The 60,948-nt window shown below is 33.9% G+C and overlaps 4 protein-coding genes and 1 long non-coding RNA gene across 11 annotated transcripts; 3 read left to right on the top strand and 2 right to left on the bottom strand.

The window, feature by feature from the left end:
* Window positions 4,121-8,080, top strand: LOC109724054 (pentatricopeptide repeat-containing protein At1g01970). Of its 6 annotated transcripts, XM_020252685.1 has the most exons (5): window positions 4,121-4,426; window positions 4,974-5,059; window positions 5,167-5,268; window positions 5,365-5,891; window positions 6,402-8,080. In XM_020252685.1, exons 4-5 carry the CDS (start codon window positions 5,445-5,447, stop codon window positions 7,188-7,190), a joined length of 1,236 nt encoding a protein of 411 aa, XP_020108274.1. In that variant the 5' UTR covers window positions 4,121-4,426; window positions 4,974-5,059; window positions 5,167-5,268; window positions 5,365-5,444; the 3' UTR covers window positions 7,191-8,080. The 6 variants fall into 6 exon arrangements, with proteins under 6 accessions (XP_020108274.1, XP_020108275.1, XP_020108273.1 ...); XM_020252686.1 differs by lacking the exon at window positions 4,974-5,059 and having other exon boundaries at window positions 5,474-5,891; XM_020252684.1 differs by lacking the exon at window positions 4,974-5,059.
* Window positions 11,298-22,700, top strand: LOC109723683 (calcium-transporting ATPase 3, plasma membrane-type-like). 2 transcript variants are annotated; one of them, XM_020252129.1, is made up of 7 exons: window positions 11,298-11,790; window positions 17,553-17,607; window positions 17,680-19,619; window positions 19,752-19,910; window positions 20,750-20,921; window positions 21,326-21,624; window positions 22,099-22,700. In XM_020252129.1, exons 1-7 carry the CDS (start codon window positions 11,587-11,589, stop codon window positions 22,405-22,407), a joined length of 3,138 nt encoding a protein of 1,045 aa, XP_020107718.1. In that variant the 5' UTR covers window positions 11,298-11,586; the 3' UTR covers window positions 22,408-22,700. The 2 variants fall into 2 exon arrangements, with proteins under 2 accessions (XP_020107718.1, XP_020107719.1); XM_020252130.1 differs by having other exon boundaries at window positions 21,326-21,541; window positions 22,099-22,243.
* Window positions 25,487-29,212, bottom strand: LOC109723705. The gene is made up of 3 exons (XM_020252167.1): window positions 28,968-29,212; window positions 26,363-26,671; window positions 25,487-25,804 (listed from the first exon to the last, which is right to left on the bottom strand). The coding sequence occupies exons 1-3, from the start codon at window positions 29,135-29,137 to the stop codon at window positions 25,738-25,740; spliced, it is 546 nt and encodes a 181-aa protein (XP_020107756.1). The 5' UTR covers window positions 29,138-29,212; the 3' UTR covers window positions 25,487-25,737.
* On the bottom strand, window positions 35,962-38,401 carry LOC109724511 (acyl carrier protein 2, mitochondrial-like). The gene is made up of 2 exons (XM_020253358.1): window positions 38,119-38,401; window positions 35,962-36,405 (listed from the first exon to the last, which is right to left on the bottom strand). Exons 1-2 carry the CDS (start codon window positions 38,344-38,346, stop codon window positions 36,229-36,231), a joined length of 405 nt encoding a protein of 134 aa, XP_020108947.1. The 5' UTR covers window positions 38,347-38,401; the 3' UTR covers window positions 35,962-36,228.
* LOC109724331 lies at window positions 40,916-44,390 on the top strand. Its single transcript, XR_002219892.1, has 2 exons — window positions 40,916-42,749; window positions 43,656-44,390. It is a non-coding gene; the product is annotated as an uncharacterized LOC109724331 (long non-coding RNA).

Here is a 60,948-nt window from a genome sequence, read left to right as displayed (position 1 = left end):
TGAAGAACAAGTTAGTGACAATACAATATAATTGACCTTGAAGTGCTCTCCGTCCTTACTTCCTAGAGGATTATAAATGAGAAATCGATGCTTGTAACTACTTTCTAGTGGACTATTGTCAGCTTAGATGTGTTAGTAAATTCTCTGTTCGGATGGAATGAAAGATAATTACTTTACTTGCAGAAATATTTATNCTGTCCGAGTGGAATGAAAGATAATAACTTTACTTGCAGAAATATTTAAAGAACATTCTCTTCCCCTCCCCCTCCCCCTCCCCCTCAAAAGAAAAAAAAAAGAAAATAATATTTGAAGAACATAAAGAAATAAGTGCAAAGGGACTTCAACAAAGTTGTATTTGCAAGGATTTGTCATGGCATGGGTTGTGCCTAGGGGTGTAATGTGGGCCGTGCCGGGCCGGCACGACCCACATTTTTTGGGCCGAAACGGGCTCGGGGCCGGCCGGGCCCGGCCCGGATTTAATTTCGGGCCGGGCCGGGCCGGGCCCAAATTGTCTATCCTTGGGCCTGGGAGGCACGGGCCTCCCGGGCCGTGCTTCGAGCCGGCATAATAAAATATTTATTTTTAAAAGTTTTTTTTTAAAAAAATTAAAATATAAACATCAAATATTTTCATTTAAAATTAATATTTGATTAAAATAATAAAAAAATATAAAAATAATTATAGTAAAATAATATTTAATTTTTTTAAAAAAATAAATAAATTTGTATTATTTTTAAAATAAAAAGATAGATTTTGGTCCAATGGACCAAAATATTAAAATATTTTGGTTCATTGGACCAAACTACACCTCCGAAGGAGAGCTCATGGGGAGGAGGGCCTCCCCAGGAGCTCAGACCACATGGCCCAACTGCCTTGGGCCATGGGGTCCGGGCCCGGCTGGCACGGCCCAAGCAGGTCGTGCCGTGTCGGGCCGCCCGCTTTTCCTCGGCCCGGCACGGCCCAGGCCCATTTCGGGCCGTGCCGTGCCTGGCCGTTGGGCTCTAAAAGGGAGGCCCAGCACGGCCTAGAGCCTCGTGCCGGCCCGGCCCGGCACGGCGGCCCATGTGCTGCCCTGCCCGTTTTACATCTCTAGTTGTGCCAAAAACTTGCTGGTATAGTGTGAGCTGATGAGTGCCGATCACAAAAAATATAAATGTGCCAACATATAATGGCAAGAAATATTTATTTTCTTTAGCAATGGTATTTTCTACTTGCTTATTATATATCTTTATCAAAATTTCATGAAAATATTTAAAAATATTATAATAGTTATGGAGTAAATAACCTACAACTTTTTATGTAAAAGTACAACATTAAGACCTATATCAAGAGCTATTGTCAAAAAGCAAAAAAGTTATATTGAATATGGTATATTCAATTCGAAGTAAAGAATTATAAAAATAAAATAGGAATAAAATAGTCAAATTAAAATATATTCAAATGAATAAAAATCAATAGAAATCAAGTTTATAAACATGCTAGAATTCGCAGTAATATGATATTTCAAAAGCTTTTCTCACTATAAAATAACTAGGAATCAAAATGAAAATAAGAAGTTATAAATTAGATAAATTTGGGTTTATAAGTATTACATTCATACCTTAAATTATCTAAAAAAGATAAAATAAATAGAAATATGGATCGGCAGAAAAATATTAAATAAAATATAACAACAATATAGCTTAACACGTATGGATCATCATTTGTATTGAATTGGTGGCTGCATTGAACTAATCCTGTGCCTTCAAGCCACAAAAACATCCAAATTCCACAATGCATCATTGCTAACAGGATTATTACATCGGCATCCATATCGAGCCCTACATACGACAATAACCAAGTATAGGCAACAATTTAAACCAAAAAAAAAAAAACCAGAAAAGATCACCTCTGCAAGATCGAAGAGTGCAAACAGTATTCACTATATAGATCGCAGTAAAGAAAGGATAGGTTTTCCTCGAACCCAAATTTTCTTGAAAAGAGTTTGCATATTAGCATAGAGACTACTATTTAAAGGGAAGAAAATGCGACTTACCTATATTAGGTAGTAGTGGATAAGCAAAAGTAATGAAATGACTTGACAACTCGACGCAAATGCAAGATCTAAAAAAATAACTTGTAGTCGATTAATGGAGGGTCCATAAAGGAAATCGAGCTTTCAGCATCCATCGCTGAGAGGGAGAGGCGGTTTCAGTTCAAACTACAGCAATTAGTGGAGATTTTAGAGAAGAGAAGGAGATAAGACCTCTCGAGGTATGTAAAAAATCAAATAAATATGGAGATGACTTGACAACTCAAAGCAATAGTAATCTCGAAGGAGATAACTTGCTACTTTATAGCCGAAAAAGATCACATCAATTTATAAAGGATCTGCACAGCAAACAGTGCTTCAACCCACTATTGATGAGAGGAGGGCGTTGCTCGAGTTCAAGCCACTCTACTAAATGGTGGTATTAAAAGGGAGAAGAAGATGTTTCCCCGTATAGGTCAAATATAGAATATATATAAAAGAGAAAATAAGTAGTGATTAGGGAAAGAGATGAAGACCATGTAGGAGAGGGAGGCTTAGGTGAGAGGCTGAAGTTGTGATGCCCCAGCTTCCCAAGGGGTCATCCATCCTAGGACTATTCCCGTCCTAGCACGCTTAACTCTCTTAACCTCTTGTGCCTAGCCATCACCCAAAATACTTAAGTTGAGCTAAGAGTATTAGCCATATTATATCATATATTTAGGACTATTTGAGGTCTTACATTCTTCCCTTCTTTAAGCCCTGATGTACTTGTCAGGCTCAGACTCACAAGTACCAGACAATATGAGACTCGTCTCGCTAGCCTAAACCGACCTTGTGGGGGAACCGCGCTCTATCCACAACAATTACAACAATCAACAGCATGAGAACCTCGCTCTCCTCGTTGTATAATCCTAGCTCAACGGAGATTTATCTCACACTTTCAGCTGGTAATTGCCCGTGATACCAAATGTGACGCCTCAACTTCCCAGGGGGTCATCCATCCTAGGACTACTTCCGTTCTAACACGCTTAACTCTCTTAACCTCTTGGGCCTACCGACCACCCAAAATGCTTAAACCGGGTTAAGAGTATTAGCCCTATTATATTATATATATAGAACAACCTGTGATCTCACAGAAGTAAAGAAAGTTTTGAGGAGGACGAAAACACGCTTTCTTGGGGAAGAGATAAAGACGAAGAATAAAGGATAGGTGGGATGGAGTAAAGTAGCACAGTGAACGAGATGTCGGAGAAAAAAGACCTTCGATTAGCCTGCCCCTCAAATACCCAAGAAATAAATCCTATTGTAGGGGTAGAGGAGAACTATTTTTAACGGATTATTCCAGAATAAATTAGAATAATTCGTTTTGATCGGGATAAAATATTTCTATCAAATTTTATTATTTTGACAGAATAAGGAGGATAAAATTTTTTTTTTCTCGGTCATATATTTTTTAGGTAATTTATATTACATCTTCTCTCACTGTCAGCCGAATTTTTTTTTATTTCGACCCTTTACAAATTTATAATTGGCCAAATAACATTGTAAAAAATTTATTTGTTCAAATAACCCTATTTTATCCAACTCATTGTCGGGGTATAAAATAATTAAAAGATGATCAATCATTTACTGTCTTTAATAAAATTTATAAGATGGTAAATGATTCACTGTATTTTTCTTTTCCATTAGAAGCAACAAATGATTCAACGTTTTTTTCTTAAATTACAAAATGATGAATAATTTACCATTTCTTTTTATTCCCATTTATAATCTTAACAACCATTCCAACAAATCACATATAATTCTAAAATACCCTAACAATCTATCCATATAATTTTAACCATAAATAAAAATTTAATAATCCCAAAAAAAAATCTCACAATTTATATAAAAAAGATAATAATATGAAAATAATGAATCATTCACTGCTTTTTTAAAGGTGGTGAACAACTCACCGTGTTTTTCAGGTTAATTGGCTAAATAAAATTTTAAAAAAATTATTTAGCAAATTAGAAATTTTAATAGGGATATTTTGAAAAAAAAAAAAAAAAAAAGTCCCTCTCAGCCCGTTCCCCTCTCTCTCTCTCTCTCTCCCGGCCCCTCCTCATCCATTCCCCCGTTCTCTCTCTCTCTCTCATCCGGTCTCTCTCTCACCGTTCTCGGCCCATTCTCCACCCCGGCGCCCCACTCTCTCGCGAGGAGGACGACGAGGCCGGAGAGGAGTTGGTGCCGTGGTGGCGATATCTAGGGTTTCCCCTCTCTCGGGCGCTTCCCCTCTCTCCTCGCATCGTTCCGCTCTGAAACCCACCAAAACCCTAAACCCCACTCGTCCTCGACTCCTCCGTGGTAGTGAAATCAAAACCTTGAAAGTCCAAGCCATCTATTTTCCGCCGACTCCGTTCGCATGTGATTAGGGTAATTTTTGCACTGTTTGAATATTTTGCACTGAGGCTGTGAATTTGATGAGTTAGTGTGCTAGTATGTTTTTGTTGAAGAACAAATTAGTGATTATGCAATATAACTTGACCTTGGAGTGAACGAGAAATCGATGCTTGTAACTGCTTTCTAGTGGACTATTGGCAGCTTAGACGTGTTAGTAAATTCTCTGTGCGGATGGAATGAAAGATAGAAAAAAAGGATATTTGAAGAACATAGAGAAATAAAGTACAAAGGGGCTTAAACAAAGATGAATATGCAAGAATTTAAGTGCCGTGGCATGGAATCGTGCCGAAAACTTGCCGGCGCGGTACGTGCCTGGCCGACAAAAAATATATGTGTGCTGGCACATAATGGCGTGAAATCTTTATTTTCTTTAGCAACAAATTTTTCCACGTGCTTATTATGTATCTATATCAACTTTTTTAGATTTTATTAAGAAAATTACTTATTAATTTGAAAAAAAGAGGGTTTTGAATTGTGCCATCGACACGGGGACTGTATCGTGTCGGTATTTTGTTGGCAGGATACTACACGGTGGATATAGCTTGTGCCGATGGACACTTAAATCCTTGCGTATATGATTTTGAGTGGAAAGTGATTTGGTATTTGGTAGGGGCATAGAAAATCTAGCAAATTTTCAATTTGTCTAGTTTGGCTGTTCAACTAAACAGCGTGAAGATTTTCAACAACAAATAACTCAATAGTTTTCCTTGCAGGAATGCTATCAGGCCAGCGAATTGTCACTATTCTTTTAGCATAAGTTTGAGTAATTTGTAAGTACAATCAAGCACGTAGATATCTTGTCTTCCGGATAACAGGTCAGATCACAATCAGAACTTTCTCTTGGTATTTGAATCGTTTTTCTTATTGTCTCCAATTTTCCTCCTACATTCTTATCTTTAGTTTTTCTACAGCAATTATCATAATGATTATCACGGCACAATTTGAATAGGATATCTTTTCTTCTTTTTTGTACTCATCGCATTCTCCACTCATGAGTTCCAACGCCTTCCCTTTAAATAGCATGACAACTGCTGCCGCCAAAAGCTTTCACCAATTACCTTATGTATCCTTGCTCCGCCGTTATATACCGCAACCTCACAAGAAATCCTTCCGTTCTGTTACGCCAATCCACTTGATGACATTAACCCGTGAAGAAGAAGAGGTCAGTGAGCATGTCACAAAAGAAGAACCAAAAATTAAATGGGCTGATGTGGGATACGCCATTACGGAGGCCCAGAAACAGGCTATTTCTGAGCTTTCTCCGAAGATGTCTAACCGCTGCAAGGCCCTCATGAAGAGAATAATTTGCTTCTCTCCTCAACATGAAAGTCTTCCTCTTCTCTTGGCTTCTTGGGTAAAAGCCATGAAGCCTAGAAGGGCTGATTGGTTGTCCATTTTGAAAGAAATGAAGAGGGTTGAAAATCCGCTCCTTACAAAGGTTTGCTTGTTGTTCTCTTCCCTGGTGTGTGTGCCCTGTTACTTTATCTAGTACATACTCTCATGCTTGATGGGCAGATAAGTAAAGGTAAAATGTACTGATAGTCCCTCAGTCATCCCTATAGTGCGAATTAGTTCCTGAACGTTTTGCTTGGACATTTTAGCCTCTGAATTTTATTATATAGTGCGACTTCAAACTTATCCATCAAGTTAATCAAAGTATTACTGTTATAACGACAATTTAGCCCCTTTGCTATAAAATGACTTGTTTCACCGCATGTGAAACAGGGTTAAGCAAGTATTGTATTATAAAAGTCACATGTTTTCAGTTATTTATTTATTTATTTATTTATTTGAAGCTGCAATATGCGAGAAAGTTTAGGGAATTGAGTGTTGTTATCAGGATAATACATCGAATGTCCATACATCTTGCCCGATAATAAACTTCTGGTGGTAGTAAAATTGCCTTGTATCTGTATAATCTAACCATCACTATGCTGCTGCTTCTTAGGTAATGGAATATGCCCTTTTGGAAGACTCCTTTGAAGCTAACGTCCGTGACTATACCAAAATTATCCACATTTATGGAAAGCATAATCTCTTGGACAATGCAGAGAATGCATATCACGCCATGAAGAGCAGAGGTTTCACATGCGATCAAGTCATCTTAACCGTCCTTATTGACTTGTACAGTAAAGCTGGAGATTTTATCCGGGCCAAGGAGGTCTTTGAGGAAATCAAATTGCTCGGCTTTAGTCCGGACAAAAGAGCATATGGCTCAATGGTTATGGCCTACATCAGAGCTAATATGCTGGATTGTGCAGAGAATTTAATTAAAGAAATGGAAGCCCAAGAGGTATATGCCGGAAAGGAAGTTTACAAGGCACTGCTAAGAGCCTATTCCACTATCGGCGATTCGAATGGAGCTCAAAGGGTTTTTGATGCCATACAATTTGCGGGAATAGTCCCGGATACTAAGCTGTGTGCTCTTCTTGTGAATGCATACTGTGTGGCAGGTGAGAGTGATAAAGCTCGTAGTGTGTTAGAAAATATGAGGAGTGCTAGGTTGAAACCATGCGATAGATGCGTTTCTTTGATGTTAAGTGCTTATGAGAATGAGAATAACCTTGAGACAACACTAGCCTTTTTGATAGAGTTGGAGGAGGATGGCATTATGATTGGTGAAGAAGCATCGCAGGTCCTGGCTCGGTGGTTTCGTAGGCTGGGAGTAGTGGATAAAGTTGAGGAGGTTTTGAGAGAATTTTCTGACAAAAAAGTCAAGAGAAATGCACTGTTCTAGTGTGACCAGATTGAAAATGATGCAATATTCTTTCCTTCGCTCTTTTTCATTGAGGGCTATTGCCGTGTGAATACTTGTAAGTGAAATGGGCTAGTTCATAAAAGAAATTCTGTTATTTGCCTTTCGTCTATCGTGAATTGGTCAGACAGTTTTTGTGGAGAGGTGATGATGAAGGTTTAGAATGTTTTTTTTTTTTCCCACTGGTTGCAGACGGCACCGTTTGGATCAGAAAGGGCTAAATTTTTATGGTAATTTAGTTCAGTGTGGGCACTTTGTCAGACTTGTAAAACCCTAACATTGGAAGCTGCCAGATTCATAACAATCTGGAACTGACTCGATCATGTATGAGAAGCCTCAGCTGCATTTTTTTGCTTGCTTGATTTCATCAAATGATTTCCGAAATCTCTTGTGAGGTCTCAAGCTGGTTTGTTTCTTAGGACTTATCGATGTTTAAATGAAGGTAAAAGTGCATACTCACTTGCTCGTCGTGTTTCTGAATCTGAATCCTGGCGGATGACGCAGAAGAGATGAATCTGAACGCTGTTGTTCCTGAACGTCGATTGATGTCTGATGAGTTAATTATCAGATTCAAGCGCTTGGACTCGCGCATTTGCTTCACTGGCAATTTAGTTCACTGAAAAAGCATGGAATTCATGGTACTCATCTTTTTACCTGCAGAAGGAAAGGAACAAAAGAAGACTCCCTTTCACAGGAGCAAGTGAGAATTCTTTTGCTTTTTTAAATCCATATTCCTTTGTACTTGAATGTGTACACTGTAGGTTCGATCTGTGCATAAGTTCATCTCAAATCTCGCAATTGAGTCCCTAACATCGCTTTGATCATTCCTCTCCGGTCAAAATGACTGTTGATTCAGATGAAAATTGTTACATTGAAACCAAACCATATATGCCATGACAAATTTTATTGAAGTTAATAGGCTTTTTGACAAAACAGTAATAAAGGTTATGGGCTTAATTGCGAAAGTTGAAAGGTTTTAGAGCAGCAAGTCAGGTTAAAGACTGAAATCCAATGATGAGATTTACTCTGCAAAGCGAATTCGAGTTCTTGCCATATATTTAGAATCTGTTTGGCTTGGCTGTAGCTTCTACAAAGCTGCTATTTCAACAGAAGCAGCTGAAGGAAAAAAAACTCTTTTCAGTTGCTTGATTGCTATGTCATAGTGTTTGGATATTAAAATGGGGCAATTGCTTATATACTCCCGAATAATTTTCAACTTTTTGATTTATCCTTCTTAGAAGGCTAATATTGAAAATATATTTTTTATGTTACAACCTATTTCAAATATACTTCTAGAGTTAATCTCTATTAATGAGGTGTTAGCAATAGCTGTTATCTGTATGAAATTATTATTTTGCCATTTTAAATATATCTTTCTGCCTTCACCGACTTTTTTTATTTGTTCTTAAGTTAGGAGCCAAAAAAGTATTTTAATTTTTGGTCTTTTCGAATATATCTTTCTACCATCACCAACATTTATTATTTGTTCTTAAGTTAAGGGTAAAAAAGGTGTTTTATTTTATTTTTTTTAACTCTAGTAGATATTTAACTCATGTTTAATCTAAATTAACTTAACGGGTGGTAATTATGGGGTATTTTGGAATAATATAGGAATATATGCGAGGTATATTGAAAAGAAAAAAAAGAGTATAAGTAAATGAAATATTTCTGAAGTTTATTGAAAAGAAAAAAAAGAGTATGAGTAAATGAAATATTTCTGAAGTTTTGAAGGATACGTAGGCAATTATTTCTAAAATAAGTTATCTATTCCGTATGAGAATTGAGTGTTGTGATTGAAAGTTAGGAGTTTAATTATCTTCTTAAATGGTTTTGATTGGATAATATATTTTATTTTTTTTATTTTGGAAAAAAATAAATTAACTTGGAATACCGAATGTGGCATGCCAAATTAGACATTTGAGCAAAACTTCATTTCTATAACAAGTTTTGAGTAACTCAAAGTAATATATTGTACAAGATGAATATATTATGCGTAAGTGTACGGATGCATCTGGTATATAATATCCTTAAAAAACGTGAATGAGGGGCTTCTTATTCAACTTTATTGAGCATTTTCTAGAGCATTTTCTAAATCTGCCGTTCAATACTGTATTTAGATTCATGTTGTAAATTTTTATATTAAAACAAATTTTTAAGATTTACAAGCATAGCAATTCATATGGCTCACTAAATTGTCTTAATAAGAACTCATTCAGAAGCTCTTCAATAAAGTTTCACTCATAATTTGCATTATTATTCCTTCAACTGTAGATAATATTACAAAACACTGTCCAAAATTTAGGATATCACATGTCAAATTTTAAAAAAAGCTTGGATTAATTGCAGATACCCAACAAGCTAGTGAAATTATAGAGATATTCCTTAAAAAAAATTTATGTCGTCTAAAGTTGTATAATTTGCAAATATATCTCTCAGTATGAGTGGACAAGTTAAAAGTTGAAATTTCTCTCAGCATTCACAACTTGTGCTCAATTGACAACAGCAAACAGTTTTGCATATTTTGAAACATAAAGCTGATAATTAAAACTTCACAGTAATTAATCCGTAATTTTTAAGTTTTATATGAATATATATATATATAATTGCTTCTAAAAATTAAGGATCAAAATATAACTTACTAAAAGTTTGGGTGCTGGTAGTGCAATTTACCCAATTTTTCGGTGACAAATTGCACTTCATGTACTTTAACTACACTTTCATTTTGATTCTCAAACTTTTAAATCCAGATCATGAATTTTGAATAGTATTTTATTTGTGTTCTTTACTTTCAACAATATATTGGAGAAAATGTATGATGGCCCCTCAAATGTTAGTTCTTTCGCCAAAGGCACTTGAGATTTTAATATTCGCAAATAGATTCTCTAAACTTTGTAAAATAGTTCAATAGGTGCCTCTCTTTAATCGAAATTACTGATAGAATTTTTTGCCGTTGAACATGCCAGTTTGGTCTAAAGCTGTTCAAAATATCCGATATCTATATGCGATCCAGACCCTGTCTGGACCCTATCTAAACCCGAATTGGGCCCAATGAAAAAAAATGAATTGTATATGGATAAAAAAAAAATACCCATTAAAATTTTGGGTATGAGTCCGAATACTTTATATCCATACCTGACTTGGATCCGACCCAAATCCGACCTTTCAATGGGTAGGGTCCAAAAGGGTTTTCAAATTCGGAACCAAACCCGACCCGGACCCGGTGAATAGTAAATAAAAAAAATTAAAGTCTAGGAACCAATTTCAGGAGGACTAATAGATAAAGGGTTTTGTGTACTGTCATCTTCGTAGTTGTTTACTCCTTTTTTTTTATTTTTTTATTTTATTCCTTAATCTTTTAACTTTAGCCGTTCTGTTCACTGCTTGAATCTTTTTTTTGAACAAATTTTATTAGACTGTGTACAACTAATTTGAACGTGTATTTTTAATAGTGAGAGATTTATGGTTTATCCATAGACTATTTATTAAAGTCTATAAAAAAAATATATGCATACAAGTATCTGTACTCGATCTAGATCCAATCCATATTAGATTCATATTCAATCTTAAGCGGGTAATATACGTATAGTCACTATCCAGATCTGCTCAAATAGATCCAATGGGTATATTAATAAACTTAAGTACGCAGATATGGACCCAACTCGAAATTAAATGGATAGGATATATACTTTCTTTTTTCCTACTCATTTCTTTTTAGGGTATGGATCCAGTATATCAACTATCCAGACTCGATCCATCCACGGACACGTTTAGTTTGGTCTTTCTGCCGTCTTGATTAATGCCGAGTATTTTTTAAATTTCAAGATGATAAAGTATGAAATTTTGCAACTAAAAAAAAAAAAAAAGTTAAAAATGAGTTTTTTATTTTGGAGAGGAAAAGATAGTATGCTATCCGCTTTCGTTTATTTTTTTAAAACATAAACTTAGCTAAAAATATAAATCTATTATAATTCAAATTTAAAAACCTCGTATACCAATTATTATACTTTTTGCCATTTGTGCTGGGTATAGAAGGTTTCTATATTTTAACCTTATATAATATATAATATTATATATTTTTTTGAACCCAAGGAGGCCCACCAAGAGTGGCGTTAAAGAGGCAGTGAAACAAGCAACAGCTAGCAATCCAGATTTTCCCGCTTTGAACATTCCTCTCCTCCCGCGGAGTTTGCGCGGGCAATTCCTCCGTCACCGCCGCCGCAGACGAAGCGTTATTATTATTATTATTCATTCCCCCCTTCCACACCACCATGAACTCGCACAGTTTTCGGATCCGAAGAATCGAAACCCTAATCTCACCAAAAAGGAGAGGGAAAAAAAAGGAAGAGGAAGAGGAAGAGGAAGGGGAGGAAGGAGGAGGATGGGGCATTATCTGCGGAGGAATTCGATGGAGGAGTTCCTGAGAAGGAATTTCGAGGTGCCGGCGAAGAACCCGTCGGCGGAGGCGCAGCGGCGGTGGCGCGACGCCGTCGGCACCCTCGTCAAGAACCGCCGCCGCCGCTTCCGCATGGTCCCCGACCTCGCCAAGCGCTCCGAGGCCCAGGCCAAGCGCCGCCACATCCAGGTCCCTCCTCTCTCTCTCTCTCTCTCTTTCTGTGACGCCCCAATAGTCCCACATTGGATTCGGAGCTTTATCACATTGTTCCGCGTCTCAACGTCTATCTAATTTTCAACTTGGAGAACAGATATAAAATTAGAAGATAAAAGAGATCTCCTAGCTTGCTAATACTTTCAATATTGATGGTTTATTGAACAATTTTATTTATTTTTGCAGAGCTTTTATAGCTAAATTCAGTAATTAACCCACAAATTCGAACCGATTTGAAATAATGGCAAAGTGTAGGATGATAATTGATGTAATTTTTAATGCAGGAAGGTAATTGAGTCAAGGGCTAAAGTGCCGGGGGGAGGGGGGTTCTTGTAGTTTAGCCAAGTTAAGTTATTTTAGTATATAAGGACCAAAGACTCTAGTTGTGATAATTTGGCCTTAGGCGTTTTGTTTTAGTGGTTTGGACAAAACAAGTTAAGTTTTTGAAGAACAATAATTGTTCGATTTAAAAATTTAAGTGTCTATCGACACAGACCGTATCCGTCCTGCCCTATCATGCCATCATGTCAATAAGATATCGACACGAAACAGCTCCTATGCCGATGGTATAGCTCAAAACTCGGATTTTTTAGTGCAATAGTCTTCTCCTGAAATTTTATTCTAAAAATATACATGTTAAATTTTTATTTGTAAATATGGTCCTATAAATTAAAAGCGGTGAACCCTCCACCACTTTCTTTTTTTTTTTTTACTTTTTTCTATATTTCTACGATGGTAAAAGCGGTGAATGGTTCACCGTTTTTATTCTTTTTCTATTCCTAAAAAGGAGTAATGAATGCGGTGAATCATTCACCGCATTTAGAGGTCTATTTTTATAATTATTTTTTAAAAAAAACTATTTTTGCAATTATAAAAATTGATAGGATTATTTATAAAAAAAATTCTCAAAACCCTCTATTCTTTAAATCAGTAAGTAATTTTCTCAATGAAGTGCAAAATTTTGATAAAGATACATAATAAATAGTTAGAATATTTTGTTGCTAAAGAAAATAAATATTTTATGTTATTATATGTTTGCACACATATATTTTTTGTAACCGGCATGGCCCCGCATGCACCGTGCCGGTAAGTTTCTGACACGACTCTGTGTGACGACACTTAAATCATTGAGGATAATGCAAAGAAGGCCATTATGGCCATGCTTGTGGTCCAAGTTGACCAAGTGGGGTCAAACAAAATTAGGAGTCATATTAGGAAAAAAAGGACCCATAGCGGGTTCGATCTAATAAAATCGGACCCACTAACTCTTTTTTTCTTCGCAACGGCAAATGGATAAAAAAATTTGTTTAATACAAAATTTCTAGCTACATATTCTCTCTCTTTACCTCTTCTCAATTGTATTTAATCTAATTAATATATTGATTAATATTTCAAAGGCCAAATTCAATCCTACTTAGGTGCCGGTAATTTTTTTTTCTTTCAATTTTTAATTGGGATGCAAAATATAAGGCATGCCTATGAATCTTTATTTGCTTTTCTTTAATTCTGAATTTATTCTTTTTTATTTAAATGAATAGTACCTGTTTTATATTGTTGTGGTATATAAAAATACAATAAGTACATTAATAGTTTTTATGTACTTGTACTTGATTAATGTTGTTGTTTGTGAATAATTATTATTGATGTTTGCCAAGATGCAAGATTGAGACGAAGAAGTATGTAGTGTATTCGTGAGTCCATTTACTTTTGAAGTTGGCATTAACTCTACCAGTTGCTACCAGCAGCACAGTGGAAAGAGCTTTTTTAATGATAAATTTTATAAAAAATAAATTACGCAACCGTATGTGTGATCAATTGATAAATGATTGTTTGGTGACTTATATAGGAAAAGATGTATTTGACGGTATTTCTAATGAGGCTATCATGCATCGTTTTCAGAATATGATGATATGTCAAGGACAATTGGAAAGAAAGAATGATATTTTTTAAATGCCATATCATACCAATACATAATTTGGCAGTTTTTTTAGTATACGTGGCATCTTTTCCCACCTCCACGTCATTGAATCCTTTTTCCACCTCTCCATTGTAGCCTTAGCTAATAAAAACATGCCACGTATTCAATAGAAATTTTCGACGCACCAATTGCGCCGTAGACCGGGTATAAAATCTGAATAAAAAATAAATTTATATAATACAATAAATTATTAAATATATTTTGGCAGTTTTTTTAGTATAATTTGGCAATTTTTTTAGTATACGTGGCATCTTTTCCCACCTCCACGTCATTGAATCCTTTTTCCACCTCTCCATTGTAGCCTTAGCTAATAAAAACATGCCACGTATTCAATAGAAATTTTCGACGCACCAATTGCGCCGTAGACCGGGTATAAAATCTGAATAAAAAATAAATTTATATAATACAATAAATTATTAAATATATTTTGGCAGTTTTTTTAGTATAATTTGGCAATTTTTTTAGTATACGTGGCATCTTTTCCCACCTCCACGTCATTGAATCCTTTTTCCACCTCTCCATTGTAGCCTTAGCTAATAAAAACATGCCACGTATTCAATAGAAATTTTCGACGCACCAATTGCGCCGTAGACCGGGTATAAAATCTGAATAAAAAATAAATTTATATAATACAATAAATTATTAAATATATTTTGGCAGTTTTTTTAGTATAATTTGGCAATTTTTTTAGTATACGTGGCATCTTTTCCCACCTCCACGTCATTGAATCCTTTTTCCACCTCTCCATTGTAGCCTTAGCTAATAAAAACATGCCACGTATTCAATAGAAATTTTCGACGCACCAATTGCGCCGTAGACCGGGTATAAAATCTGAATAAAAAATAAATTTATATAATACAATAAATTATTAAATATATTTTGGCAGTTTTTTTAGTATAATTTGGCAATTTTTTTAGTATACGTGGCATCTTTTCCCACCTCCACGTCATTGAATCCTTTTTCCACCTCTCCATTGTAGCCTTAGCTAATAAAAACATACCATGTATTCAATAGAAATTTTCGATGCACCAATTGCGCCGTAGACCGGGTATAAAATGTGAATAAAAAATAAATTTATATAATACAATAAATTATTAAATATATTTTATAATATATATTATACTATATTTTATATTTTATTTTATAATACTAACTATTAGGTATTTTATGAATCATCTAATATAGTATATATCAGGTGCAAGCAAAAATTTCTCCGCTTTTTTTAGAACTATGAAAAAAAACTTTTCAAAGAATTCGGTCCATAATTAAGTATTTTCTATACTGAATGTATATAACTACATACACCGCATGCTTCAAATTTCTAATAGTGATTTAAAATTTAATTCAGCAAATATATTTAAATTATTAGACTTCATAGCTTAGATATATTTAATTATATTTTGATATTAGAAATTAGTTCTCTAATATAAATTGGGCTATATGGTGTGTTAATATACATCATGTGCAAATAGTAATATCTTTTTCCAATAAATTTTAGTAAAGTGAAGACGATCTTATTTATTTGGCAATTTAGAATAGTTCTTCCAATTTTAAATCTTAACTTAAAAATTTATTTATAAAATAGCTACTTAAACTATTAAGTTTGATTGAATTTTTAACTGAAGTTATTAGAATGCTTTAACTCTACAAATACTGAAATTTAAAAATATTAGTAAAAAAATAGCTTTTATAATATATAAAAGGATGTTTAAGTTTGTTTTATATTTTTCATTTTAAGTTTTTTCAATTTTAAGATTTTAAAAATTTTATATATATTAATGAATTGAGCTCCTATACTTTTAAAAGTACCAAGTCATTGGTGCTTATAAGTTTTTGGCCCTTGGATTAAGGGATGTTCGGTTAGGATGATGTGGGCCCTCTAGGATTAAGTGGGTGGTTGGTTGAATAATGTAATCAAACGAATAAAAATGATCAAAGGCATAGATCTAATGGTAAAAAATTTACAAGCACAATGTGTTTGGTGCTTGTACAAGCACCATAGCCGGACTCTATATTAATTGACTAAAATATTATGTACCCGCCGCAAAGCGCGGATCCTATACTAGTTAATGACTAATTTACTTTTTTCTTTTATTTTTTGTATGTTTTTTCTCTACTATATATTTGACCATACTTAAAAAAATTTCTAGATCCGCCACTGCTTTCAACTTGATTTAATTTCCTTCCATTTAACACGTCTTTGACTTGTCAAAAGGCCTTGAGCCTAAACGTGAGGGCCAGAGGGGGGTGTTGAATATAAAATATTAAGAACACAGTTGTTCTCTGGTAGCTTAAGCTTTTCGAGAACAACAGTTATTTCACATAATTTATTTTTCTCTGGAGTGATTTATTGTCAAACAAAAATTAAATGGGCAGCTTCCTAGTCTGCCATTGGATTACACTTACTCTGCAAATCTTAAAGGAGGTCTGAGTGTGCCTCTCGTTTACTCTCTAAATGATTTTCTTTCTTAATATTTTTGTTTTTTTTCCTGTTAAATCATTCTTTTTCTTCTTTTCATCTTCTCACCCTTTCACTGTATCATAAGAGATGATCTGATTATTTCATACGTTTTTCGTATATCTCATCAGAGCACTAGTAGATGGCAACACCATGGGTCATGTAGGAAGGCGTGAATCATCTAACAAATGTGTTGCATTGTGTATGTCCAATTAATTAACATGGGCCCTGTTATATTATGTGATACAACTGTTATTCTCTAAAAACTTAAGTTTGTAGAGAACAATATTCTTATATTTTTATATTTAACACTCTCCCTTATGCCTGGGCTCGAGAATTTTTGATAGGCCCATGACGTGAACTTGAATTAAATAGGAGGAAATCAATATTGCTAGGAGTCTGGCATGACTTGAACTCAATACCTCCTGCTCTGATACCATGTTAAATTATGTTAAACAACTATTGTTCTCTAATTGTTGTTCTCTAGAAGCTTAAACTTGTAGAGCATAATGTTTTTATATTTTTATATCTAACAAGCCCATATATAATCAGGCCGTATACTTTCTATCTTGATTTGCTGAAACAACATATGCATGGATTGCATTAGAGAATGCGGTATAGTTCTGAGATTCAGTTTTCCACCCAAAATGCATGTATTATTTTCCTGTAGCAAAGATTTAAGAACCATGGCTCAGGGTCTTGCCGAGCACTTGTTGGCACGGTATGGCATAGTTCGTGCTGTTCTGTACCTATGCGTGTTGATAACAAAATACCTATGTGTTGACACACTTTGACATAAAATATTTATTTTCTGAGGCACAATATATTCTAGTTTTTCTTAATATATTCGTTGCAAATCTTTTGTACTCTATCGATATTATTTTTAGCTATTTCCAAACAAAAAGGGTTTTGAGCTATGCCATCGCCACGGGGTCATATCCTGCCATTACCTTCTCGGTATGGTTCGGCACAATGAGCATACCCCATGCCGCAGGCACTTAGATCCTTTATTTAGTGACACAGAATTATGGACTGCAACTATCTTGATTAATATTTAAAAGTAGATTTAGGCAGAAGCTATCAAATTCTACTATGTGATTCTTTTTCAATTATCATTCAGAAGAAGCCCATAGAATGTATGATTTTTTATTTATTGAGAATATTGGAGAAGGGAATTATTCAAATAGAAGCTGTTGCGCTTTACAAATCTTTCTCTTTAATTTATCTCTATGCCTACTTGATAGTTGTTTGAGCCAAACATTCTAATTATTTCTTTTTTGCTTTCATACTCCTATTGGACAGGAGAAAATTCGAGTTGCGCTTTATGTCCAAAAGGCTGCGCTCCAATTCATCGATGGTATGCCCTCCATTAAGCTCAATTTTACTTGTGGTATAATTTAACATATTCTCCCTTCTTTTCTTCTTTCAGCCGCTAGAAAAGTTGAAGCTCCACTGACAGAAGAGGTAAGGAAAGCTGGTTTCTGTATTAACCCTAAAGAATTGGCATCGATAGCTCGCGGGCACAACGCCAAGAATTTGGGAAATCATGGAGGAGTTGATGGAATCACGAGAAAATTATCCGTTTCGGTAGAAAATGGCATTAAATCAGATGAAATTTCCATCAGACAGAATATTTTTGGTGCTAACCAATATGTCGAGAAGCCTCCGAGAAGCTTTTGGATGTTTGTATGGGATGCTTTTCAAGATCTTACTCTAATCATCCTTGTATTTTGCGCCATTATATCCATAGTTGTTGGACTTTTCACAGAAGGGTGGCCAAAGGGCATTTATGATGGTTTAGGAATCGTGCTCAGTATCTTTTTGGTCGTCGCCGTCACTGCAGTTAGCGACTATAAGCAGTCATTGCAATTTAGAGATTTAGATAAGGAAAAGAAAAAGATCTCTATTCAAGTGACCAGAGATGGATGTAGACAAAAGATTTCTATATATGATGTGGTGGTCGGGGATATTATCCATCTCTCAATAGGAGACCAAGTCCCAGCCGACGGATTATTTGTATCTGGTTACTCCTTGTTAGTAGATGAATCGAGCTTATCTGGAGAGAGTGAACCAGTGAATATTTCTCAGAAAAATCCTTTCCTTTTAGGTGGGACTAAAGTGCAAGATGGCTCTGCCAAAATGTTAGTAACGGCCGTTGGTATGAGGACTGAGTGGGGAAATTTAATGGAAACTTTGAGCCAAGGTGGCGAGGACGAGACACCATTGCAGGTGAAGCTAAACGGTGTTGCTACTATTATAGGAAAGATCGGGTTGGGATTCGCTATAGTAACATTTTTGGTACTTTTTGCTAGATTTTTAGTCCGAAAGGGATTACATTCTAGTTTACTGAAATGGTCTACAGACGATGCTTTGACTATACTAGATTACTTTGCTATATCTGTGACTATAATCGTTGTCGCAGTTCCTGAAGGGCTACCTTTGGCTGTTACTTTAAGTCTCGCCTTTGCAATGAAAAAACTTATGGATGAAAAGGCACTTGTGAGGCACTTATCGGCGTGTGAGACAATGGGCTCCGCTAATTGCATTTGCACCGATAAAACAGGCACTTTGACGACTAATCACATGGTAGTTGATAAGATATGGCTATGTGAGGTGTCTAAATCACTGGAAGGTAAGGCAAATTCTAATGAGTTAAAGGCAATTGCTTCTGAGAATGTTGCAAGAATTCTAATTGATGGTATATTTCAAAATTCGGGTTCGGAGGTGGTGAGAGGAAAAGATGGAAAGAAAACCATCTTGGGTACCCCAACTGAAACAGCATTATTAGAGTTTGGCTTGCATATGGAACAACTTTTTAATGTTCGGCATCAAGATTGCGAAAAAATGAAGATGGAGCCTTTTAATTCAGTTAAGAAGAAGATGTCTGTGCTCATTTCATTACCTGGAGGTGGAATTCGAGCACTGTGCAAAGGTGCGTCCGAAATTATATTACAGATGTGCGACAAAATAATTGATAAGAATGGAAACACCGTCTCATTATCCGAAGGACAAAATAAGCATATTTTAGATGTGATTAACAACTTTGCTTGTGAAGCATTAAGAACTCTTTGCTTGGCTTATAAGGATATGGACGAAGGTTACGACAGAGAAGAAATTCCGGATTTCGGGTACACCCTGATAGCTGTTTTTGGCATTAAAGACCCAGTGCGGCGTGGTGTAAAGGAAGCAGTTAAGACTTGTCTAGCGGCAGGTATCAAGGTGAGGATGGTGACAGGAGACAATATTAACACTGCAAAAGCAATAGCTAAAGAGTGTGGAATATTGACAGATGATGGCTTAGCCGTAGAAGGACCAGAATTTCGTAACAAAAGCCCTGAGGAACTGAGGAATTTGATACCTAAGATTCAGGTTCTGCATCTGATAAATTTTTTTTCAGAAACTTCGAAGTTGACTGGGTGCATGCATTTAGATCCATGTGTTACAAATATTAGAATTTCTTGGCCAAAAGTGAATTGCTAGAGATTATAATTTTCTGTGCAGGTAATGGCTCGATCTTTGCCTTCAGACAAACATCTGCTGGTGACAAGCCTGAGAAATATGTTCAATGAAGTTGTTGCAGTGACTGGCGATGGCACTAACGACGCACCAGCATTGCATGAGGCAGATATTGGCCTTGCGATGGGCATTGCAGGCACAGAGGTATATTCTTTTTTTCCTATTACATTCTTTTATTTTCTTTTGTTGTTGTTATGTTGTATCCCTTGTGCCTTTGGTAGATTGTTGATTGCCTTGAGAAGATCAATGGCATTATTTTACTCTGTTTCCAAGCTGCAATGATATTCTCAAAACGATCCATTCCTTTTTCATGCCTTCATAGTTAAAAATCACACATATTGTCAATTCTTACATGCAATGTTTGAGGCTTCTTTTTTTGTTTTTGTTTTTGTTTTTTTTTTATCGACAAGTGTGCTAGGCTCTAATACCAATTTATAGGTCCATGGTTAAACAATGGTTCCAAAGAAGAGGAGAGTAGAGGAAGAAGAAAAATTAGAAAGGAAGAAAAGGGATAGTCTTAAAAGAGCTGAGAAAATGAGGTACAAGGCCCTGTGGCTTGAAAAACAAGACTTTCTTTAGTAACTTTAGTCGAAACCTAGCTCAAATGTTTCAAATAGAAAACATCAGACTCGATCGTGTTCTCGGACTGCATACTTTTTAGCTGGTCATGTTTGACTCCCTCTAGGATCCTACAAAACTTTCCTAGAAAACTTTCCAGTAGAACAATGGTTACATCTTACCTCGACTGAATTCACTTATCTAAGATTGAATTTTAATTCCATTAGGACTCTTTAAAGCAGGGAACCCCCATAATATTTCTCATCTACATCAAGATAGGTAAAAGCAGAATATATTATGACTAGTGCAAATGTGGTGAGTTTTGTGATGCAGAAGCTTCTAGTGGCATCCTCAGATGGAGAATGAAAAATGCAGCTAAATGCATCTTTTGTAGGCCGTTTTCTAATATTCCACTTCCTATGCAGGTTGCAAAAGAAAATGCTGACATTATCATCATGGATGACAATTTTGCCACCATCATTAATGTAGCAAAATGGGGTCGTGCTGTTTACATTAATATCCAGAAATTTGTACAGTTTCAGTTGACAGTTAACGTGGTAGCTCTAATGGTCAACTTTGTTTCAGCATGCATTACAGGTAATTTAGATATGCTATCTCTGATTTATATAGAGATTGTATTATGTACCTCTGCAAAATTAAAATAAATCCCTGCAAAAATTTGAATTCATATATGCTTATCGAGAACATAGTTTCTTACATATATAACCCTTCTACTTACAGAGACTGCCCCTCTTTCAAAAACTTTTGTAACAGAAAACAAACTTCCTCCAGGAGTTCGATGAGTTTCGAACTTCAGATAAGGGTAATTTTGTAGTAAGCTGAACTCTTGAGGTGGTATATATGAAAATTTAGACTTAATACTATATTTGAATAGATGATTTTGCAGGGATATATGCTATATGGATAAGCCTCTTTTATACACAACAATTAAGTTGCTCTATCTTTGAGATCATGCATCTTTTTCGTAATGTACATCATAGGGAAGGCTCCACTCACAGCTGTTCAGTTGCTTTGGGTCAATTTGATAATGGATACGCTCGGCGCTCTTGCATTAGCCACGGAGCCTCCTAATGAAGCCGTGATGAAAAGACCTCCGGTTGGGCGAGGGGACGACTTCATCACCAAGATCATGTGGCGAAACATCATCGGTCAAAGCTTGTATCAAATAATTGTACTTGGAGTTCTCATGTTTGACGGTAAACGCCTTTTGAAGCTCAAGGGTCTGGATGCTGAGTCCATTCTCAATACATTTATATTCAACTCATTTGTGTTTTGCCAGGTACGGTTATCTTAGTATACTCTTTGGACAACTATTCGAGAATGTGCAGCTGGTTTTAACATAATCTAAGCATAGTTTGCTCTTTGTTTCTTAATTGGTTGTTTTAGTTTATGGTTAATGTATGATCAGCACTGAGCTATCTCTATTTAGCTCTATAATTTGTCATAGTAGTTTCACTTTTTTAATACTTCCCAGGATTTAGAAAAGTCGATTCATTTGAAAATCCACTATTATATACTGATAATCTGATCTAAGTGTCTGTTTGTTCCAGCTACTGGAACATCCTTTATACTTGAGTGAATATGATTATAGGAATTTAACATACTTAATGGCTAAATTTGATAACTCATCCCACTGTTTGTACTACCGTAGGATAAAAAACAAGTTTTCTAAAATTTTTTCTGCAGCTGTTTAAACAGAATTGTGCAACTTGGTTACTGGAAATTGACATTCATTTTCTGTTTACACAATCAGGTATTCAACGAAATAAATAGCAGGGACATGGAGAAAATCAATGTATTAAGTGGAATATTTCGCAACTGGATATTCATAGTCGTCGTCCTCTCCACAGTCGTATTCCAAGTAATAATGGTGGAGTTCCTCGGCGCTTTTGCAAGCACAGTACCACTGAGTTGGCAACTGTGGGTGCTTAGCATACTAATTGGGTCGATAAGCTTGATCCTCGCTCCAATCTTAAAGTGCATCCCCGTTGAATCAGACAAGCACATTGGTGATCATCACAGTGGCTACACGCCGATCCCTAGTGGCCCTGATTCAGTGTAAACAAAAAAAGGAAGGGATAAAAAAAAAAAAAGAAAAACAGTGCGAGCTGCAATTCGAGTCTATTGCATCTTAAGTCTTTCAACCATGTAATATAAGTGATACTTGTTTGGAAGATACTAAGATCCAGATGGGAAGTTCTATCACTATTTTTAGGGAACTTGGATTAGTTTTGAATTATGTACTGTATCTTTGGCTCTGAACAGGATGTTGATGAATACTAGCACTTAGTATAAATTCAATCTATCATAGAACAACAAAGTTTATAATGGAAGTGGTTAATATTAAATTGTAAAGGAGTTCTCCTATTTGCTTTTATGTAAAGCATCAGAGATTTTTTCACGGAGCTCGTAATATAAACGTGCACGATCATATTTCATATTGTTGTGATTGATGATGATATGATAATGAAGTGGATTGTGCTGAATCTGTTAATAGAAGATAAATGCAGTTTGTGAGTTCCTGTTTGATGTCTAAATTTTCCTGTGTGCATATTTATGAGTTACAAATGCAAATGTTGATGCCTGTTGCAATTTCTAAGCTATGTGGAAAGTTTACTGCATTTAGGGGGTTGTTTAATTATCTGCATTTCAAACTGTACTACAGAGAGGCAGCGAGAGGTAAGCCCAAGAACTCTCTTTGGTTTGCTATAGTTGTACTTAGGTGCTGCAGTTAGAAACTGTCGATGGAAGTAATTTGACCTCCATCTGAATTGGTTCTAAATAGAATGCAGCAGTTGTAGAAAGTAATTTTATATCAGAGGTTATAAAAACTGCCTGCTAACCTTTCAAACAATACCAGTAGGAATTAACAAGATTCGCAAATGTAGCTTTCGAGCAGAGGCAATCAAACAAAAAGTTTATAGTCGCTGTACTTTTAACGAACATACCACCAAATAAGATAGATACAAATGGAACTGTTGCATGTCCATCTATAGACCTTGTCTGAGTAGTTCATGTTAGGAATCCGGTACTTGCCCCGGTACCGGATCTTGAGAATCCGCAGCTCGCTCCGATGCTGACTGTTGTTGATCCGGTACCGATTGTTGGGATTCCACAACAGAAGCGTCGAATCAGATTTTTACCATAAACCCGTCTCCTCAACAGAAGCTGATACAATCATAAAAGAGAAAAAACAACCAAACAAAAAATATGCGGGTAAAATAAGATTTATTAAATAAGAGAAGATCACACCCGACTCTTCTTCTGTAACAGAGTAGTTATAACTCTAAGCCCTCTTTTTGAATCTATCTTACTCTTTTCTTGTATTCTATAGTCTCAAAAGACTTCTCTCTCATCCTGTGCACCCGCGCACAAGGTATACCAATAACCCACAACTATGAAAGCAGCTCACATCCTCTTGCACCCATGCACTAGGTGCATCCAAAATTATGACCACCTTGGCCATGCCATATGGGTGTGGCTAATCCGTACTACCACCACCACAATAATAGCACATATGCTATATTTATAGCTCATCAAAAGCTATCCAAATCCTAATCCAATATGATTTATACTCCAATTAATATTTAAATCTTAATTTATCTTCAATAGATTTAAATATTAATCATAATCCAATTAGGATTCAACTACAAATCTAACCAAATCCTAACAATTCAAATATTAACTCAAAACTATTAATGATGTGTGATATGCTGTAGTTGTTTGATCCCTCCTTAAACCCACTTTTGTGTTGGAAATTGGTGGTTGTCTCAAATTCGATCCAAAGATGTAGTGTATTGGAGCATTTACTGTTTGGATATGGTAGCCATGTTTGTTTTAGCTAAAGCTTTGCAAAATCCCGTTTGAAAAGTAACCTAAATTGCAATCGAATCCAACAAACTTTTAATGAAACTAAGATGTTTTAAATTGGAGGTTTAGATTTTAGAGTAGCCAAACTATTACATTGTAGAGCAAAAAAAAAAAAAAGAAAAAAGGAAGCAGCTGTTGCTCCAAAAGCTTCAGTCAATTCACGCGATTAAGGACATGTTAAGCTTACCTTTTAGGCTGCAGTTAGGGATGCAAACGGGGCAGATCTGGGGGGCGGGAGCCCCGCCTTGCTTCCCGCCCTGACTAGCAAAATCCCGCCCAGCCTCCAGCCCCGAATTCATGACGGGTTAAAAAATACATCCATAATCCGCCCCGCCTTATAACCCGCCTCCCGGCGGCGCTCCGAATCCGCCCCGCCAACTAATTTTTTTTTTTTATAAAATTATAATATTATTAATATTTTGTAAAATATAAACTAATAATTTTTAATAATATTATATATATAATTTAACAATATCAATTATAAAAATAAAAAATATCAATCACAATTCAAAATAAAATTCAAAAGTTTCAAATACATTAGAAATAAGAGTACAAATGTGCTGAGGTTAAAAATCCATTTGGTGATGCATGTTACAGCAGCCAAATTATATACGGAAGCACATGAGAGTTACCAGCACTTCTCATAATTTCCCACAATTCAAATATTCCAGCACTTTTCAGTATTTGGTATTTAGTAGTAGCTACCTCCCCATCTAAAACTTAGCTTTCAAACTAGCCAACCTACATTCGTTCATTGGGTTAAAGCTGCTCACTCTAGGGTGTAAAACATCATCCAAATTAGTTTAATTTCTCTTCAATACACATTTCATAATTATAGACTATTCTCTGTTTGTGTTCTCAAACGGTTAAGGACCAAATTAATATGCCACTGAAACTTCTTAAGTCGAAATAGAGAAAATACCTCCTTTTGCAGATCACTGCTCACAAGTAGTCCATAATTGGTTCTGGCTAAAAAATAAACAACACAGTTACAGAATGCTCTCAAAAGTACCTGAGCTGAGCTACATAATTTTGCATTTAATAAAGTGGTAAATAAGCCCATGTTGTGCAAGCATTAAGGGCCTATTTGTATGCATGAACATCTTGTTCATCAGAGCACCTTTGTATTATTATGTGAATTAACCAGAATGGGTCTCAAGATGCCTTCTTAAAAAATCAGTAATTACTGTTCAATTCCAAGCATTGTAAATTATTTCAGTTCAGTAAAAAGGTCTCATGAAGCATCTTATCTAGTGTAAGAGAAAAGGAAAAAAGAAAAAAGAAAATCTTGTTTTGGGATCAACATATAATTTCATTACCCAGAATTACACTGTACAAGCCGAAACAGCGGAACATAAAACAACAGAGAAGAAACGGAGAGAAAGGAAAGGGAACAGCTGAGTTTTGTTCGTAAAGTAGAGTAAAGAAGCTAAGGGGTTGAGGACAATCTAGTATTACAAATGGCTACCCATTTCTAAATGACATTGATATGTTTTTGTGAGATTAGAAGATAACTTCATCTTCAACCAGAAGATTCTCGCCGCCTACTCACGAACAACTTGCTGACATCTTCAGTTACTACATTGCTCCTGTTAACAATAAAAGCAAAAGGTTAAAAAAAGAGAAGCTCGGGACATTCTAACTCTAATCTGCTCTTCGAATTGCATTGATATGCCTTCTCAGAAAGGAATTTTATAAAGAGTAAATTATGCAACTGTATGTTTGATCAATTGATAAACGATTATTCGTAACTTAAATAGAAAAAGATGTGTCAGATGGTGTTACCAATAAGGCTATAATGTAACATTTCTAGAGTATGAAAACACATCCGAGGACAAATGTGTTACATTTTCCTATTTACGTAATATTAATGACTAGTTTTTATTTCCTTTTATTTTTTATGTTTTCTCTTCATAGCCAATAGCATGGCCTCTTTATGTTGCTAATTCTTAATTATGCAATCTGCATCGCCATTATATGAATATAGATTATTCTCAACACAAATCAATTTACAGATAGGCAATCAATTTAACAACCATATGATAAGTCCAAAAGTCATAAGCGATAGTTATCTGGTGATTAATAAGATGCAAGTACTTGTCAACATAAAAGAAAGAAGAGTAAGACCGGACAGGATCTAAACTAACCTCCCTCTGAGCTGTGGTGGAATTAATGCATTACCCATCGTGTCAGGAACATTTCTTAGATGCCGCAATTGTCCTCTAGGCTGTTTGCTGGGCGGATGTTGGAAAGCAGATCCATTTGATTCTCTCTTCTTTGATGCACTATCAGACATAGCAGAAGCAACCCTTGACGAATGGTAACTACCTATTGTCTGGTGAGTAGGTGCAGATGGTGAAGCAAGAAGAAGTGAGACATCTGGGAGTTCATCAAATGATGGTGGGGGCAAAGGCGAGACAACATTCGAATTTTGGAGCGAGGGAGGTATAGCACTCCTGGAGAACAAGGAATTTAGTACATTAGTTTTTCTTCATAAGCGCTCATCTAGTTTGCTTACGCATATTGAAGCACATAGCTAGAATACACCAAAGAAGTGGAATTGGTCTTGCATGACATATTCAAGAAGAATATAGGATCAAGCTCAAGAGTTAGTTAATTGAATGGAGACACACTATTAGCTTTTACACTACCATTGCCTCTATAGCTCTTCATTACAGCAAAAGCATAAGGTTCAAAATGAAATTTCTGCTTTTGGGCGTAAAAGCTTGTTCCAGCTTCATGCCAAAAAAAAACTCTAGATTATTTGTTAGTCAAATGCCTAGTTTTTGGAAGCTTCTACCTTGCACAATCATTAATATAATATATAAAACTGGAGAATTTCGAGTGATTTTGTGAAGCCACATCACCATCACGCTTGTCGAAAATCCGTTTAAAAAAATTGAAACTTTTAATTAGTCCAACTTTAAATCTGTTAGATAGAAAATTCTTATTATTTTATTTAAAGTAAATATAAATCTATGAGATAGAAATGTCTTAGTATTTTACTTTAAATAGACTAGATAAGACAAGATTATAATTTGATTCTACTATGACTCTGAACAGGAAGTAAATTAAAGTAAATAAGATTATGGAGATACACCAAATCAAAATAAAAGTGCACTTTAAATTCCAAAAAAGGATATACTAGATTTTGGCTATGATTATGTAATTTCCAAAACAATTGATATTATTTTACATAGAAAAAAGGATCGCTTTCTTCGGGGAGCAAGGCATGTTTCTCCTTTTCTCTTACAATTCTCCTCTAACTAATTTGAATTCTCTTTTTATTATTATTATTTTTTCTATTTGATTTTTTTTGTCAGCAATAGTCTTCCTTCAGCTACATATTATATAAAGCATTTATATTCTCTATTTTTTCTGCTTTGCAATAAAAATTGATTGGTAAACAGTAATCAATTTCTTAATTTGTCGACTACATGTTATATAACATAACTAAACTATTATAAACACAGCAGTGTATCGCACAGATAGAAATCTAGTAGAGATGCTATTTTTGAAGCCAGGCCAAATAGGCATATAGGCTCCATGTTACAGAAAAAACGCCGACCAAAAATCGATATACTACTTACACTCGGTGCAATTTTATGAGACACAACCATAAACTGCCCCATAAATAAGATTTATGGACAATCTGCTAATGTCAGCGGAACTATCTGCATACATGAAAAAGTGTGCCCATCTTATTTCAAATCTTAAAATACAATAACAATAGCATTTAAGAAAACAGACACTGAACATAAGCAAAGTGACGAAAAGAATGTACTTCCAAAGCTCTTTACCAGCAAAATGTTTGATTTCACTAAAACAACAAATAATTCTTAACAGTCTATATGTCCTTCTGAAGCTCCTTACCTGCAATTTATGTCTTTATTGAAACATATATTAATAGCAAATGGGTACTAGTAAGAGTGATAGCTTCGAACCTAGCCCAACAAAATAATTACTGATTGATTTTCGTCATTGTCAACTAAATCTTGTGCGTCTTTATCCAATGTCTTCGTATCTTCATCGTGCTATCAACCTTCTCTACATTTCTTTGTTTCTATGCAAAATAGATTCCTTTAAAGGGCTTATTTCCTTCACCTATTTTAGACTACGAAATTGGAAAGAGATTCAGTAATTCCGATAATTATTGTTTGTTATACAGAAATCAGAATATGAATGACTCAATCCATTTATGGCCCAATCCGGCATTAAATACTAGATTAGTCCATTCCAGAGTAAATCATTCAAACTCCTCTCTAACAAACACCTCCCCCTTCTCTCCCTTTATCACTCTGCTCTTCCTTAACCAAAACCCTCTTTCAAAATCCTAAGTGTCCAAATTGTTCATTCCGATTTTCATTCCAATAATGAACCAAAAATTTTTGGACGATTCGTCATTTCATTTTCCATCCCAACACAATTCAATTTCATTTCCTATTCCAATTCCAATCATGAACCAAACATGCCCTAATTTCCTTCCCTACTCCCAATGTTCTAGCATTGCACATTGAATTCACAAGTACCTCCGAAAGGGGTTCGTTGCATCACAGCGATCAATAGATAACACAAGCTATTCTATGAAGAGTAGGCTACCGTTGACAGATCTACGCCACAAATCTACGCCACAACCATCCAAAACCCTAAGAACAAGATCGATTTCGACCAAAAAACCTTCAACCGATTGGATCCATGACGGAATCAATCAAATAGAAAGCAAAAAAAGGGGATCAAGGAAGAGATTATTACTGATTCTGAGGAGGCGGAGAGGGTCGAGCAACGGAGCCCTCCGAGGGTGCCGCGGTGCTTTTGGCTTCCTCTTCTGCTTCTGCGTCTGCGATTGTCTCCACTGCTTCTGCTTCTGCTTCGGACGAGGATTCGTCGTCGTCGTCGTCGTCGTAATCCACGAGCGAAGCCATCGTTCGCTTCTTCGCTCGCTCGCTCCCTCCCTCGTTCGCGTTATCAAGAAACGAGAGAGGGTGAAAAATTAACAGGTCCCTGAACTTCTAATATTACAATGGCTAGTTAAGAGTCACAGCGCTTTTTTTGCAAATAGCCCCCTGATAAAAATTTATTTTAAAATTAGTCCTGTCAAAAATTTATTTGCAAAAATGGTTCTGCCCCTGCCACGCAAGCGCCACGTCAGCGCCACGCGGGCAGGGCAGGAGTTTAAGTTGAACACGGTGAATGGTTCACCATGTCCAATACAAATATCATATTGGATACGGTGAATCATTCACCGTGTCCAATACAACTATCTAGGATTTAGTCATTTTTTGGCTAAGGTTGTATTAGTATTGAACACGGTGAATGGTTCACCGTGTCCATATATTTGTATTGGACACGGTGAATCATTCACCGTGTTCAACTTAAACTCCTGCCCCGCCCGCGTGGCGCTGACGTGGCGCTTGCGTGGCAGGGACAGGGCCATTTTTGCAAATAAATTTTTGACAGGGCCAATTTTAAAATAAAATTTTATGAAGAGGCTATTTGCAAAAAAAGCCCGAGCCACATGATTCCGCGGATACGAAATATTTTAGTAAATAAAATTTAATTAATTTTTTATACTTTTTTATAAAATTTTTAATATTTTTTATATAAAATATTTTTAATAATTACTAATTAAAAGCTCATGTGGTGCCGCAAATATAAAATATTTTAGTAATAAAATTTAATTATTAGTTTATTTATAAAGTTTTATTAACTTAATAATTATAAAAAAAAAAATTAGACGATCCGAAAGAATCATATAGATTTAGTAATTACCGATTCTTTTCTAGAAACTAGGCCTGATACAATGTTTTACTCATGCTAAATGCAAAGTGAATGAGAGTGCTAAATGCGAAGTGAATGACTGTGAACTGTGCAACTTGAACCACTTATAGTAGTTGCAAAATGCGAAATTAATGATTGACTGTAAATTTTACAATTTAAACTATTTATAAAAGTTGCAAAATTAATAATTCTATTTCACCTTCTATGACTAAGTAATTATATATAAGTAGCGTTGGTTTTTATTTCCTGCAGCTCACTTGTTGGAAAATGAATAAAGCAAAAAATAACAAATTAGTGAGAAGGTGTGAGAGAAATTGAGAGAGAAGAATGACAAATAAGAGTGCAAAGGGAGAGAAGTTTAGATCTAAATTGACTGCAGTTGTTTTAAATCTTTTAAGTTTTTTAAATATTTATTTTATATAATGTGATAAATCGATAGAAAACTTTTGTCTTGTCATCATTGTTAGATTGCTTATAATGCACGTCAACTAAGTGAAAAAAAATATTAATACTTATTCTCTAGTAGTGCACTAGTGAGACTTATATAATGTGTAATTGTGAGTTTTATCTTAATAAAATATTTCTTTTTAGTGAGAAGAATAGATGACAAAATAAGTTTTAGACATATAATAAATAATAGAATTATCTAAAATATATATATATAAATTTAAGAGAGTGGTAGTTCTCTCTAGATAATTTTGTAGCGCACTATATCATAAGTTATTGTTTTCTAAAATATTTAGAAAAATATAAAATTAATTCTTTCTATATACAAATAAATAAATCACCATAACTAATTATCGTTCTTTGGAAGTTGGAGAACCTATACTTTATTGATTTCTTCTGCTGTGCTATTATAACCATTATAACTATATTGGGCTTTAATGATATAAGTTTTTCAACCAAAAGTGGTCGAATTTTTGCATTATTTTGAACACTTTATAACTTGCTAAATGGATCACTGAGTGGGACAAAAAATATCTTATAATGGGCTTCAATGATATAAAATTTTCAACCGGAGGTGCTCAAATTTTTGCAGCATTTTGAATACTTTATACTACTATTTGTATCGGCCATTTCTTTTTCTAACTTGCTAAACAGATCATTGTGTGGGACAAAAAATATCTCGTTAAGTTGCTTTCTCGAAAAATGAGATATTTGGATTCAAACCTGCTCATTTTGATGGCGGTCATCTTGTGAGGTAGGTCATGCACTTGCTACCAATTTATCAATACTTCCTATTATAGATTTTAGTTCAGATTTAAAAGTTTATTTATTCTGCAGTCAGTAATTATTGTGCTTAGTCTCATCACAGTTCATGACAATTTTTGCTACTTTTGTATATATGAGTGCTGTAGAGTTCATTATTTAGAAGCTTAGAGAGAGAGGGATAACTTTTACAATACATAATTACTATTAATGTTAAACGAATTTGAGGATCTGATCTGTACCTTGAGAACTTGTAAAATGCACGAAATTTGTATATTTGAATTTTTTTTAAATATATAAATTTATGAATTTTTTAGAAGAAATAAAGAGAACTAACATTTTAGCTAAATATCATAATTTGTTAATTATTATGAATTACTTTTAAAAATAAATTTGGACTAAGTAAAATATAATAATCCTATAATTTTTTTTCAATCTTTATACTTCTATTTTAAATTTTATAACACACTCTATAAAAAATAAAAATTATATAGAATTAATGTCTAAAAACCAAAAAAAATGGCCATAATTCCAAATGATAGGGTGTATTAGCTCGGTTCGATTTAGACACATTTTGTGGACCAAATCGAATTTTTTAGTCTCGTTAAATCCCAAACCAAATTAAATCTATCAACCGTCTAAACCATACAAAAACCAAACTGAGCTATTCGGTTTGGTCCAGTTTCAATATTTGCTTTCATCTTTTGTAAGTAGAAAAAAATATATAGTGGCAAATTTTCAACAACATATAAGTCAAGCATTATTAAACAAAAAAAATTAAAGAAATTAAAAATAAAAGCACATAAAATTTTAAAATAAAAAATAAAAGAACATGAAATTTTAATAGAAAATTTTTTATTCTGTATAAAATAAGAATAATATTTTTGATCTAAAATGTAACTCATCATTTTTAGTTAGATTTTTTTTTTTTTTTTGAAAGAGATGGGTAGCACGCTACCCGCTTCGTTTATTTCATTTAAAAATAAACTTAGCTAGAAATGAGATGGGTAGCACACTACCCGCTTCATTTATTTCATTTAGAAATAAACTTAGCTAGAAATGTGAATCAATTAGGATTCGAACTAGGGACCTCAGGTACCAACCATTAAGTCTTTTGCCACTTTCGCTTGGGACCTCAATTACATTTTTATTAGGGAAAACTTCAAAAACCCCCCCTGTGGTTTCATGCATTCTCACTTTCATACCCTGTGGTTTAAAACGTATCAATTTGCCCCCCTGTGGTTTCATTTTTCTCTTTTTGTTATCAATTTTATTATTTTTTTTTTCTTAAATCAGTGACAAAATTAAAATTAAAGGATACTAAAGTGAATATTCGATAAACATAGATGGTTATCTGAAGTTTTTTGTATATAATTTAACGAAATATTAACGAAAAAGCTTCTGAAAAGATAAAAACGAAACCACAGGGGGGCAAGTTGATACGTTTTAAACCACAGGGTACTAAAGTGAGAATGCATGAAACCACAGGGGGGGTTTTTGAAGTTTTCCCTTTTTATTTTCAGTAGTTAATTTTGAGCTATTTCAATCACTCGATAAATAATATAAAAAAATACGTTAAATTTTCTAATAATTCAATATTTTATATTAAATTTAACAAAACAGACTGTTGATTCAAATTCCTGTCATTGAAATCCACCCAATAGCATGGTGGTTCTATGGGCTCTGTTACTGTATACCCCATGATCACTTGAGTCTATTCAATTGACTCCTAAGAACTAACCTTTCTAAATGCACCAAAACACCATATTGCATTTTTCATAACCTCTTATATATATGCCATGTTCACAAGAGCAACTAAATCAGTCACACTATATTGCTTACAAAAGTTGTTTATCATTTCAATTATGTAGGTTCGAACCTAATACAGTATATTATTTTTTTTTTACTCCAATTATTATTCATATAAGAAAAAAAAATCATAAAAAATGGGTACTTTACATGAAAAATTCATAAGTTTTGTGTTTTTGCAATAATAGACATTTTTGAATTTTGCATATCAAATTTGAATTTTCAGTAAACTGACCAAAATACCTTTATATCTCTCTCTCGTTTCTCTTCTGTCGTCCCTTTCTCTTTTTCTTTTTTTGTTCTCTTGCTTTCTCTCCCTTCTCCTCTGCCGCTACCCACCATGTCAACATCGTGCTCCTCTCTGCTACTTTACCCACACCTCCGCCAATGCAGATGGTAGTGATGCGGGCTTGAATATGGCACAAATTGTGTAGGTGAGGTTGCGACGGAGAGTGTAGCCATAATTGGCGATGGCGACAAGGATGCCGGAGGACTTGAAGACAAAAAGAAGGGGCGCTGGGCGGGGGCAAGGGTGGGGGCAGGGATCGGGAAGGGGGGCACGGTAGCGGAAAAGAATACAGAAAGTGAAAGAAAATAAAGGAGAAAAAAGAAAAAGGAAGAACAAGAAAAAGAAACAAAAACATAGTTTTCTTCTCTAAAGAGGCCGTTAGATGCCCCAATTGTTATAAAGAAGGCCAAGAAATAGAGAAGTAAAAAAAAAAAAAAAAAAAGTTTGCACTATTTGTGACAAAGTTGCATTATTTTAAACTAAATTAAACTGTTTGAGATCAACTTGCAACATTTAAAACTATTTGACGCCAAGTTGCAGCACAAAAAATAGAAGTTGTATTGTTTAAGGCTAAGTTGTAGTATTTGAGACTTAAGTTAAGAAGTCATATGTTACTCCTAAATACTCTCAAACAACGCAACTTGATTTCAAACAGTGCAAATTCTATTTTATGTGGTGCAACTTAATTTTAAATAGTACAAGTTAGTCTAAATAATGCAATTTAATCTCAAATAGCATAATTTTGTCTCAAACAGTGTAACTTCTTCTTCTTCTTCTCTTCTTCTTTGTTTGGCCTTTCCTGTAGCAGCCGTGGCACATAATGACTTTCCCCAAAAAAGATAATTATTTTTTTATTTTTTTCCTTTTTTTTCTTCCATCCTTTGCATTGTTTTTTACTACTGCTTCCCTTCCCTCGCCCTCTGCCACCGCAGCTGCCTCGGCCTCGATGTGCTATCCCTCCTAGTCCTTTTCAAATCCTGCTACACCCTCATCGTCGTGCTGTCGTTGTCCATGGCCACAACCTCCACTGCAGCCTCATCTCCACGATGTACTGCATCGGAGCCTGCATCATCACTGCCGGCGTCAGCAAAAGTATAGGCATAGTAGGAGAGAAGAGTGCAGCATCGACGTAGGGTGAAGGAAGGGGAAGAGGAGAGAAAGTGGGTGTAGGGAGAAGAGGAAGCGAGGGAACAAAGAGAAAAAGGGACAAGGAGGAGAAAGGCGATAAGGAAGGAGAAAAATGAATGAGAGAGAAAGAGAGAGCAAGAGAAATAAGAGTATTTTAGTTATTTTACTGAAAATTTATGTCTACTTTACGAACTTTAAAAAACTGGCATATTTTGTACAAACAAAAAACCTGTGAAATTTTTTATACAAATTTGCCCAAAAAAATTAATTTTTTTCCTTTATATATTAGTATAATTTATGTCAATAAAAAAAAATAAAAGGACTTATCTATAAACAGTCTTTAGTTGAGGAAAGTTTACATATACTTTTACCTATTTTTATATCTTGGTACATATTAATATTTATATTAGAGGATTATTTTCCTAATTGCCTAAGTATTTCTAAAAAATTGTCAATATTAAAAATATATTTTTTAATTTCGTGAAACTATCTAAATTACCCGAATTAATGAACTCTATTTACAATTTGACTGTTTGCCCATTTCACCCCTTGAGAGTTTTTAGGTTTATAGAGTTTAAGGTTTAGGATTATTTAGTTTTAGGGCTTCTGAGCCTTAGGATTTTAGGATATTTGGGGTTTTAGGGTTTTAGATTTTAGGTTTTTAGAGTTTAGGAGCGTGGGCATGAAAATTTAATTAGTGAGTGCACGGAAAATAAATATTAATTTTTTATGATAGCCAAAATATTAATAATAATTAGCTAAAAAATGATAAATTTGTCATTTTATATTTTAACTCACGTAAAATTTTCTTTCTCCTGTATTAACTACAGGTTTTCTAACCAGCGTGATATTAACAAGTTTAAAAGAATATTTATGATAATCTTAAGATAAAAAATATATGAAACTTACACACACTATAAATTATTTTAATTTAACTATCCAATCTTTTAATTTGATTTACTACCCAACCTTTTAATTTATTTTATTTGAATCAGTCAATAAAACTTTAAACTTCAAAATTTAAATATATCATTTATTTTTACAAGTTTAGTTAGTATATTTATACAAATTTTATAAATATAAATTTCTCATTCAAAGTATAGTTGACTAATTTAAATCAAACAAATTAAAAATATTAAATAGTAAAATTAAAATTTTAAAAAATTAGGTATCTAAATTAACATGGTCCATAATTTAAGTAAGTTCTTTACACTAGTAACCTAATTTTAGAGTGTCGAGGGACACATTTAAAATAGCCCCTACATTATGTTAAATATGAAAAAAAAAAAAAAAAAGAAAGGGAGAAAACTCCTCACACCTCTTACGTTTAGGTAGAAGACAAATTTTACCCCACAGGTTGCTGGGTTTTTGTACATCGAATGCCTACTTTTCTTTGAAACATTCTTTATAGTTTTGGTAGATGAAACCCAACCAAAACCCCAAATCTTTGAATCGAGCAATCTCGTAACAAAAGAAACACATAATTCCTTCAAAAGGCGTGAGAAACAGAGCCAGAATCCGACGACAACAGCAGAACCAAAAAGAGAAAATGTCTTCAGGTTACGTTTATCGCATTGCAGGTACAAAGTAAATCCCTAAAAGTAAGAATTATTATATCGGCGGAATGCCAAAAAAGCACCCTTCTGGAGAAGAACTTACGCCGAGTCTACTTTCGAGGCTCAAACGGAGCCAATCAAATTATAACAGCTTACAAAAGTCTAAGAAAAAAGAGCTGAGAGAAAAGAAGCAACACATACAAAACAGTTGGTTTTTCTTTCTTTCGTTTTTTTTCCTCTCCCCTTATTTTGCTTGAGGATGTGAGGCGATGAAGTCGACAGCCACTTTGATGGAGTCAATCTTGTCGGCCTCATTATCGGGTATCTCGAACCCGAATTCCTCCTCCAGGGCCATGACGATCTCCACAGTATCCAAGCTGTCGAGGCCAAGGTCCTTCTGGAAATGAGCATCCGGTGTCACCTGCACAAGCCAATATAACAGAAGTCACTTGCTAGATTTGTCGGGGGTACGAAGACCTCCGACATATAATCACCGGCTTGACCACAAACTTTGAACTCGTAGATTTGGGATCAGTTCTGTTAAATTTTAAGCAATGATTATAAGCGTTATAACAAATTAGGGAAGTGTAAAAGAAAAGCTGCCTTGGTGTACGCATATTCACCATAAATTCATAGATCAGATTCAAAATGCTTGATTAAATTTTATTTTTTTAATTCAAGTTCAAATTAAAATTATAAATTATATATTTAATTTCTAAATTTAAACTTATATTTTAATTAAAAAATAAAGTTAAAAATTAAATTTAATCTAAACAAATATCTATTCTGTTCAGATTCAACTTCCAAACCAGTCTCCTGAACCGGAATGGAGAGAAAGGGTGATTGAGGGATGCCCATTCCACTCAAGATTTGGGATTGGAATGGTACTCTCGCATACCAAACACCCACAAACGGAATTGTGCATTCCGATTCCGATTCCGATTCCTAGGTGAAAAATGGGTGAACCAAACACGCCCTAATATCCTATGCATGATGTCCTCGAAAGTTGTTTAAAAAAAATATATGGATGTAAGAAAATAGCTTTTCTCTACAACCAACTTCTTCACATAAAGATCCTCGAACAGTAGAATCAAAATTATCTAATCTTGAGTTTTTACATCCCTGATGTTATATTAACATTTGAATAACTCGTGTTCAACTGAGTCGAGTTTTCACTTAAATTTATCCCACTAAAACAAAGGAATGTGTAAGTTGTCTAACCACTAAATTGATTTATGAACCTTTGTTCACACAACACTGTACCATACAGGCTGGTTCTCCAACTGTCTCACCCATTACAGTTTTGCGACTATTACAACTAGAACTCCATCTTGATTTCACTTCAAACCAACAAAAGATGTGTAATTCTCTCCACGGAGCCTACTAGTCATATGAAAATATGAATTTAACATCCAAATTGAGTATGGCTGAGAAATAGCCGCTCCATGCCCACGTCAGATTAAAAGAGAAGATTGCAGAAAACAAAGGCAAAGTATACACCGACAAGCAGACTAGAACCTACTGCAAAGACACTGGGCCAATCATGAAGCTTTGACATTCACCCTTCAATTAATTCAGGAGAAAAACATGTACCAAGATTCAAAGTACTAGTACAAACCTAACAAATTGAATTGCAAGCAGATATAATAGGCTCTAGAAAAGAGAAAACAAGGATGAGTTTCTCCAGAGAACTAACAATCTCCAAGATGCCTCAAGATGTTAAAAGTGAATGAGGGGAAAGAAGAGGGAAGAGTTGCTACACATTGTTTACCCCTCTTAGAGACAGTTAGCTATTGCATATCATCAGTTAAGACACCACAAAACAAAATAATTTGAAATACCAAAACAAGATGTGGTGCAAATTTCTCTTCAAATTCAATCTGCAACGAAACAAACGCTAAACTACTCAGCAAATAGGCAGGAAAATCGCAATGATACATGCTACAAGATCATCCATATTGCAGATCATCATGTAATGCCTATCGCGTCACAAATTGGAGACAATTTCGTTCACACCCTCAAGGCATTATTCACCAATGTAGAGGTATAAAGCTAGCGAAAACCCTAATTTCCAGCACACAACCAAAACGAGCTGCTAAAACCCTAGATCGGGATAGGAGGGTTTTCCGTATACCTTGGAGGGGTCGACTTTTTGGAAGTTCTTGACGACGTTGATGATGCGATCCCGGACCTCGTCCTTGTCGAGGAAGGAGCCCTTCACCTCCTCCGAGAACCCGCGGCGGAGGAGGAGGGCGATGCGGTCGCCGGAGAAGAGCTCCGCCGCCGGAGACGGAGAGGGGGCCGCCGCCGCCGCCACGCGGAGGTGCTTCAGGAGAGCGCTCCTCGCCGCCGCCATCGCCATTGGAGATCGAGGAGCTCCGTAGAGGACTCTCGAAGAGGGTCGTCGAAACGAAAGATGCGGGAGTGTAGACGTCGCGTTAAGACGATACGGGTTCGCACGTGGGTCGGATCTGACCCGAATCCGGTTATCCGATATGGGCCCGACCCAAAATTAACTAACTAATGGCCTTCTTTTTAGGCCTTTTTGCATAAAAAATCCACTTATTTTGGGCTTTTGTAAAATCGGGTCACCTTTTTCGTTTTTGCAAATTCGGTCCGCTTTTTCAGCAAACTGACCAAAATACCCTTATTACTTTTTCTCTTTCCTCTTTCTATCTCCTCTTCGTTCTCTCGTTCTTTTTTNATAATATTGTAGGTTATTATCGCTATCGCGCTTAAAAATATATGTGTTTTTTAATATTTCAATAAAATTCTAGAAATTATATCATAACTTCCGATTTGATTTAAATTATCAGTTTTATAGATGTTACAAAATAAAATAAGTTTTTTTTTAACTATACTTTATTGTCGCGTGTAAAATAATCTGAATGCAACTCCTTAATATTTTTTTGTTTTTTTTTTGAGAGATAACTCCTTAATTTTTGCATTAACGTCTCTGGAGCCCAACTCTAGTCCAAATAGATTGTAAACCACATTAAGTCATATTAGAGGGATCTTCTATACCTTAACATTATTTTTCCTAATCTTACAACATGGCCGCCTATTTTTCATCCTCACTTGCCCCTCTTTTGAACCAAATGGCTAAGCGGTCTCTTCAGCTTTCCTTCCTTGTAACGTCTATCTCTTCGGCTTCCCGTCTTATTAATTTTTTTTTCATAATGTGTGTCTCTTCGACTTTCCATCTCATAATTCCTTCTTTGTAACGTCGCTATTTCGACTTCCCTCTCATTAGTTTCTATTTTCTAAGAATCGTTGCCCGAGAAGCCTGTGGGCACCGCAAATGGTGTTCTCGACAACGACCTCGCCTACTACGTCCGCTCCCCTCAAGCCCGCAAGCGCACCGCCCTCGCTCTCACCGTCAACGTCGAGTGAGTCGAACTCTAACCCTAGCCTCGAACCTTTCTCCCTCGATGTCGACCACTTATATTTGTAATGTATAGGACTTGCCGAAAAAGGGTTGAAGGCGCTATAATATTTCACGAAAGCATCGGTGTTAGTAGAGAATGCCCTAAATGAGGATACAAAGGGGTCCGATTTCTATGTAACACATTTTTTTCTCCTATAATTTTTTTTTATCTTTCGTTATTTTTTATTAAATTATAATTTTATTCTAAAAGTTTTAAAGTATTTTTTATATTATTAAATTTAATCAAATATGATTATATCCGCCGCATCGTGCGGGTTCCTACACTAGTTATTATTATAATTAATATGAAGCATGTTTGGCCCAATAATGCGGGCTAGGCCGAAAAGGGTTCATATTATTATTTGCATGGAATGTAAACTGTGAAGTATATATATCTTTGTTCGTTTTGGAGCAAAATGTATGTACATCGATTTTTTTTTGAGAGAAAAAATGTATGTACATCGTTGGTTCCCAACCTTTGCACTGCTTTTCAATTTGGTCTCCAATCTATTTTTTTTGGCAATCAAGTTTCTAATCTCTTGATTTCATTACAATTAAGTCCCAGCAGTTAGACATGTATTAAAATTAACGAAAAGTTCTACGTCAGCAACATGTCAGCATTATGGAGGCACCGTGTCAGTGCCGCTGAGGCGCCGTGTCAGTACCAACTAATCATACAATTTAAATTTAAATTTTATTTTATAAATTTAAATTATGTTTTGAAATAAATTATAAATTCAAATCAAGATTTTAAATTTAAGATTTAAATTTTAAATTTTAAATTCAAATTTACATTTTGAATTCTAAATTCTAATTTAATTTCAAACTTTGATTTGAAATTTCAAATTCAAAATGTGAATTTGAATTTAAATTTGAATCCAAAATCAAAATTTAAATTTAAAATTTAAAATTAAATGCAAAATGGGAATTTGAATTCAAATTTAAATTTTAAATCAAAATTTTGAATATGATTTTAAATTTAAATTTTGATTTTGGATTCAAATTTAAATTCAAATTCACATTTTGAATTTGAAATTTCAAATTCAAAATGTGAATTTGAATTTAAATTTGAATCCAAAATCAAAATTTAAATTTAAAATTTAAAATTTTTATTTTTGGGGACTGAAGTGAAAATCATGCAAAGTTTAGGGACCGAAATTGACATGCAAAAGGAAGCAAAATAGGCACTGACGTAGCGATTCCGTTAATTTTAACAACTTTTTTAATCGCTGGGATGTAATTGCAATAAAATTAAGAAATTAGGAACTCAATTGCCAAAAAAAAAGATTGGGAACCTAAGTGAAAAATAATGCAAAGGTTGAGAACCAATGATGTAATTAACAATCTTACACTATTCTATTTGACAGAACAACGGAGCCACGTGGTGAGCTCAGAGAAGCCGAATCCACGTGGCAACGGCTGGGGAGGTGCGACTCCCAACCCAAAAAAAAAAAATTAAAGAAAAAAAAAAATTGAAACCCCCTCCCTTCTCTCTCTCTCTCTCTCTCTCTCTCTCTCTCAACCGATATCTCTCTCCCGACTGCCAACCTGAGAAAAAAAAAATGAAGGCAAAAAAAAAATTGAAACCCCCTCCACTCTCTCTCTCCCTCAACCTGTCTACAGCTGTAAAACACCCTTCCCTCTCTCTCTCTCTCTCTCTCTCTCTCTCTCAACCCATTTCTGTTCCCTCTCTCTCTCTCCCTGAACCATCTCTGTTTAGCCCTATCTGTCTCTAACAGCCGATCTCTCTCTCCGATGCTCTCTCTCTCTCTTTCTCTCTCTACGCGACGCTCTCGCTCCACGCCGCTCTCTCTCTCGCTCTCTCGCGCCGTCTCTTCTCTCCTCGGCGGCTCGGCGTTACCCTCGCCAATGCTCCCTACCTATTATCGGGTTCGGCGGCTCGGCGTAACCCTCCTCACTGCTCCCTGCTTATTATCGGGTTCGGCGGCTATACCTACTTTGGCTTCTACAGGTGACCCCTATCCCTATAATCTGGCCTCTACAGGTAATCCCTACAGGTAATCCTCTCTCATCTCCTCTCTCATCAGATCTCCTAAGATTTTACTTCGCATCTCTTTATTCCCTATTGCCAGAAGCTTTCTTTTAAAAAATAATTCTAAAGATATTCTGAGATCTTTAGAATAAATGAGAAGATATCCTGAAATCTATTCTGTCATCATCATGTCTGCTTTTGTATTTGCAAAAAATCATTGTTCCAGCTTCGTAGAAAAAATATCCTGAAGATATCCTGTGATTCTGAGCCTATAAATAGCATGTACTATTTGCTCCAAAAAAACAGCTGTACGAACCTCTCTGTTTCTCTACAGTGTAAGGTGAGCAATTTGATTGGTTGCAACCCCTCTGCCTGTGCCTATATAGTGGCTTCTTATATTTGGGCAACCTATACACTAGCTGGTGTTTGCTCATGAAAATTGGAAATGCTGCTTGGGTATTCCATGCAAAGGCAACCATCTGCTACAGATTGGACGGCCTTTCTATGCGAACCCATCTACTACTACCTATTGCCTGGCACTGCTGTATTGGGGGCTTTCTTATGTCTTGGTTCCTGCTGTCCCTGTTTTCTACTCTCCATACTCTTGATTTGTTCGCCTTTTCTTCTAATTCGTTTGGGTTTTTTTTTTGGGGAGGCAAAGATGACGACTGTAACACAAATCTTCCTGTGCGAGCCCATCTACTACTACCTATTGCCTCGCACTGCTATATTGGTGTTTTCTTGTGTCTTGGTTTCTTGTGTTCCTGTTTTCTACTGTCCATGCTCTTGATTTGTTAGCTTTTTCTTCTAATCCCTTTGGTTTATTTTTTTTCTTTTTTTTTGGGAGGCATAGATGACGACTGTAACACAAAAAAAAAAAGAACTGAACTTTCTTTACACTTTGGGATTGGCTGCTGTGCATAGATGACGACTGTAACACAAAAAAAAAAGAACTGAACTTTCTTTACACTTTGGGATTGGCTGCTGTGCATAGATGACGACTGTAACACAAAAAAAAAAAAGAACTGAACTTTTTTTACACTGTGGGACTGGCTGCTGTTTCTGGCTGCTGTGCATAGATGACGACTGTAACACAAAAAAAAAAAAGAACTGAACTTTTTTTACACTGGGACTGGCTGCTGTTTCGGGAGATATATTTTTTACTGTGGAACCATCTAACAGCGATTGGACGGCCTATCACAGGGAAGCCATCTAATACTGTTTATTGACTGATGTTACTATATTGGGCTCTGCCCCCCCTGTTTTTCTGACCCCGTGTTCTCTCCCAGCATGAAGTTCGGCCAAGATTTGCCTGTGCAACCGACGACGGGAATGCTTTTGCTCGGTTCCATTTCTCACACTTTACATGAACATACCTGTTTTATTTGATTGGTTGCGTGTTCCAACTACTTCCTTTATGTTCGTGCTCATTTATAGTCTGTTTTATTCTTTTGTTCTTCTTTCTAACCTGTGTTTCTTACTTCTCTGTTTTCTTCTCTTTGCTTTATTATTTTGCTTTCAATACTCTTCTTCTTGATTTCCTTGGTTTCCTTTTTTGTGCTGATCCTGATTTGTTGGTTCTTTCTTTTTTTTATTTTCTTTACGAGGCAATGATGACTATCTCTTACATTTACACCTTGCGGCTATCTTACTCCCTGCCATGCCTTTCCAAAAAAAAAGGAAGCGTGTAGTGGTTTGGCGCATTAGAAAGCAACTGTTTACACTATGCAGTATGGCTTTCCCATGCGCAACCATCCATCAATATACATGGTGTGATTTCGAGGGTGTAATTGGTATTAATTGGTCGGCTGTTCACTCTAGGTTGGATGGCCTACTTAAAGGCAACCACCTACTAATGCAGCTCCTGTTGTTGCTTACTACCGTGGGCTTCGTTAGATTCTGCCACCTGCTGTAAACTTATGCTGCAAAAAAAAAAGAGATGCCACGCCCTTGCTTTTAAACCTGAGCCTCAGCGATTTCCCTTCTTCTATATTGTCTTTCCAGATTGTCTGTGTACTGACCTTGCATGTTTTTTAGCCTATTTTGTTTTGCTTTACATATTTGTCTTCACTTGCTGTGGTGTTCTTTACTCTAATTGATGTTGCTGCTTTACTTCTTCTCTTGATCTGGTTCCATTGTTAGTTGTATGTTTCTTCTTTCTTTTTTTCCTTCTTCCTCCACCTCCCACCTTACTTCTCGGCAGTGTCTTACTTACATCTCCACCATTCTATGTTTTACAACTTCCTTGCAGTCTGAACCATGGCAGCTATCCACTTTTCTTACGTTAGGATGCTTGGCGAGGTTTACGATCAACTCAGCCTCGGCGTGCCTCAGATTGTAGTGACCCCTGATACCGAAGGCAAGTTCGTTGGATACATAGACCTCCAAATTCCGCACAGTGGCACTGTCATTCAAACTGTGCGTTGTTCGAGTTCCCCGCTCCCAACTGCTACTGCCGCTGAACAGGAGACTGCACGTCTTGCTATGAAGCGGCTTAAGGAAGAATGCGACTTTCAATACATGGATATGAATTATGACGACTCCCTTTTATACAAGAACTTATATGAGCACCAAACAACCAACTGTGCTGTTACCTACTGTTCTTTCATTCTTTACTTCTTTTTTTTTCTCTCTTGCCTTTTCCCTTTACTGTTATTTGCCTCTCTTTTTTTTTTTTTACGGTTTTGAAAGGTGTGCCGACTGTACTCTTTTCCGTACTACTGTTGAGAATTTACTTCTTTTTGTTCTCTATTTCTTTTCCCGTTCGTGAAGTGTGAGAAATGCGGCGAAGTGAAGTGTGAGAAATGCGGCGAAGCTTCATTTGCCTCTCTTTTTTTTCACGGTTACTGTTGAGAATTTACTTCTTTTTGTTCTCTATTTCTTTTCCCGTTCGTGAAGTGTGAGAAATGCGGCGAAGTGAAGTGTGAGAAATGCGGCGAAGCTTCATTTGCCTCTCTTTTTTTTCACGGTTACTGTTGAGAATTTACTTCTTTTTGTTCTCTATTTCTTTTCCCGTTCGTGAAGTGTGAGAAATGCGGCGAAGTGAAGTGTGAGAAATGCGGCGAAGCTTCATTTGCCTCTCTTTTTTTTCACGGTTACTGTTGAGAATTTACTTCTTTTTGTTCTCTATTTCTTTTTCCGTTCGTGAAGTGTGAGAAATGCGGCCAAGCTTCCGCACCTGGGGCGGAAGATCTCGACTCCGACTGCATGCTGGGATGAAACAAACCACTTTGCTTTTTTTCTCTTCTCTCTCAATCTTTGATTTCTAACTTTTTCTTCTTTTTTTTTTACCATTTCTGCCCCCTGCAGTGAGTCTCTTAAAGTTTTACATGGTTGCGCCTCACTACAGCAGCCAAGAATAATATCATCAATGGACATGAAGTGCAAAAAAAAAATAATTAACACTACCCTCTATTTTAATGCAACACTATTTCTTTTTTTTATATATATATATTTGTTCCAACGTTTTTTCTTGGTATATATATTTTTTTCATAATAATTCACCAATTGTTCCTTTGTTTTATTATTATTTGTGCAAATTATTTATCGTGCAAATAAGTAGGCTCCTAACAGATCACTCTAACTTCTATTTCCTCCCTATTTTTCCTTTTTTNTAATTTTATTCTAAAAGTTTTAAAGTATTTTTATATTATTAAATTTAATCAAATATGATTATATCCGCCGCATCGTGCGGGTTCCTACACTAGTTATTATTATAATTAATATGAAGCATGTTTGGCCCAATAATGCGGGCTAGGCCGAAAAGGGTTCATATTATTATTTGCATGGAATGTAAACTGTGAAGTATATATATCTTTGTTCGTTTTGGAGCAAAATGTATGTACATCGGTTTTTTTTTTAGAGAAAAAATGTATGTACATCGTTGGTCCCCAACCTTTGCACTGCTTTTCAATTTGGTCTCCAATCTATTTTTTTTGGCAATCAAGTTTCTAATCTCTTGATTTCATTACAATTAAGTCCCAGCAGTTAGACATGTATTAAAATTAACGAAAAGTTCTACGTCAGCAACATGTCAGCGTTATGGAGGCACTGTGTCAGTGCCGCTGAGGCGCTGTGTCAGTACCAACTAATCATACAATTTAAATTTAAATTTTATTTTATAAATTTAAATTATGTTTTGAAATAAACTATAAATTCAAATCAAGATTTTAAATTTAAGATTTAAATTTTAAATTTTAAATTTGATTCTGGATTCAAATATAAATTCTAATTCTAATTCTAATTTTGTATTTAATTTTAAATTCAAATTCATATTTTAAATTTTAATTCTAATTTAATTTCAAACTTTGATTTGGAATTTCAAATTTAAAATGCCAATTTGAATTTGCAGTTTAAATTCAAATCTAGAATTAAAATCAAATCTTAAATTCAAATGTAAAATTTTGAATTCAAATTTAAATTTTAAATCAAAATTTTGAATATGATTTTAAATTTAAATTTAGGCTTTAAATTTAAATTTAGATTTTAAATTTAAATGTTATTTTCAAAATTTTCATTTTAAATGCAAATTGAAATATCAATATCAAAATCAAAATTTTAAGTTTGAATTGAAAATTTAGATTTAATTTAAAATTTGAATTTTAATTCAGCTTTAAATCAAAATTGTAGGTTTAAATTCAAATTCAAAATTCTAATTTCGAGTTAGTTTAAAATTTTAATTTTAATTTTAATATTAATTTTGAATTTAAATTTAAAATTTAAAATTTTTATTTTTGGGGACTCAAGTGAAAATCATGCAAAGTTTAGGGACTGAAATTGACATGCAAAAGGAAGCCAAATAGGCACTGACGCAGCGATTCCGTTAATTTTAACAACTTTTTTAATCGCTGGGATGTAATTGCAATAAATTAAGAAATTAGGAACTCAATTGCCAAAAAAAAAGATTGGGAACCCAAGTGAAAAATAATGCAAAGGTTAAGAACCAATGATATAATTAACAATATAAAAAAAATATGAGCAATGCTATCCACAATATAGGATAATCCATATACCTTAGCCTTCCTGTGGTCTACAATACCTCAGTTCTCTTATCAATTTATTTTTCTTTTACTAAACCCTTTAAAAAACAAATTTCTTAATCATAAAATTTTTTTGAGAAAATTCTTAATCATAAAATTCAAGAATGTAAAATATACGACTCTGCAAGTGGTATAGAAGTAGTATTTTCTCAAAAATTACATAGAAAGTCTTATGCCAATTAGTAGGTATAATGCTATAATCTCATATACTTTTTTAGTATAGGATTTTTATCTATATATTCTTTTCTCTCTCTCTCTCTCTCTCTCTCTCTCGAATGAATATGTTTTCTCCAAGGATTTAAGTGCTGTGGCACGGGATCGTGCCGAAAACTTACCGGCACGGTACAGTACGGTGCGTGCCAAGCCGTGCCGATATGTGCTGGTAAAAAAAAATCTTATATGCCAACACATAATAGCATGAAATATTTATTTTTCTTTAGCAATAAACTATTTTAACTATTTATCATGTCTTTTTATCACATCTTTTAAACTTTATAGAAAAAATTATTTACTAATTTAAAGAATAGGAGTTTTTAGCTGTGTCCTCGGTACGGGGTCTGTATCGTGTCGGTATCTTGTTGGCACGGTACGGCACGGTGAATACGGCATGTGCCGACGGGCACTTAAAACTTTAGTTTTCTCTCTCTCTCTCTCACACATGGATAAATACACTTTTACATTACTCACTAACATAAGAATGTACTTAATTACATCTTTCCGTTTTCTCTACTTACAGAAAATTTTCACTTCTCGATCCCTCTCCCTCATGCACTAAAGTCTCTCCCTCTCTCTTTCTCCACATAAATTTTTGGCTCTTGCTTTTTTTCTCTCTCTACTTGGTAATTCTAATGGCAATATTTACTTCTTTTTTTTCTACTCTTATTGTTTTTTTCACATCTTTGTATATTTCTTAGAGTGAAAATATTGTGAAAATTGACAATGAACCCATCGTCGACAGGAATGGCGATGACGGTGACGTGTGGTACAGAAGGGACGATGTGGCGGCGGCACGTGGTGGAGAGATTGCTCNAGGAGAGGCGACGAGAACCCAAAAAAAAAAAAAAAAAAAAGGAGAGAGAGAGAGAGAGAGAGAGAGAGGAAAAAAATCTAATCGAGAAAAAGAGAGTAAGGGGAAAGAAAAGGGAAAATTTTAAATATCATTTCTATGATTTGATATTTTTTTACTTTAATAGCATATGCTTTAAAGTGTATTAAATTAGTGCTCTATAATTTTATTTTTATTTTTTTATTATTGATTGCACTAAAAAATAAAATTAAAACTAAAGGGTACTAAAATAAATATTCGATAAATCTAGGTGAGATATATGAAGTCTTTTGTATATAATTTAACGAAATATTAACGAAAAAGTTGACGAAAAAATAAAAATAAAATCGCAAGACACTAAAGCGAGAAAGTGTGAAACTACAATGATGATATTTGAAGTTTATCCGGAAAAAAAAAAAAAAATCCAAAAAGGAAAAGAGATAATGAGGGCCTTCATTCTTTTGTCCTACTTTTTTTTCCCTTCCCCTTTATCTCTTTATATTTCTTATAGTAAAATACTGTGGAGAGTGATAAAGAATCCACCGTTGGCAGCAATGACAAAATAAAAATAGAGAAAGGGGGAAAAAAATCAAAAAGGAAGAAAAAAATAAAAGGAGAAAAATAGTAGAGGAGTCGAAAAAAGGGAGAGAAGAGAAGTCGGAATTTGAGGATTTGGATTTTGCTTGTGAGCAGGAGATATTTCTAATTCTTTGTAAATAGTAATATATTACCAAGGGGAAACTTCAAATATCTCTTCTGTGGTTTCGTACTTTCTCACTTTAGTATTTTGTGGTTTAAAATGTATCAAGTTAGTACCCTGTAGTTTCGCACTTTCTCACTTTAGTATCATGTGGTTTCAAGTTTATCAAGTTAGTACTCTGTGGTTTCATTTTTGTATCAAGTTAGTATCCTGTGGTTTCGATTTCCTTTTTTATTATTTATTTCGGAATATATAATTTAACAAAATATTAAACCACATGGTATTAAAGTGAAAAAGTGTGAAACCAAAGAGTACTAACTTTATACACTTTAAACCATAGGGTACTAAAGTGAGAAAGTGCGAAACCACGGGGTATTAACTTGATATATTTTAAACCATAGGGTACTAAAGTGAGAAAGTGCGAAACCACAGGAGGGTATTTAGCTTGTGTTTGGTTCAAGGTTAAGGGGTGGGATAACCCCTTAACACTGATTTTATTCCCAAACATAACTTTAGGGGGGTGGGGTTAGCTAACCCCATTCCAAATAGGCTAACCCGGGATAGCCCATTTGGAGTGGGATTAGCTAACCCCAGCTAACCCCACCCCACCCCACTACTCCAACCAAACAAAACACTATTTTATCCACTATCCTTCTTATCCCACCTACTCCAACCAAACATTATTTTCTTTAATCCTGGACTAACTCCAATTCTCAACCAAATACAAAAATACTCTAATCCTACCTTAATCCTGAACTTTAATTCTATTCCTGGAATAACTAGTTTTTCCTTAACCCCGAACCAAACGGTAGCTTAAAGCTTTTTCTATTAACAAAGCACCAATATCGATTAAAATGAGTAAATTTTACGTTTGGTTTGGGGTCAAGGGGTGGAATAATCCTTTAACCCCGAAGTTATTCCCAAACATCCAATTTGGGGGCTGGGGTTAACTAATTCCACCGGGTGGGGTTAGCTAACCCCACCCCACCCCACTACTCCAACCAAATAAAATATTATTTTACCCACTATCCTTCTTATCCCACCTACTCCAACCAAACACTATTTTATCTATATCTGGGCTAAACCCAATTCTCAACCAAACACAAAATTACTCTAACACCACCTTAACCCTGAACTTAACTCTATCTCTACAATAACAAGTTTTTACTTAACCCCGAACCAAACGGTGGGTTAGAGACTTGTATATAGTAGCACTCTTCTTCTTCTTCTACTTCTGTTTCAAATAAGGGTGTACTTGTTTTTTTTGAGCGAAAGGTAGTATGCTACCCGCTTCGTTTATTTCGTTTAGAAATAAACTTAGCTGAAAATGTGAATCAACTAGGATTCGAACTTGGGCCTTGGATACCAACCACCAAATCTTTTTGCCACTTGCGCAAGGGACGGTCGGAGTAAGGGTGTATTTGTTTGATATAAAATTTAGTGGAAAACTATTTTTACCTTGAAAATGGCATTTCCAATGTTTGGTTTAATGTAAAATTTTGTTTCAAAGTAAAATGATTTTACATATTTTAGTGAAAAGTTGGGTTCTCGTTTTCCATAGATTTTTATGGAAAACGAAAACTTTGTGCCCAAATCTCGTAATGGTGAGTTTTGGTATTCGCTCACCCCTTCGTTTCATTCAGACAAATTCTTGCCTGCACCAAATGCACCGCGTAGACTGCATGTGCATCGCATATCTATTCTATTTTATTTTATTGTTTAATCTCCACCACTTAAAAAAACAATGTTTTTTAATTGATTCTTTTTTTAAATTTTTTATGATTAAATGAGGATCAAAAGCTAGAGGTACAGCTGATACGGCGCACTAGAGCATGTTTGTTTCATCGAAATTGGACTTTGGGTTGAGATAATGTTAAAAAAAAATCACTTTTTTTCCGTTGTTTGTTTCGTAGTTATGAAAGTGGAGTTATATTAGTTTCGCTGTTTGTTTGATAGGAAATGTATGATATAACTTATGTATAAATAATGAATAATTTAATAAATAAAAATAATATAATTATATTTTTATATAATTAAAATTTAATTTAAAACATCTAAATTATTTTTTTATACATAAACCATAATAATACAACAATAAAATTATAAAGTAAAAAAATATTAATACTTGATTAATCAATTTCTATCATATTTTAATTGTACAAACTAAATAAAGAAAATATAAAACTTAACTAATCAATTTTGATCATATCTTAAATATGCCAACTAAATAAAAGAGTAATTAATAGCATAATTAAATATATTTAAATATAATTATCTTTATATGGTATATTATTTTATTATTTTTTCTTTGCCTTCCTTCGGCGTAATTGACTTCGGCCCACGATGGACATGGGCCGAAGTCAATTACACCGTTTCCGGTTAACTCGAGTTTCGGCCGTAACTATTTTACGGCGAACCAAACAACAAAAATGATAGTTTATACCGCAAACGACTTCCCCCTTCTCCACTTCCACCTCACTTCCACCCAAACAAACATACCCTAGGTGCAGGGAATTATCCTTTTAATCTTCTTTTTTTTTTTTTAAAGAGATAGATAGCACGCTATCCGCTTCGTTTATTTCATTTAGAAATAAACTTAGCTGGAAATGTGAATCAACTAGGATTCGAACTTAGGTCTCGGATACCAACCACCAAGCCCTTTGCCACTTGCTCTAGGGACGGTTGGTATCCTTTTAATCCTTTAACCTATAATATTCATATAATAATATGAATTAGGCTATTATACTATTAATAGTACAAAGCACTGGATGAAAGGATTGTGCGATTAGGATGATAGTGATCCCTTAGAGTTGAGTGAGTGGTTGATTAAATAATATGATCTAACAAGTGAAAATGGTCAAAGAAATAGATCTAACAGCGAAAAACTCGAAAGCGCCAAGCGCTTGGTATTATCGATAGTATAGTAACCGGACTCAATATAATATATCATTTCATTAAATAATCTAATGTTATTAAATGGTATATATTTTTGTAATTGTTATATTTTGTTTGGAAAAATGGCTTATAAAGATATCACAAGGTTACGTAAACTTTTGTTAAATTATTCTAATTATTTATTTTAATAACATAATAATTAGATTAACATATTTTTATAAATATTATTATTATATCATCCAATTATATATTATAATAATAATGCAAACTATGCATTATAAATGTTATAAAAATATTTTACTATTATTTTAAAAGTATTTTTTGAAAAATGGAAACCTCACCTTATTTTGTTGAAGGTATTTATATCCTCAATTTGAATTTTCTTTCCTACAAACCAAACAGGCACATCTTGAAAACTCTTTTTTTTTACAAAAAAACCAAATGCCATGAAGTGTAAATTTTTTAAAATATTTTTATAACTTTACGTGCAACCAAACACCCCCTCAGGCGATTGTTATACAAATGATGTTGTGTGCCTATAAGACCAGTTTGGTTGAGCTAGACTTTTCAATATTAATTAAACAAATATATTATAAAGACATTGACTAGGAATGCAAACGGGACAGATCTGGGGCGGGAGCCCAGCCCCGCCTTCCACCCCGACTAGCAAATCTCGCCCCGCCTCCCGCCCCGAATTCGTGACGGGTTAAAAAATACATTGCATAATCCGCCCAGCCTCGTAACCCGCCTCCCGCTGGCGCCCCGAATCCGCCCCGCCAACTAATATTTTTTATAAAATTATAATATTATTAATATTTTGTAAAATATAAATTAATAATTTTTAATAATATTATATATATAATTTAACAATATTAATAATACAAATAAAAAATATCAATCATAATTCAAAACAAAAATTCAAAAGTTTCAAATATATTAGAAATGAGAGTACTAACTTATTTGTATTTTGAACTTTTTTACAAATACATTATTTTTTAGGAATATTTTTTAAAAAAATATAAATAATTTTCGGGGCAGATTTGGGGTGGATCGTGGCGAGGCGGATTCGGAGCAGGTAAAAATTTCTCTCATTTCCTGCTCCAAATCCTTCTCGGATCGTAAAATTTACTCCGTTTCCTGCCCCGAATTCATTTATTTTCTTCCATTTACTGACCCCGTCGGGACGGATCGGGGCGGGAGCTCCACCAACCCGGATCCGTTTGCATCCCTAACATTGACCTTTAAATTTTAGTTTTGGTCTCAAATGCTCAAAGAACTTATTTATTTTATTGTAGATGTTTTTTTCTTTTTTTTTTGTTGCTTCTTTTAGAGGTTTTTTTTTGTTTACAAGCTAACCAATCACGACAATAACAAAAAGTGTTTTCATCGATATAATAAATTATATAAATTAGTATTAAGGATAAAAATGATCACAATACTATCTTTTTTCTATACCAAGCTTTTTAGAAGCCTTGTATTGAAGAATTTTAGTTGGTTCCCAAATTAAATAACTGGATCAACTTTGGCTCAATTGCGTGTTCTACTTGATAAAGCTAAAAAAAAAGCTAAAATATGGAAAATCTCCTTATAAATATTAGATTTTTTTTTTTAGTTTTTCTTCTTGACTTTTAAAATTCTATATTTTGCCCCCTTAAAATTTCAGAAATTATTTTCAGAGTGTTAACGGAGAGGGCAAAATGATCATATTATCCTTACTTTTTTTATAAAAAAATAATTTTTTAATATATTTTTATCATTTTTAAAGATATTTTTAATAGGAATTATAAGAAATAGACAAAATAGCAATGAAGCCTTGAGGGTTGCTAAATACAACAACTTGAAATATTGAGGGGGTTAAAATATAAACTTTTAAAAGTTAAAGAGGGAAAGTAAAAAAAAAAATGAATATTTGTAAAATAAAAATTCTGTAATTTAGCCAAAAAAATATATAATATATTTACAATAATATAAGATATATCAAATGCAGTTATCATTGCCAATCAGTAGCCACGGCTCATATATCTTATATACTATATACAAAATGACCACAATAATATAAGATATATCAAATATCATTATTTTTAGGGTGGTACGGTGTTAATGGAGACGACAAAATGACTAAATTACTTTTACTTTTTTTATAAAAAAAAATAATAATTTTTTAATATATTTTTATCATTGTGAATGGTGTTTTCTATATAAATTATAAGAAATGAACAGAATAGTAACTGAACCTTGACTGAGGGGCCTAAATGCAACAATTTGAAATATTAAGAGGGTAAAATATAAATTTTTGAAAGTTAGAAAAAAAATAAAAAAATGAATATTTATAAAAAAAAATTTTTAATTTAGCCAAAAAAAATATACTATGTACAAAATGTTCACAATAATATAAGATATATCAAATGCAGTTATCATTGCCCATCAGCAGCCACAGCTTAAAAGATGGAAAAATGTTGGGTGGTGCAGCCGACACAAATTCTATCATGTAATAAAGTGTGTGATTGAATAGTATAAAGTGCCTGCAGCAATTATGGCCTGGAAGTTTGTTTGGATAATTGATGTATAACTAGTGAAGTTACTCGCGCATTGCGGCGGGCTGATGCTATAGAAGACAGAAGATTCACAAAATAAAAATTTTAAATTTTTTGAATTATCATAAGACATTAATAAATAAAGATAATATATATTAACATATATACAAATAAAAAAGATGAAACAGATATACGTACAAATATAACAAAATTTATAATTTCAGTAAATAAATTATAAAAAATAATAATAAAATAAGCAGCAATAGAATTATTACTCCATACGCATTTTGATCGCACTACCGACATCGGGGAGACGAATCCCCATCTCCACATTACCTTTGCCGCCATTATCAACGTCGAGCTCCTTTTTCGTCACAGCCACGTTGATTCCCTACAGATCTCTCCAAACCTACCACTTCTTTCCTCTCATTGACTCCAAATCTATCTTCGCTTTCCCCCGCGATGCTGCGCTACAATCCACGAAACCCTAATTTCAGTACACATACAATTTAACAACAAAAAGATAACAAAAATTAAAAAAATAACAAAATATGAACCATTCTTATGCGCCAAAAAAAATGAAAAAAAAGGAGTACGAAGAAATCTTATTTTACTTATTTTTTCTTATGAAAGCAATTTGTTTATATGAAATTGGACCATAAAAAAAATACACCTCTTACTTTTGTAACAGGGGACTATTGACGTTCACAGGTACGCCTAGCCTTGCCCTTTCTCGTATGGCCTCGCAGAGGCACGTGACGCTCCGGCTCAGCACGTGATCGAGCCCAGAGCAACAATCCCGATTCGGCCCCGTTCGCCCCGCCCTTCACAAACTCCAAGCATTCGCTGAACCCAAACAACGCGCCCGAACAATCATGGCTCGACCCGAATCGCGTTGACGGGTTCGTACTCGCGTTCGAGAATAATAATAAGAATAATAGAAAGAAGAGTTGGTTTGTAACATAGGACATTGTTGGAGTGTGGTATTTGGTTTCGGAGAATGAAGAAATGATGATGATGGGGTTTTAGTGGTGCTAATTGTGTGGATCATTGTAATTATTAAAGTTAGTAACTCCTTGTTGGGGAGATGAAGAGTGTGGGTTTAAGATCGTAACTTGGTGGGGAGATGAAGAGTGTAGGTTTAAAATTGTTCATTAATTAATTGAAAGATCAAAGGTTTTATGCGGTTGCAACAATTGTGATTAGAAAAGAGAGGAGATGGTAAAGATAAAGGAGGTACCGCCACGTGGCAAGACTTTAGGGAAAATAATGTATAGGTATAGATTTAAGTTATTTTACTTTTAAAAATTTTAGAAAATTATCTAAAACTTGTTTATTAAGTAATAACTATATAATCTTTATAAAACTAATATAAAAAATTTGACCAAAAAAATATAAAAAAATTGAAATATTATAAAAATAACAAAAAAAAAAAAGGGGCCAGTTTGTGGCCCAATCCAGTGTGGTGCAACATCAGTCCTCTCTATCCCTTGCTGGGATGGTCCACAAGCCATTCAGACATGGCTGAATGATGACCCCCCATTTAGGGATGTCGATGGGTACGGATACACGAAATTTTATCTGAATCTGAACGCGAATGAAATGGATTTACCCGATGCTAAACGAATATGGTTTCAGATGTAGATATCAGAACAAAAACCCGATGGATACAGGTTTTGACTGTACTCGACCCAAACCCGAATTTATTTTATATTTATATTTAATATGTATATACAAATTTGATGTTAAAAATTAGGTTTAATGTAATATATTTTGAAATATTGAAAAGAGAAATAATTGTTTCGGGTTCGGATTTTCGGATTTGGGCTCGGGTTCGGGTTTGGATATAGATTTTCAAAATCATCTTCGGTTTTTATTACTTTGAAAAAAAATTTTTTGATATAACTAGTGAAAAAATAATAATTTTTGGATGAATAAAAATGTAAGATTTATATCATATTTAGGGCCTATTTGGGAACTCTTGAAAATTGTGTATAGTATTTTTTTAAAAAAATTTGGTACTAAAATATCATAATGTGGCATTACTCTATTTTAAAATACACAATTTAGATACTATTTGGATGGGCACTATATTACTACGTTTTACCAACTTGCTATGATTCCTTTTTTATTGAATTAGGACTTTTTTTTATTTTACAATAAAAATATTTTATTTTGGACTATAAACCACGAATTTTAAAATTCTAGAATAGATATCCAAATAGTCGATCGTAATAAAATGGTCCAAATTAAGTAGCAAACATTTTTTTTTTAATTACACTATTTTTTATATTGCTTCCAAACTAGCAATTAGAGATATACAGATAACATTGCTGTTAGAAACTTAGATTCTCCGCCTTCTAAATTAGGAATGTCAACAGATCGGATTCAGGGTGGATCTTTCAAATATCCGAACGCAAATCCGACTCCGAACCGGAAATCCGAACCCAAATCTGAATCTGACGTATTTTAAAAATCTATATCCAAATCCAAACTCAATCAAAAATTCAAAACCCAAACCCGAGTCTAAACCCAAAACAATTATTTTTTTTACAACATTTCAAAATATAATACATTAAATCTAAAATTTTAAAATATAAATTCAAATATAACATCAAATCTATATATATATATATATAGAGAGAGAGAGAGTTGAGTTGGAATACTATTAGTAATTTTTTGGCTCTACTATCGATTTTTTAGTTGTCAGATCTACACTTTAATCAATTTCATTCTTTAGATCATACTATTTAGCTAACCACCCACTCAATCTTAGGGGATTACCACTAAACCCTAGGAGACCACTATCATCCTAATTCTACAATTTTTCACCAAAGGTTAAAAACTCGATAGCAAAATAGCTCAAATACTATTAATAGTATTCAAGCCCAATTCATATTATATATTATATAAAACTAGTGTAATAATTCGTGCGATGCGACGGATAGAAAATTAGGGAAAAAATAAAATACGGCGACAAAGGAAGAGAAAACGGCGATGAAAGAAATGACGATAAGGGGTGGAATTCATCTTGCCGATGAAGGAAGTTTTAGAAGATAAATAATTCGGTCCAATGCAGAGGGGTGGTCCGACTCGGCTCAATCAAAAAAAGAGAAAAACCCGATTTGATTCAATGAAAGGAAGAAAAAAATATATGGAGGATTTGAGTCGATTCGGGAGAGCGTACACTAAATAATGATTGGTCTGATTCAAGCAAAGAAAAAGAAAAATATATTAAAGACTTGAGACATATCCAATAATGAAGCGAACGTTGTCGTGTGACAAGTTTATAGAGAGTAATGTATAGATATAGATAGATAGATAGATATAATGCAGATATAAGATAATTTTAGGTTCGAGTCGGATAGAATATAAATTTTATATCCAAATTTAAATTCGTCTGATTTCGTTTTTAATAATTATATTCAAAATTATATTCGTTTAGCATAAGGTATATTTATTCCTTCAAATCACACAGAATTTCAGGCATTTTATCAAATTGACGTCTCTATTCCAAGTCCAATCACAACATGCCATTTTTTTTATAAGCTTCGGTTGTGGGGGCCGCAATTGTCCCCCATCACCAACCAACCAACCAACCACGTGGCCCGAAGGATTATTATGAAAGATTAGACCCACAAAAAAAATAAAAAATCATCATTCAACAAGAATCACATCAACAAAAAAAAATATTAAAAATATTAAACTATTAAATTAATTTAATAAGAGTGTGATTAATTAGACAAAAAGCCATGGGAAAACATGTGCGAGCAACTTTTCCGGCACTGTGGTGCTATTCGGGTACGAATAGCCATTATTATATTTCAAAATTAATTACATCTCCACCCACCATGCTTTTATTTTATTTTATTTTATTTCAGGATAAACTTCGAATATCATTTATGTAGTTTCGTACTTTTTTACTTTAATATTCTGTGATTTAAGGTGTATCAAGTTAGTGCCCTATGATTTTATTTTTATCTTTTCGTCAGCTTTTTCGTTAATATTCGTTAATATTTTGTTAAATTATATATCAAAACTTCAGATACCTCACATAGATTTATCGAATATTTACTTTAGTACTTTTTAATTTTAATTTTGTCACTAATTTAAAGAAAAAATTAGTGAAATCGATAATAAAAAGATAAAAATAAAATCACATGGCACTAATAAATTGATACACTTTAAACCATAGGATACTAAGTAAGAAAATGTGAAACCACAGGAGTGGTTTTTGAAAATTTCCTATATTTTATTTTATAGCATTGTTTTGATTTATATATTGTTTTTAATTATAAATCAACTTATCCCTTTACATATAAAATTTTCCATGAGCAATACTATTTATCGTCCTCCACTAAGAGGTGTTTATTTTCAAATGAATTAAAATTTATATAAAAAATATTATCTTTTTTTACTATTTATTTGTATAGCTACGAAACTGAAGTTCTTCTCTAACTATTTATTTGATAGAAAATGAATGACGTAAAATCTAAAATTGTGATATTTTTATTCTAAAATAGGCCGAAGTCGATTAGACTAATTTGAAGAGTTTGAGCTTCAAGTGAATCAATCAAAGTAAGCGAATATTTATTATCGAAAACTGCTAAATCTTTCTCCACTTTCCATAAAAATAAACTCACTTGCTGAAAGTCTATATTCTTTCTCTAGCTTTGTCAATTTTTCTCTTTTACTAAAATCCAAAATTCTTTTTGGTGGACTCTAAGGCTGCGTTTGGTTGGAGAACTAAATTTTGGAGAACAACTTTTGTTGTTCCCGAGAACAGGGAATATTCCGGTACAAGATAGAACAATTGTAAATTTGTGTTTGGATGCATTCGAGGATATTCTAGAGGATATCCTTAATAGCGTTTGGATAAAAAGTCTAGAACAACGTCTAAATATATTTTTAAAAATAAAATAATTAATTTATATTAGTATATTTTATATAAAATTATTTATAAAATTATTTCATATAGTAATTTATAATATAATATTTTATGTAAGAATCTAATTTAAAATAATATATATTATTTTATTATATATAATAATTTATTTTATGTAATAATTTATTTTCTATAATTTATTCATAATATATTAATGAATAAAGTATAATACTAACAATATCCCTATATTTTTAATTAATAATTAGTATAAATTTTAATACAAATAAAAAATATATATATAATTAAATATTAAAGTATAAATGATAGAGTTTAATAAAATAAAAAATATATCAAATTTAATTAATTTATATTATATAATAAAATTTAAGTATAAATATATTATCATAAAAATTTAGCTAATAAATTTCAATTTCAATTAATATATATATATTATACATATACTATAATATGAAAATGTTTATGTATATAATACTTAATGATAAATAAAGAATTAATTATATTCAATATATAAAATAATATAACTTTAATAAAAAATAATATCCAATTATAAATTTAATATTTATATTATATAATAAAATTTAAGTATAAATTATTATCATAAAAATTTGAAGTATATAATTCATACAAGTTAAAATTAATATATATAATGAAAAATAATTTTATTATAATAATTAATAATAAAATAAATAATTAATATATTAACTAAATATTAAATGAATAAAACTTAATAAATAAAATATAATCAAATTTAATAATTATATTATTATAATAATTTAAGTAATAAAATATACCTACATAAAATCTAATTATTTATTAATATATTATTTATTAAAGTTGATGCATCTTTAATTTATTTGAAATAATTTAATAAAAGTATAAAATATTAAAAGGCAGAAAAAAAAAAAAGAAAAAAAAAAAGCCCAAACTCTTGTTCCGGCTTGTTCTCCCTTTTAGGGAGAACAAGTTTACCGGGTTGTTCCCGGCTTAACGGGTTGTTCCGGGAACAACCCGGTTGTTCCAAAATACATTTTGTTTGGAGGGATATCCCGCCTTGTTCTGGGATATCCCTCCAACCAAACGCAGCCTAAGATATAAGATGTAGACTAAGCACCCATTTGGTTCGAGGTTAAGGGGTGGAATAAACTCTTAACCCCGAAGTTATTCCCAAACACCCAATTTGAGGGGTGGGAATCCCATCCTACCCCACTACTCCAATCAAACAAAACAGTATTTTATTCACTATCCTTCTTATCTCACCTACTCCAATCAAATACTATTTTATCTATATCTGAACTAAACCCAATTCTCAACCAAACACAAAATTACTCTAACCCCACATTAATCCTAAACTTAATTCTATCCCTGAAATAATAAATTTTTACTTAATCCCGAACCAAATGATGGTAAGTATTTTCCTTGCTCTTTACTTTATAACATCATTTAATGGTAAAAAGGTCTCACACTAGAGACTGGGTTATGGGAAGAAACATAAAATAGGAATTGATATAATCAACATTCAGATTATAATTAGGTTGGCAAAAAGTTCTTAATTAGTGCAAAATAGGGCACCATTAGCTTTTGCAATCTTTATTATGGTATTTTGAAATGGAGACCAGAAAAGGGTTGAGTAGCCACCACCGTCTAAGGAGGAAGTGTACATTGTAATACTTATACTGCATCATTTATTTCCAACGAATCATATCTTTCATTTTGAGAGAAAATTATAATACATATATTTTTCTAATAACAATAATAGGATAGATGAATCCAAGAAGACAGATCTGATTGGCTAGGAACGCCACATTAACAATATAACTGATGCATTTTAAACTTTTTACCGTGAAAGGTGAGGAAATTGTTCAGTAAGAGATTGTGTCACATACATTTTTTAGGATGCAATGGATGCACCGCAAAATGTAAAATTAATTCAATTTATTATCAAATTTCAAATTCCGTACGATTGATATACTAGTAACCGACATTTCTAAAAGTTAGGGACCCAAGATCCAATAAATCATACAAGGTAATTATATATCTATACTGAAAAAAAGTTTTGGTTCTTCATGTTACCATATATATTACATATCATATATATATTACTATATACTATATACTACCTACTAGTATATAGTATATATATTATATTTATATATATATACATATCCGCTAGTATATTATGAGTCCGCTACTATACTCTGTATGAGTATTAGAGGCCTATTGTATCATAAGTTTTTGGCTTGTTAGATCATAACCCCTTTATCATTTTCACCCCGTTAGATTATAATTATTCAACCAACCCACCCCACCTCAACCTAAGGAGGCCTACTATCCCAACCTAACCTAATCACTTCATCCTTGAAACCACACATTTTTCCCATCTCGAAGCGGTCGACCCAAACTTATGAGTAGCAAAGAGCTCCTATCT

This window comes from Ananas comosus, linkage group 18 (genome assembly GCF_001540865.1).
Source record: "Ananas comosus cultivar F153 linkage group 18, ASM154086v1, whole genome shotgun sequence".
In the NCBI taxonomy this organism is placed as follows: domain Eukaryota; kingdom Viridiplantae; phylum Streptophyta; class Magnoliopsida; order Poales; family Bromeliaceae; genus Ananas; species Ananas comosus.
Note: the sequence above shows the minus strand (reverse complement) of the source record. Positions and strands in the feature narration are given on the sequence as shown.

What these genes read in the sequence shown, in the direction of transcription:
- LOC109724054 (XM_020252684.1), top strand. Translation starts at nt 5,445, where the DNA reads ATGAGTTCCAACGCCTTCCCTTTAAATAGCATGACAACTGCTGCCGCC. An exon ending in AAAATCCGCTCCTTACAAAG is followed by an intron (nt 5,892 to 6,401) that starts GTTTGCTTGTTG and finishes GCTGCTTCTTAG; the next exon opens with GTAATGGAATATGCCCTTTT.
- LOC109723683 (XM_020252129.1), top strand. Translation starts at nt 11,587, where the DNA reads ATGGGGCATTATCTGCGGAGGAATTCGATGGAGGAGTTCCTGAGAAGG. An exon ending in TGCGCTCCAATTCATCGATG is followed by an intron (nt 17,608 to 17,679) that starts GTATGCCCTCCA and finishes TTCTTCTTTCAG; the next exon opens with CCGCTAGAAAAGTTGAAGCT. An exon ending in TGGGCATTGCAGGCACAGAG is followed by an intron (nt 19,911 to 20,749) that starts GTATATTCTTTT and finishes CTTCCTATGCAG; the next exon opens with GTTGCAAAAGAAAATGCTGA.
- LOC109723705 (XM_020252167.1), bottom strand. Translation starts at nt 29,137, where the DNA reads ATGGCTTCGCTCGTGGATTACGACGACGACGACGACGACGAATCCTCG. An exon ending in TCTCCGCCTCCTCAGAATCA is followed by an intron (nt 26,672 to 28,967) that starts GTAATAATCTCT and finishes CTTGTTCTCCAG; the next exon opens with GAGTGCTATACCTCCCTCGC. An exon ending in CCACCACAGCTCAGAGGGAG is followed by an intron (nt 25,805 to 26,362) that starts GTTAGTTTAGAT and finishes TATTGTTAACAG; the next exon opens with GAGCAATGTAGTAACTGAAG.
- LOC109724511 (XM_020253358.1), bottom strand. Translation starts at nt 38,346, where the DNA reads ATGGCGATGGCGGCGGCGAGGAGCGCTCTCCTGAAGCACCTCCGCGTG. An exon ending in AAAAAGTCGACCCCTCCAAG is followed by an intron (nt 36,406 to 38,118) that starts GTATACGGAAAA and finishes TGGCTTGTGCAG; the next exon opens with GTGACACCGGATGCTCATTT.